This window comes from Chrysemys picta, chromosome 2 (genome assembly GCF_011386835.1).
Source record: "Chrysemys picta bellii isolate R12L10 chromosome 2, ASM1138683v2, whole genome shotgun sequence".
In the NCBI taxonomy this organism is placed as follows: domain Eukaryota; kingdom Metazoa; phylum Chordata; order Testudines; family Emydidae; genus Chrysemys; species Chrysemys picta.
The window spans coordinates 163082973-163154015 of record NC_088792.1 but is presented as its reverse complement, the minus strand read 5'-3'; the positions used below and the strand labels follow the sequence as shown (position 1 = coordinate 163154015).

Below are 71043 nucleotides of genomic sequence, written 5' to 3'. Positions count from 1 at the left end.
CAATGGAATCCTTGTGCATTTACATTCCTGTGTCCCATGAAATGCCCTAATGCGCTGAGTGTGCTGGGTCTCAGCTAACGGGTGAAGCGAAATCATCAAGGGGGTAGCGAGAAAGCTTGTGAAAAATGTTTTGTTCTATCTCATTGCCTCCCGGCTCCAACAAGCTGCGGTGTAAATTACGTTACTATTAAAGTCTGCTGGCACAACATAAAGCAGTCTCTGTGCGCCAGCCAGCACACGGGTATTAATTAGAGGGAAAACATAAAGATGAAATTAAACACAATCTACGGTGTGTGCAGCCAATATCCGATGCTCCCTCTGGGAGCTGGGCCAAGCACTCAGAGCTTTACTCTTTCGTAAATACACTGCTAGGAAAATGCATTATCTTCTGAACGCTTTGAGTGCATTTAGATTAAACAGCACAACAATACCAAACTCCTGCTGCATTTTAAAGATCCCTCCCAAACACTGACAGGCCTAGGGTGACCAGATAACAAATGTGAAAAATTGGGATTGGGTGGTGGGGGGTTAATAGGAGCCTATATGAGAAAAAGACCCAAAAATCGGGACTGTCCCTATAAAATCAGGACATGTGGTCACCCTAGACAGGCCCAATGAGACTTAAATAGCTGCTCTGAAAGGAAAGAGGGAGATGTTCTTATCATAATGCTGGGAAAACCTTAAATCAAATACAGCCAGGATCTGATGGGTTCTTTTAGCAGGAAGAGAGGTACAGCATCTAACAGATGCAGCCAGACCCCTAGCAATGAAGACTACAGCACCTCCTCTGCCAGAAAAGCGCCAACAAGCTCTTCTCATTTATAGATCTGGTTTCTTCATGCACAGGATTCTTCAACGAGAACAGTGAGGAAGGAGAATCATTACACTGGGAAATGATACTGTCTGAGGAGAGTGATGGAGTCATTTAGTTTGCTGGAAGGATGATCATCTCTGATCAAAATCTGATAAAAGGGTCCTCAGCACCCTCCCATCTTGGTGCCTTCCATGGAAACTCTCTCCTAGACCAGATCTGAACTAGAGGACCCGGGCAAGTCACGTCATTGCTCTGTGCCTCAGTTTCCCCACTTATTAAATGGGGATAAAGATACTGACCTCCTTTGCAAAGAGCTTTGAGATCTGCTGGTGAAACTTGCTAGATAACAACTAGAGATTAATACGATTAGATACTCGGGCTGCTTTTGAACATTCAGTTTCTTCTGAAGAAACCTCTTGGTTTTTGGTGACTTCCACAGACATGAAGAGAGACTGAGTCTCTAGTGAGGGACATACCCATCTTGTTGTTCTTGTTTACTATCTGTGTTCTAGTAGTGCTAAGAGGTGCCCAGATGAGATCAGGCCCCAATGTGCTAAACATTCCTGTAGTAAGAGACAGTCCCTTCCCCAAAGAGCTTACAATGGAAATAGAGAAAGCCAGTCTCCTTTTACTCATGGGGATTTGAGGCACAGAAAGCTTATGGGCTAGATGTTCAAGAGACCTCAGCATGCTGGTGCCTCATTTCCTTTGAAAAGCTGGACACAAGGCCTGGTCTACACTACGACTTTAATTCGGATTTATCAGCTTTAATTCGAATTTACCCTGTAACCGTCCACACAACGACGCTATTTATTTCGATGTAAAGGGCCCTTTAAATCGATTTCTGTACTCCACCCCGACGAGCGGAGTAGCGCCAAAATCGATTTTAACATTTCGAATTAGGGATAGTGTGGCCGCAATTCGATGGTATTGGCCTCCGGGAGCTATCCCACAGTGCATCATTGTGACCGCTCTGGACAGCAATCTAAACTCGGATGCACTGGCCAGGTAGACAGGAAAAGCCCCGCGAACATTTGAATTTCATTTCCTGTTTGCCCAGCGTGGAGAGCACAGGTGACCACAGATAGCTCATCAGCACAGGTAACCATGCAGGCCGATAATCGAAAAAGAGCACCAGCATGGACCGTGAGGGAGGTACTGGATCTGATCGCTGTATGGGGAGAGGATTCAGTGCTTGCAGAACTTCGTTCTAAAAGACCAAATGCAAAAACTTTTGAAAAAATCTCCAAGGGCATGATGGAGAGAGGCCACAATAGGGACTCTGAGCAGTGCCGCGTGAAAGTCAAGGAGCTCAGACAAGCGTATCAAAAAACAAAGGAGGCAAACGGTCGCTCCGGGTCAGAGCCGCGGACATGCCGCTTCTACGCCGAGCTGCATGCAATTCTAGGGGGGGCTGCCACCACTACCCCACCTGTGATCGTGGATTCTGGGTCGGGGATAGTCTCATCAGCGACGCCTGAGGATTCTGCCGATGGGGGAGAGGAGGAGGAGGAGGATGAGGATGAGCTTGCAGAGAGCACACAGCACTCCGTTCTCCCCAACAGCCAGGATCTTTTTCTCACCCTGACTGAAGTACCCTCCCAAGCCTCCCAAGCCAGTACCCAAGACTCTGACCCCATGGAAGGGACCTCAGGTGAGTTTACCTTTTAAAATATAAAACTTGTTTTAAAAGCAAACGGTTTTTAATGATTACTTTGCCCTGAGGACTTGGGATGCATTCGCGGTCAGTTCAGCTACTGGAAAAGTTTGTTAACGTGTCTGGGGATGGAGCGGAAATCCTCCAGGGACATCTCCATGAAGCTCTCCTGGAGGTACTCCGAAAGCCTTGCCACAAGGTTTCTGGGCAGTGCATCCTTATTCCCTCCTCCATGGTAGGACACTTGACCACGCCATGCTTGCAGCAAGTAATCTGGTATCATTGCCTGACAAAGCCTGGCAGCGTATGGTCCCGGTGTTTGCTGGCATTCAAGCAACATCCGTTCTTTATCTTGTTGTGTAATCCTCAGGAGAGTGATATCACTCCTGGTAACCTGGTTGAAATATGGGAACTTAATTAAGGGGACAGAGGTGGCCGTTCCTACTGGGCTGTTTGCCTCTGGCGGAAAATAAATCCTTCCCTGCAGTTAGCCAAGCGCAGATGGGAAATTGGCCCTGAGTTTTTCGCGTTTGGCTAGCAGGGATCTTCCCTGTTACCAGCCACGCGGTGGGGGGAGGGGTACTGTGATCATCCCAGAGAATTCATGGCGGGAGGGGGGCAGCGGCGGGGGGGGGGGTTAGTTTGGTGCCTGCAGGGATCTTCCCTGATACCAGCCACACGGTGGGGGGAGGGGTACAGCGATCATCCCAGAGAATTCATGGCGAGAGGGGGGGTGGTTAGTTTGTTTTCTGCTGCTGATGATGAATGTTAACAGAAAAACCGCAGCACTCTACAGGCTATGCTTGGTATGTGGGAAAGGAGGGCGCAGAAGCTGTAAAACAATGGCTTACCATGGCCGCATGCAAGCCGAATTCTGTTGCCCAGACCTGTGATCTCTAGCAGCAAAGCCACAGGCACTCAGCATTAAGAGGCAAAATGCGACCTTGCACAGAAATCACATGTGCTATGTAATGTGAATAGTGTTGGTCACCGTGAAAGAGTATAAGCATTGTTCTGCAAAATGTAGCTTTTTAAACAATTCTCTCTTTTTTCCCCTCCCTACAGCAGCTGCAAATTCCTCAAGCCTCCCTCCTCCATCCCGAAGGTTATCACAGATAAGGCGTCGTAAGAAGAGAACGCGAGACGAGATGTTTTCTGAAATTATGGAATCCAGCCGCAGTGACAGAGCTCATCTGAATGAGTGGAAGGAAACAGTTTCAAAGTATAGGAAAGAAGCCAGTGAACGTGAGGACAGGAGGGACCAACGTGAGGACATGAGGGACCAACGTGAGGACAGGAGGGACCAACGTGAGGAGAGGAGGGACCAACGTGAGGAGAGGAGAGACGCTCGAGATGAGAGGTGGCGGCAGGAAGACCAGAGGAGGCAGGATGCAATGCTGGGGCTGCTGCGTGAGCAAACAGACATGCTCCGGCGTCTGGTGGAGCTTCAGGAACGGCAGCAGGATAACAGAGTGCCGTTTCAGCCCCTGTTCCACCCTCCTCCCTCCCCATGTTCCGTATCCTCCTCACCCAGACGTGTAAGAACGCGGGGCGGGAGGCTCCGTAAACCTTCCCATTCCACCCCAGTAGACAGCCCAAGCAAAAGGCTGTCATTTTTTTAACCTTTTCTTTGTGGCTTTTTCCTTCCCAGCAATCCTCCTCCCAAATACCACCCGGGTTCCCTCCCTCTTTTTCTAATCTATTAATAAAGAATAAATGATTTTTAAATGATAGTGACTTTATTTGGTTTGAAAGAAAGCTGGGGGAAGGGGGAGGGTGGGTTCCTTACAGAAAATGAGTCAATAAAGGGGGCGGGTTTTCATGAAGGAGAAACAAACAGATATTTCACACTGTAGCCTGGCCAGTCATGAAACTGGTTTTTAAAGCTTCTCTGATGCACAGCGCCTCCTGGTGTGCTCTTCTAATCGCCCTGGTGTCTGGCTGCGCGTAATCAGCAGCCAGGCGATTTGCCTCAGCCTCCCACCCCGCCATAAAGGTCTCCCCCTTACTTTCACAGAGATTGTGGAGCACACAGCAAGCAGAAATAACAATGGGGAGATTTCTTTGGCTGAGGTCAGAGCGAGTCAATAATGATCGCCAGCGACCTTTTAAACGGCCAAATGCACATTCTACCACCATTCTGCACTTCCTTAGCCTGTAGTTAAACAGCTCCTGACTCCTGTCCAGGCTGCCTGTGTACGGCTTCATGAGCCATGGCATTAAGGGGTAGGCGGGGTCCCCAAGAATAACTATTGGCATTTCAACATCCCCAACGGTTATTTTCTGGTCCGGAAAGTAAGTCCCTTGCTGCAGCCCTTTAAACAGAGTAGTGTTCCTGAAAACGCGAGCGTTATGAACCCTTCCCGCCCAGCCCGCGTTGATGTTGGTTAAACGTCCCTTGTGATCCACAAGTGCTTGCAGCACCATTGAAAAGTACCCCTTGCGGTTTATGTACTCGGTGGCTTGGTGCTCCGGTGCCAAGATAGGGATATGGGTTCCGTCTATCGCCCCACCACAGTTAGGGAATCCCATTGCAGCAAAACCATCCACTATAGCCTGCACATTTCCCAGAGTCACTAACTTTCGTAGCAGCACCTGAGTGATTGCTTTGGCTACTTGCATCACAGCAGCCCCCACAGTAGATTTGCCCACTCCAAATTGATTCCCGACTGACCGGTAGCTGTCTGGCGTTGCAAGCTTCCACAGGGCTATCGCCATGCGCTTCTCAACTGTGAGGGCTGCTCTCATCTTGGTATTCTGGCGTTTCAGGGCAGGGGACAGCAAGTCACAAAGTTCCATGAAAGTGCCCTTACGCATGCGAAAGTTCCGCAGCGACTGGGAATCGTCCCAGACCTGCAACACTATGCGGTCCCACCAGTCTGTGCTTGTTTCCCTTGCCCAGAATCGGCGTTCCATGGATTGAATCTGCCCCATTAACAACATGATCTCCAAAGCACCGGGGCCCGTGGTTTCACAGAATTCTGTATCCGTGTCCGTGTCCATGTCCATGTCAATGTCCTAATCATGCTTGTCGCTGCGCTGCCGCCGCCGCTGCCTCCTCGCCTCGTTTTTCTGGTCCTGGCTGAGCATAAACTCCACGAGAATGCGCTGTCTTGAGCTCAGCGGGCTCCATGCTTGCCGTGGTATGGAGTCTGCAGTGTTCACCCACCCAGGAAAAAAGCGCGAAAATGGTTGTCTGCCATCCGTTGCTTTCATGCAGGGAGGGAGGAGGGAGGGAAGAGGTGAGGCTGTACCCAGAACCACCTGCGACGATGTTTTTTGTCCCATCAGGCACTGGGATCTTAACCCACAATCCCAATGGGCGCGGGAGACTGCGGGAACTATGGGATAGCTATGGGAGAGCTACCCACAGTGCAACGGTGCAGAAATCGACGCTAGCCCCGGTACTTGGACGCACACCACCGAATTAATGTGCTTAGTGTGGCCGCATACATTTCGACTTTATACAACCTGTTTTTCAAATCCGAATTATATAAATTCGGATTAATCCCGTAGTGTAGACATAACCCAAGTGTCAGAACAGGAGCATAGCACGTTTGAGAAGCCTAACCCATGTGACTTCTCATGTGAGAGAGTGCCAGGGATTTAACCTGCATCTCTTGAGTACTAGGAGAATGGTTTAACCACAAGGCCATCTCTCTTGTCCATGCCAGCCTCCCTCCACATCAACATATGTATAGCTCTGAGTATGGCATTTGCATTACAACTTGCAAAGTGCTTTGGGATAAAAGGCTGTATGTAAATAATGATCTTTATCTGAGAAAGGCACACCCATGGCAGGACAGAGAGAGCAGTGAAACTGTCCAATATCCAGGAACTCTGTGTCTTTTCCAAGAATACTGGTCACTATGTCAATGACAGAGGCTGGTGTCATATTCTGTGGCATACGAGCTGTGCTGGGGTAGCTTCAAATATACACTGGTAAAAGGTATAAAGACTCGTTTGGGCTGGAGTCTAGAGAGCAGACTTGATTAAGGAAATATGCCTTTTACATTGCAATTCCCATCTCATGAAGCTGTACACTTCTCAAAGAATGCTGCTTCTCCACTAACTTGGATGTCAGTAAGCTTTTTATTAATTTACTCCAAATGTCTTCACTCCCATTCCAACACAGCAAACCCCATCGGAGGGACTTCTCATCTTCAAAGTGCTTTACCAAGTTTAACTGGTCCTCTCAAGTCCCCAGTGCAGGAGGTACATGGGTAGAATTATTATTGTTAGCAATGGCCCAAGGCATGGAACCAATTTCTCTGAAGTTCAGGGACATTTTGATGTGGGGTTTTGTTTTGATCCACTGTAGAAACAGGGCCAGCTCCAAAGCCAGAATCAAATGTCAGTGGTGTTTTGACCCATGATGTTGGTTAGAGCCCATCTCTAATTATTACTACCACAGTATATAAGGGAGAAACTGAGGCACAGAGAGGCAAAGTAACATGCCTAAAGGCACAGACAGTGTGAGAGCAGGATTAGAACCCAGGAATTCCTGGCTCCCAGTCCTACATACAGACCATCATGTGACACTTTTCTCTAAAGGACATTGGTCACACTTCTATTTGGCTGACAATCCACTGAGCTGCCCTGCTGTTCCTTTTCAATTACTGCTGTTTGCTGGGGGGTAACATAAGAATGGCTGTACTGGGTCAGACCAAAGTTCCATCCAGCCCAGTATCCTGTCTACCAACAGTGGCCAATGCCAGGTGCTCCAGAGGGAGTGAACCTAACCGGTAATGATCAAGTGATCTCTCTCCTGCCATCCATCTCCACCCTCTGACAAACAGAGGTTAGTTCTTATAATATGGGAACAAGTAAATAACTTTTCCTTATTCACTTTCTCCACATCACTCATGATTTTATAGACCTCTATCATATCCCCCCTTAGTCTCCTCTTTTCCAAGCTGAAAAGTCCTGGCCTCTTTAATCTCTCCTCATATGGGATCCGTTCCAAACCCCTAATCATTTTAGTTGCCCTTCTCTGAACCTTTTCTAATGCCAGTATATCTTTATTAAGATGAGGAGACCACATCTGTACACAGTATTCAAGATGTGGGCAAACCATGGATTTATATAAGGGCAATAAGATATTCTCTGTCTTATTCTCTATCCCCTTTTTAATGATTCCTAACATCCTGTTTGCTTTTTTGACCGCCACTGCACACTGTGTGGATGTCTTCAGAGAACTGTCTACGATGACTCCAAGATCTCTTTCCTGATTAGTTGTAGCTAAATTAGCCCCCATCATATTGTATGTATAACAGAGGTGCCGCCTCTTTCCTGATTTATTCAGTGATGTCACAGATCACAATTATTCCTGACATCACACTCTGGCTTCTTGGAAACAAACATCATGGTATCACAGGTACAGGGCTGTGGCCCGTCTGAACAAGGCAGGGACTGATTCGGGAACAAATTGCTTCCGCTTTGCTTACCTCAAAGTTCAGCGATACTGCCTCAGCAGCCTCAGGGGAAGTTCAGGATGACAGGATGGGGTTTGCATACTATATTCCAGCACTATGGGGGGGAGGAGGGGTGACGATGACGACTGAGCTTTTTGGCTGACCAATCCCACCAGCGCCAGTCTTAACTTTGCATTTCCCATGCTTTGGCTCACTTGACAGAGTGTCTAACTAATCATTCACTCTTCCTGCCTAGAGCCAGGCCCCTAGGCAGCTGGGACTGAGGCAGCAACACAGTCAGCCAGTGAGCTGAGGTACTGCATCTTTAACTATGTTCCCAGGAATTGCCACCAAGGACCTCACCCCGGCTGCACTATGCCACAGTTTGGTTAGTGAGTCCTGCAGGTCACTGTTATCTGTCAGACACACAGGCTCACAGTGTTGGCTGCTAGGGTCCCTGGCAGGAAGTGACGATGGTCCAGGCTTTACTGTTTTCCCTTTAAACATTAAAACACTGACAAGTTTAGGACAGAAGAACTAACAACCATTTGTTCTGGTTATTGCTGCGAGCCTTGGAGCCAGATGTGACATTGACATGGCACATCTGGCCTGGTTTTTGGTTTCCATTGCGGAGTTTACCACATCCACCCCAGCCTGCTGGAAACGAAGAGGCTCACATCTGGAAGTAATTGCAGTTGTCACACTTCAAGGAGATACTGTACCACAGAGAAGAAAATTTGATACCAGCGGAGCGGACTCCTCTAGCTTGTCTCCAGATTTCAGATATATGCAGGCAGGGCCAATGTCCCTGGCTGGGCTCAGAATTCTCCAGGGTGCTGTGCCCCAGCTGAGCAGGGCAGCATGTGCTCAGCCTTACTCATCTCAGCAGGAATTGAGTAGAGCTGGGGAAAAATTTTCTACCAACGCTTTTTTGGGGTGAAATATGCAGAGCTGGTGACACCAAAACACTTTGTGAACTTGTGTTGATTTTGCTCAGTTGTTTCAGATGAAAAAAAATCTGATAACATTGAAATGTATTGTTTAGACATTTCCTCTGTGATATGGTTTCTGCTGAGAAATTTACTTAAATTTTATAGTTAGAAAATTTAAAAGGTAAAAAACCGCTAGAAATCTAAACTAAACTCATTTTGTCTGACTTTCTGATCTGCCGAAAATTTTGAAAAACTTTGTTTTCGATTTGACCCAAAACAGTTTTCCCCTCGGTCTTTTGGAATTGCCAGCACGCAGAAAAATCCATTATTCACCCAGCTCTACAACTGAGTTGAGCACCTCTCTGGATGGGGCTCTTCATAACAAAGGATTGGGCTCAGGCCTTGTCTACACTGGGAATTTAGCCAGTGGTGTAGCTGCACCAGTGCAAACACCTGGAGTTGACACAGTTTACACTAGTGCAGGGCAAGGAGCAAATAGAGCCACACTGGTGTAGCTGAAATCCCAGCATCAAGAGATAGGTCCTGAGAACAAAGGCCTGTACACAGCAGCTTGCTGGCCAGCATCCATCCCCTACCAGTGAGTCACCTTGGCTTCTAACCTAGTTATAATTAGGCCTGGGCAAACTGGTTCCGGCCAAAGGAGAAGAGACTCATCTGGCCATGTGGTTGTAGCTGAGACTCATCCCCGCTGGATGGCTGTTGGGTGGCTGCTGGTCTCAGTCCATTTCCTGGTGGGCAGATGCTGGGGCTCCAGTCCATGCTGTCATCTCTAAGCCCTGCCTTCCTATCCAGCCCAGGCTGAGAGCAGCTGAAACTCATTCCCCTCTGACAGCCATTTCATGATCTAGGTGAGACAAATTGCTATTCTTCGTGCTGTTAGGACTGGACGAGTGTCCACCACTACACCTGACACCAATATCTCCTTGCTGCTGGCAGCCAGACACCCCTACAGGTTCCTAGCCTTGCATTGTATTACATAGGAATTGTCAGACTGGATCAGACCAGAGCTTTATCTACCCCAATGTCCTGTCTCTGGCTAGTGCCAGCTGCTCCAGAGGAAGGTGCAAGAACCCTGCTGTGGGGCAGTGATGGGTTAATTTTCCCCAGGGGAAATTTCCTCCTGACCCCCAGTAGTTAGAAGGTGCTGCCTACCCTGCAGCAGGAGGGTTTATAACTTCCAAAAATCTTATCTATTTTTTAATACTGACTATAACAACTCTGGATGTTCTTTCTGTCCCCATAAATGTCTGATCCCTTTTTAAATCCTGCTAAGAACTTGGCTTCATTATCTTGTGGCAGTGAGTTCCACAGGATCACTGCATGTTGTAAAAAGAATTATTTCCTTTTATCAGGTTTGAATTTGCCACCTTTTAGTTTCAATGATTGTTTCCTGCTCTAAACAGGATCCCAGGGGCACATTCACCCACCACAGCATTGCTGGAGGGGGAGCTGCACTCAGCCCGTTACAGTAAGGAATAGTTTTAGCATTAGTTATTTCTAATTCACTCACATTTATGAGCAACCTGACAATTTGGCAACTGCAGCAGGCCTGAGACTGTATCAGACTCTAATAAAAACCTCATAAAGATCTATTAACCTCTGCCATCAGTCTGCTGTTAGAGGAGATTACATAGCTGGCACATTAGCGGCAAGCTCTTCACTCAGCCACGCTGGCTTCTGACGCTGACTGGAACATCTCATAGAATATCAGGGTTGGAAGAGACCTCAGGAGGTATCTAGTCCAACCCCCTGCTCAAAGCAGGACCAATCCCCAACTAAATCATCCCAGCCAGGGCTTTGTCAAGCCAGGCCTTAAAAACCTCTAAGGATGGAGATTCCACCACCTCCCTAGGTAACCCATTCCAGCGCTTCACCACCCTCCTAGTGAAAAAGTTTTTCCTAATATCCAGCCTAAACCTCCCCCACTGCAACTTGAGACCATTACTCCTTGTTCTGTCATCTGCTACCACTGAGATCCATCTTCTTTGGAACCCCCTTTCAGGTAGTTGAAAGCAGCTATCAAATCCCCCCTCATTCTTCTCTTCTGGAGACTAAACAATCCCAGTTCCCTCAGCCTCTCCTCATAAGCCATGTGCTCCAGCCCCCAATCATGTCCGTTGCCCTCCGCTGGACTCTTTCCAATTTTTCCACATCCTTCTTGTAGTGTGGGGCCCAAAACTGGACACAGTACTCCAGATGAGGCCTCACCAATGTCGAATACAGGGGAATGATCACGTCCCTCGATCTGCTGGCAATGACCCTCCTTATACAGCCCAAAATGCCATTAGCCTTCTTGGCAACAAGGGCACACTGTTGACTCATCCACTGTAACCCCCAGGTCCTTTTCTGCGGAACTGCTTCCTAGCCATTCGGTCCCTAGTCTGTAACAGTGAATGGGATTCTTCCGTCCTCAGTGACTTTAACGTACACCTATCTATCTAATCTATCTATCTATCTATCTATCTATCGCAAGGGTAGGCAACCTATGGCACACGTGCCGAAGGCAGCACGCGAGCTGATGTTCAGAGACACTCACACTGCCCGGGTCCTGGCCACCGGTCTGGGGGGCTCTGTATTTTAATTTAATTTTAAATGAAGCTTCTTAAACATTTTAAAAACCTTATTTACTTTACATACAACAATAGTTTAGTTATATATTATAGACTTGTAGAAAGAGACCTTCTAAAAACGTTAAAATGTATTACTGGCACGTGAAACCTTAAATTAGAGTGAATAAATGAAGACTCGGCACACCGCTTCTGCAAGGTTGCCGACCCCTGATCTATCTATTCTGTCTGGTTAGGTGCCTTCTCCAGGGCTCACACCACAGGAAGTGACAGGGGCTCCCTCTAAATATCTTCAAAGATACTATATTGCTCCTTCTATTCCTTCTTAAAGCTCACCTCTGCCATGAGGCCTACACCATGCGCCACAACAGTCAGGCAGCTGCTGGGCAGCGACTGTTGCCCATTACATTGATAATAACCATCTCACGGTCCCTGGTACTCCGCCATCTCTTCGTTGTAAGCACTGGTTGTTGTTCATCACGTGGTTAGGTGGTAAGCTCTTTGGGGCAGGGAGTGAGTGTGTGTGTGTGTGTACGTGCACATGCCCTGATTCTGGTGCAAGGCCTCTGCGTGCCACCACACTATAAATGCACAAACAACCACCATGCTAATAGCATCAATAGACAGACGTTGGAAGGCATGGATAGAGCTAACAGGGAGACTGTTTTTACAAAGTAATTGGATCGAAAACGATGGGGCAAGCTCTAAAAATGAGGGCTCTAGGAGGACATGAGGACGTGGGTAGACATTCTGTTTCAGACAAAAGGGGATAGACACATGGAATGAATTGTGAGAGGGCAAATGAAAGAGGTGAGTGTAGATGAGTTCAAGAGAGTCTTATCCTAAGGCTGGATGCGGCTTAACCATTCACCTTCCATTACAGCCAGGGCTGTCTCCTGCCTACCATATTGAAAATGTCGGGGCTAAATTATTGCCTTCCCGAGGCATTGGAGGTTCTGGGGGAAGCACAAGAAGGGGAGATAAGGGATTGTCTTTCCCACTGCTGCCCCTCCAGATTTTGGGAGGGAATGAACCAACAGACTGAAATAGGAGAAATGAAACAGCATCTGAAGGGAAATAAATATTGCTCCATGAAGCAGAAAATTATGGGCTAGAAGTCCCAGGGCTTTGCAGCTTTCACATGGGAGGAGCAGGGTGTGTGTGTGTGTGTGTGTGTGTTCACATGGGAGGAGCAAGGGCTTGTGTGTATGTGTATTCACATGGGAGGAGCAGGCACTGGTGTGTGTGTGTGTGTGTGTGTGTGTGTGTGTGTGTGTGTGTGTGTGTGTTCACATGGGAGGAGCAGGTGCTGGTGTGTGTGTGTGTGTATTCACATGGGAGGAGCAGGGGCTGTGTGTGTGTGTTCAGATGGTAGGAGCAGGGGCTGTGTGCGTGTGTTCAGATGGGAGGAGCAGGGGCTGTGTGTGTGTGTGTGTGTGTGTGTGTTCACATGGGAGGAGCAGGCGCTGGTGTGTGTGTGTGTGTGTGTGGAGGGGGGATATAAAAAACTACAGGTGGCTGATATGATCTCAGACCTGCTGCATGTGTTGAGAATCCAGCTGCTCCTCTCCTACTGGACAATTTGTTTCACTGAGTGAATTTGCGTCCATTCTGCCCATGAGCCCCCTTCCCCCAGATGATGGGATTTCCCACTAGGTTAGCTCCAGATTTGACACTGTTTTGAGAAGTTAGGGAGACATTGTGTGCTAAGAATCAGGTTTGTATTATGAAGCAAACGAAAGGAGGAAAGAATATTCTGGCTCAGAGCAGAAGAGGGCCCTGGGGGGAGATCCTGATAGTAGCAATGCGTCTGTACCCATCTGAAAGAATGAACAAACCTTGTGGACTGAGGTCTTAGGTCAAGTCCAGGACCTTATTGCAAGTCCCGGGGAAATTACCTCGCCCATTGAATGCCAGCTGAGGGGTCAGACAAGTGCTGGCTTTTTTTCCTTTGATCGTCTGTAGCGATTTCCCAGCTGCTCTGACAACACTTGTGAGAGTGGTGCAAGGCGTAAAGGCACGGGCTACCTCATTGGGTCTTGGTGCACAGTGCACTAGTCCTAAAGTAGCTTGTTCCTTTAGAACTGTGACAAACCTCTGATCTACACACTCACCAATAACTGCAGCTCAGGCCCTAGCAGCGAAACCCATTGCACGCACCGTAGTGCAGAGGTTAAAGGCCCCAAGACCATGAATCCCACTCGCACTGAACTCATCAAACTTTGTTCCAAATGCAAGAGAGAGCTAGAGAATATTTCCACGTTCCAACCTCCATCTTCCTGTAGGGACAGAAAGTGCAAATAATGAAACCTGACAATTCTGGGATCTGGTTGCATTATGAGGAGGAAGGTCTGGAACCTCTATTGCCCTGGGACGCTCCTCTGTGATTATGTCACAACTGGCATTTTCCACCAGAAGAGTCAGTTAGTCTTCCTTCAGGACTGGTCCCTGTGGGCCCCCTACAAACAGGGCCCCATGTGCTCTGCAGCCACAGAATTCACCTCTTGCTGCAGCATGACAATCCAGAACCTCACCTTTCATTTAAAAAAAAAAAAAGTTTCCAGCCCTTACGGTTGTGGAGATAACATTGAAAACATGAACCAAATGTAGCTGATACAGTGACGTCTGAGTCTGCAGACAGCCTGAAATGATGGTCATAAGAGATGTGAAGTGCCCCATTCATTCATACCGGTGTTAACTCTGAAACTTACAGATGACATTATAAGCATTGTTAATACAAAAATGCGGCATATCAAAAACTGAAAGTGGGGGATCAGCATAACATAAATGGAATGTATCAAATACTGTATTGTACTGAGGGTTATTCATCTTCATATTAAGTGAAAATCTCCATTTAAAATTTATTTGAAGCTGATGAAAAATTTCTACCAGATGCCACAGAATCAAGGGACCTTTCAGCAAAATATAGCTCCAGCATGAAGTGCAGGGGCATTTGCTTACTACAGCACCCCATTATTCTGAAGAGTTACTCCTCTCCTGCGGGTGCTCTGCATTTGGCAGCCTGGGATGTTGCACTTAGAGCAGCTTTTAGTTTGGTGTCAAATCAAACGTATGTTGTTTTAAATCTCCGGCTTTTAACAGCTTTTCTCCCAGCCTTGGAGGTGACCACATCATTGATTTCTTTTTTTAGCTGTTTCCTCCTTTCTATGTACAGCCGAGTCCGGCCCCAACTCTCTGACTGTGCTAATGCTGTGGTGCTGGCTGGGGAATATTTGGAAGGGAAAATTAATAGACACACATATGTACAAATAACAAGCACTTTGCAGAACTCATGAGGAAATAATGAAAGGATTAAAATAGAGGCTCTATTCTGGGAATAAATCTCCTTAAAGTCTGGCTCAGAACATGACCCAAAAACAGGCCAGAGCAGCTTTCCTGAGCTTGGCCCCTGCTGGTGGTGGGCTGAATAGCCGGGGATGGAGGAGGTAAATGCTAACTTTCCCGGCTGTATTGGGCCAGAGTGCTCAGAAGATATTGGGAACTCTCCTGTTCTACTGTCCATTAGTCCCTTAGAAAGGCAGCGTGAGTGGATCTCTTCTTTCCGAGCCCCCCAAACTGCCCTGCGGGACAAGAGGGTCGGGGTATGTGTGGAAAAGCACTGCAAGTCAGTGGGAATGGCTTGGGGTGTGTGACTGAGGTGGGGACAGACCCTTTACCGTTCGCACACTGGATCTGGTTACAGGCCAGCTCAATAAAATAACCCATTTTAGATTTTTACAACTGAAATGATTGCCACACAAGTGCCAAGGGCTTGTTAGCTGGTGGAGGCAGATGATGTAGTGCAGTGTAGCTGGAGTTCACCCACACCCTGCAGGAGATGAATGGAGCCCCAGAAATCAAACAGGCGGAGCACCATACCTCTTTGCCTGCCGGAGAGTGGCACCACCCAAGCCTGCTGCCCGGCCAGGAGACGTTACTGGGAGGAAAACGACGCCCATTCGTGCTACATTTGAAAGGACTCCAGCTTTCACACACTCCACTTCCAGCTCCCCACTGGAAAATTGTGGAATCATAGAAATGAGGACGGACAAGATAATGCCATCTAGCCTCTCTCCCTGGCCCATGCAAATCTAGTCCCCACACACGGTGTATTCAACAGGGCTTTGTCCAGGGCAGTTTTAAATGACTTGTGAGATAGGGCTTCCACCCTTAGGAAACTAGTCACTGGATCCTACCAGTAGGTCCTTGTCTCAGCCTAGATTCTCCTTTGCTTCATTTCATCCCGTTATTCCTAGTCTCCGCATTGCTGCATCAACAGGGACTGATCTCTGGGCTCTGACACATGGTACTTCTGCACAGGCAGCCCGGCATCACAGGCTGTTTGGTGGCAGCACTCAGGAGAGAGGGGTTACCGGTGCTGAACCCAGAGACATCCCTTCCCCCAGAGCGCTTGCCATGGTTTTACTCAGACCCAGTTATTTTATCAGGTCACAGAGGGACAGAGGAGGATCTTGGAAGGGGCATGGTGCTGTATGTGCTCTGAGAATAGAGCACATCATCTGCCACCAGGCTGCTCACCCCAGCTCTAAAAAAAAGGAGGAAAGAAGATCCGGGTGTGAATTAATGAGCTGAGGTTCTCTGTGCAAACAGCACAGCCGATAAGGACTGCACCAAGCAAATCCATGTGAGGCTGAAGTTAACTGCGTTCCTACCACTTCCTCTGAAGTTTCCCTTGTTTCAGTGCCAGGAAAAGACAGCCTTCCTCCGGCTTGTTATTGCTTTTTCTCCTCCTCAATGCGGAGGCTTTGCTGTTGAAAAATGCTCCTTGTCATGCAAAGTTCTGCAGCTGGAAAATGGCTGAGTTCGGGGGCCAGGAACTGAGGCAGCCAGGTCTCCCTGGAATGGCCCCTTCTCCTGATGTTTGTTTTTTGTTTTTCTTCGACAGCCTCTCTGTCCAGAAGGGAGCAGTATGTGCTCTGCTGAAATCCTGCAGACAGCTGCGTGCGATTTCTCAGTGGTGCCCGTGCCAGGCCATGCTCCACTCTCGGTCATTGGGTGGGTTTTCAGCTGGTCCCATTGGAACGGGTTATGTTTTTATAACCATTCTTATGCAATCCTTTTATTTTTCTTCTCCTCCAGATATTATCCCATATCATTCCATCCTCGCCGTGTGTCCTTCCAAGCCTGTGTCTCCAGGAGCCCACGCAAAAACTTCCAAATGCCATTCTTAGCTGTCCGTTTCTAGTCGAGAGGCCAAATCCATCCCTCTACCGCCAGCAGGCCGGGCATGGTCTCACTCTGATTGGTGTAAATCGGTTCCATCAAGAACTCTAAATCAGGGAGCTGAAAACAGAAAGACAGGAGGTTGCTTGTGCTAGAGAAACCGATGCCACCGTTATGTCCAATACCCGCATCATTGCTTTACAGGTTTCTCTCATTTCAGGTGTGCCTGAGACATGGCTCTTTGCACCATAAGGGACTGCTGTAGTGTCATGGTCTGGTTTTAATTTAATGTCTGATCAACTGCCCTGAACTCAGAACCTCCATTATCCATCAAATGGGCAGAGGACAGGAAATAGCCGGGTCAGCTTCCTGCACAAAGCCCACCAGTGCTCATGGTGCTCACCGATTATAAAGCTGGACAGAACCATTGTGACCATCTAATCTGCAAAGCACAGCTCAGAGAATCTCCCCCAGCCATTGTCATTCCCTATCCTGACCTGGAGGGGCCGTCCCTCTAGGGAAATGCAGCATTGCCAGCTCTGGTCATTTTATGGTGAGTCTCTCAATTGTTAGGTTTTCCTTGAAGCCCCAGCTCCTGGACTCATGTGATTACTTGATAATCTCAGCTTTCAATTTTAAAGAAAATTAATATTCGAGCCCTTGTGTATGCTGAAAAATGCCTGAAAATGTGATCCAGGGCAAACTGATGTTTGAAAATCAGAGGGCAAATAAAAACAACTAAAAAATAAACATCAACCAAATAAATAAATTTTAAAACAAATAAAAATAATAAAAAATAAAAAACAAAAACAAATAAAAAATGTCTGTAAACATGACCCTAGGTAACCTAATGCTAAAAAAATCAGAAGGCAAATAAAAACAACTCAACATTTATTATCATGTTTAGAATTTCGTGGTTTTTTGAAGGCCTGACTCCTGGTTTTTGAGCATTCAGATCTGGCAATGCAGAGTTACTTTCCAGCACCTGTTCATTCTCTATCCTCTCTGCTGAGCCTACTGGCAGTGGAGTGGATTCTGAGATTCACAGATTCAAAGGCCAGAAGGGACCACTGGGATCAGTTAGTCTGAGCTCCTGTACAACACAGGCTGTAGGGCTTCCCTGAGTTCATTCCTGTTTGAACCAAAGCAGAGCTTTAAAAAACAGCCCATCTTGGTTTAAAAATGGCCAGTGATAGAGAATCTATTGCAACCCTTCGTAATTTTTTCCAGTGGTTAATTCCTTCACTGTTAAAACGATGTGCCTTATTTCTACTCTGAATTGTGATGGGGTGTCTTGGCTCTGGGGACCAGGCATGTGACCATCACACTTATTTCACACAGGAAATGAACAGCCATCAACCACCAGAATGTGTCAGTCACTATCAGCTTATTATTATAATTCTTATGGCAGCACCAAGAGGGTCCCATTGAGATCAAGGCCACATTGTGCTGGTGGCTGTATATGCCATGGGTAGGAGGAAGGAAGCTGCATTAGGCTGGGGGCGGTGAGTGGTCCAGGGCATAGGACATTAGAGTGTGAGTCAGAATACCTAGATTCTATTCCCAGCTCTGCTACTGACCAGCTGTATAACCTTGGGCAGGGCACTTTCCCCTCTCTGTGCCTCAGTTTCCCTCCCCAACTCTTTGTCTGTCTTATCTATTTAAATGGCAAAGTCTTTGGGTAGAGATTGTTTCTCACTAAGTTTCTGTACAACGCCAAGCACAATTTGGTCCCAAAATGGTTGGGGCCCTCTGAAATACTTTACTTTACTGAAATACTACCAATAATCCCCATTTTGCCAATATTTAGGGCCTGTCTATACAAACATTAGTTTGTGGCAATCTGGGTGGTGGATCTACCCCCACACTAACCTGCTGTGGATTAACTCTTAGTTTGTTAGTGAGCTTTGATCTGTCGTGCTTTGAAGTAGCAGTAGTTTGGATGTATCCTATGAACTCCTGTTCACTTTGAGCACATCCATTTTTCTCTCATGCTAAGAATTCTCTATTAGCTCATGAAGCTTTACAGATGCTTGTGCCAAATGGTTATTATTTGAGGCTGGTTGGTCACAATTAGAAAGATCATCAGTGAGTCTGAGGCATCAGCAGCTGCAGCTTCAAATTAAATTAAATGAATCTGGGTTCTTCTTTTCTCAAAAAATACGAAGTCTCTGCTTCTCCAGGCAACCGCTTCTCTGGCACAACAGAATCACCCCGGCCCCACTTTTAAATCTTTGCAATGAGTGGACAGTTTTCTGTTTTTTTGCAAAGAGCTTCTAGAGCCAAACGGTTTAAGGCCAACAGCAGAACTTGAATGCATGAAAACCTGGGCTGACCTGGTCAGCTGTTTCCAACCCTTCTTTCTGATGGCTCTGGATTGCTCTGCCGCACAAGCTATTATCACCCAGGCAGGTGCCCTGAGCGTGTAAGAACTTCCAAACACTTGCTTTTTAGGCTGGCTCAAATGAGAGGCATCATCAAGGTACCATGACTGTGTTGGTCCCCAGGGGAAATGCAACACACATTATCCTTCATTGCACCTAGCCACTGATCTAGGAGGCAGTTCCAGTCTCAGCCTTAGAGAAGGCTAAAGGTCCTGCCTCGCTGCGACAGCATGGGTGCCACCTATGAACTCTCTAGGACTGGCTGCCTAGTAATTGCATTTGCAAGGGGTGCAGAAAAGAACTGGGGCAATCAATCAATAAGACATGTAGACAGTGATTCTCAAACTTCATTGCACCCAACAATTACTACATGACCCCAGGAGCTGGCACTGACACCTGAGCCTGCCTGACCCTGCTGCCCTGAGTGGGGGGGTGGGGGCCCACCCTGGGTGGTGGGGAGGGGAAGGGGGGCAAAGCCAAAACCCAAGGGCTTCAGACCCAGGTGGGGGGGCCTGTAAGCTGAGCCCCACCGCCCAGAGCTGAAGCCCTCAGGCTTTGGCCCTAGACAATAGGGATTGGGCTTTCGTCCCGGGCCCAAGCAAGTCTAACACCAGCCCTGTGACCCCATTAAAATGGGGTCACAACCCAGAGTTTGAGATAGAGGGTAGAGCACCATCTTGGATAATCCCCTTGTTCTGGATGAAACCGTTTGGAAAATATTTTTGGTTCCCATGACAAAGGTTGATGAAAAGGATAACGTTTTTCTTTTTGCAGAAAATTTTCTTCACAAGATTTGAGTTTTTGACCAAAAAGCAAGAAACCATTTTTCTTTTGGCCGAAATTGAAAAATATCCAAACCCCAATTTTTTTGTTTTTTTTACAGATCCCCTCTCTGCCCCCCCCCCCCCCCAAATCACAGAGACATTTCCTATAGGAATTTCTATTCTGACAACACAAAAAAGCACCATTTTCACCAGAAACATTTTTTGAACCAGAAATGTCGACCAGCTCTAATCCTATAGCATGGTTTCCCAGACTTCCTCCACACACAATATTAAAGGGATGGACTGCTGTCAAAAGCTTTTTATAATAGGTGGGTTTTTTCTTCTGCCTTCTATTTTGTTTTGATTCCCCTTTAAAAGCTTTTTTTTTTACCTCCTCTGGGGGCTGACCTCAGAGGTGATGTAAATAGTGCCATAAGCAGTGAGTCTGGACCTTGGCTGATTTAGTCAAATTCAGACCTGGTTTGAGTGAGTGCAACCCTATTGGCATCAGCAAATCTGGACCCAAGTTTCATAGGGTGGGAGAATCTGAATTTGGCCCATGGGTGGGAGATCAGGGTGACAGCAGGAAAAGCGAACAACTGGAGAGTGTGGGAAGGTGCCAGGTAAAGCAATGCTCCCTCCCTGCGCTGTTTGGTGACATCAGCGTGTGCGGGGGTCTCATTGCAGTAACTAGCACACATCACAAAAACCGCCCCAGCTGAGTCTCACGGGAGAGGACAAGGAGTGAATGGGCCGCGGAAACGTCACCCCTGGGTTCTGCTGCCGCAGAGTTGCGGCTCACTGGGTGAGCCGTGTGTCACAGAGTCACAGAGTTTATGGCCAGTAGGGACCACCAGATCACCTGGTCTGACCTGTTCATCATGGGCCACCAGCACTACCCAGCACCCACACAATAGCCAAAATGAGCCCGAGGTGTCACAGCCCACAGGAGACTAGACTGGGTGCCGCAGACAGAGAACAGAAAGGACCGCAGGGTACCAGTGCCTGATCCTCCCCACACCCCCGCAATGGTATGGGAGTGATTAAATGTGATACAGCCCGAAAACCCTGGCAAGTGACCCCAACCCACATGGTGCAGAGGCAGGCAAAATAACCCCAAGCTCCCTGCCAATCTGCTTTGGGGGGAAGTTCCTCCCGGACCCTATCTACGGCGATCAGCGAGACCCTGAGCATGTGAGCAAGACCAGCCAAGCACCTGAGAGAGACAATGCTGGGTGCCTCCTCAGGGCCCTGCCCACCCTGTCCAGTGTCCCATCTCCCTGCCAAACTGCTTTGGGGGGAAGTTCCTCCCAGACCCTATCTACGGCGATCAGCGAGACCCTGAGCATGTGAGCAAGACCAGCCAAGCACCTGAGAGAGACAATGCTGGGTGCCTCCTCAGGGCCCTGCCCACCCTGTCCACTGTCCCATCTCCAGCCATGGCCATCACTGGGGCTTTGGAGAAAGGAGAGTAAAAAATCCTCCCAGAGTACATTGGAGAAGGGAAATGCCTTCCTGACCCCTGCGGGTGGCTGGTGTCAATGCTTTCCCTGCCACTAACTTGGCCTTATCTGTAGTTACAGCTGTCCCCATCACTAAAGAAGCTTGCGTGATGACCTCACCTCCTCTTATGGGTGTTTGCAGTCAGAGGGCATTTGCTTTTAAGCTGAATATGCATGGTCTGTGCATTTATTCCTATTACTGTTCTTGTTTATATTTTGCGGTAAATAATTTTCATTTCAAGTGAAATGAAAGCAAGTGGCGCTGTTACTGATCACATGCCACAAACATCTGGGAGTGCAGCAAGGCTCTCCCCATGTGGGCTGACGTCAGAAAACGGGACTTTCATTAGGAAAGTCAGACAAGCTCTCGCGCAATGCTCAGAGGTGCCTCAGAAGCCCTGGAGTATGCTAGATTTCACTTAGAGGTCTCTGCAGTTGGACTGATGAGCTGGAAATATTATTGCAAAGGGACCTGAATCTTTCATTAAATATACTCGCAATAACACAGCAGCACATACACTCAGGGTGGGAATCTCTGTTGAGATCTGGTCCCTTTGGACTGCAAAGGGGGAACCGTGGCCAATGGGAGCTGGGGGGGTGGGGCAGTGCCTGTGGGTGAGAGCAGCGTGCGGAGCCTCCTGGCCCCTCCCCCGTCTAGGAGCCAAACCTACTGGCTGTTTCCAGGGCGCAGTGAGGAGCTAGGACAGGCAGAAAGCCTGCCTTAGCCCTGCTGCACTGCTGACCGGGAGCCGCCCAAGGTAAGCCCATGCCCCAACCCCCTGCCCCATCCCTGAGCGCCCCCAAACCTGGAGCCCCCTCCTGCACCCCAAACCCCTCATCCCCAGCCCACCCCAGAGCCCACACCCCCAGTTAGAGCTCTCATCCCATCCTGCACCCCAACCCCCTGCCTCAGCTCAGTGAAAGTGAGTGAGGGTGGGGGAGAGCAAGCCACCGAAGGAGGGGGAATGTAGTGAGCAGGGGGCGGGGCCTCGGGGAAGGGGTGGGGTTAGGGTGTTCGGTTTTGTGCGATTAGAAAGTTGGCAACCCTACGCCTGAGGTGGGGGAGGCCAAAGCCAAAGTCCAAGGGCTTCAGCCCCAGGTGGGGGGCTTGTAACCTGAGCCTGGTCACCTAGGGGTGGTGGGGCTCAGGCTTCAGCCCCGGGTTCCAGCAAGTCTAACGGCAGACCTGGCAGCCCCTGGGCAACCCCATCAGAGTTTGAGAATCGCTGCACTGGTGGCACAGGGTCCATACAGACCCAAGGTCAGTGGGGTAAGTGAGAGCCACCCCTTGGTTGCTCTGTCACCAGGGGTGGCGCAGGCGAACCTTCAGCCTCAGGAGCAGTGCCCAGTTCCCGCTCTGGTCAGTGCTGAGCAGAGCCCGGCTGCAGGGAAAAAACTCTGGATCACGGTGTCTGTGTTTTGCCTTTGCTGACTGAGCTGCTGGGAAATCAGGTTGTTTCTGCTCTAAAGGTCACCTGCCCCTGAGTCTTGCACCAGCCACCTGCACAGGGCGAAGTTTCACCTGCTATTCCAGCTCAGCCCCACAGGAGTTCAGGGAGCGACCACCACGGAGGACCTGTAAATTATCAGATCCGAATGCATTTATTATTTAGTGCCTGTGCATCTCATTTGCTATTCACCCTGCACAAGAGCCATTTGGCCGCACTTAGCAGGAATACATGTCACGTGGTTTACGGTAATTCATATGAGGACGTGGCTGGGGGATACAAGAGGCCCTGGGTAAATGATCTTCATTAAACTCTGGGTGATTATTGCCTTCTTTACAATGTTTGTCATGATGGGCAGTGGAGCTAGCATAACAGCCCAGGGGACGGGTTAGCCACACGGCAACAGGGAAGGGGCATCTTCATTGCAAGCTTCTGCTCTGCTGCCCTGGCCCGGGTCTCAGTCCTGACCTGGGGTGGCTGCTAGGGAAGTTGTATTTCATCAACCCTGAACTCCGCACTTTGCTTCTCTAGCCCTCTGTGTCCCCAGATATCAAAACACCGTGCAATGGAAAAGCAGCATCACTGCTCACCTTTTACAAAATGGGAAGCAGGCCTAGGGAGGGAAAGGGACTTCTCCAAGTTCTCACAGCAGCTCAGTAGCCAGAGCTGGGGGGGAAAAAACAGGTTTTCTGATTATCCATTAGGCTGTGCTGCCTCTGACACAGTCAATGGGGCATCTGTCCAATTAGGAACTGGACTGATACCCTGCACTCGTATCCCATTGGCCATCAAAGCACCACCCATGTGGCATGATGTGGCATGCCATACCTCAAAATAGTGCCCTGTAACCCCCATAGTCATCACTGGTATATGGTTGTGATGTTTCATAGAAAACATGCCTGGCAAGGTACCATATGAAACGTCATGATCTGCTGAAACTCATTGTTCTGTCAAAACATGGATATTGTTAGTGCGAATGAAGGGATGAGATTTTGCTAGATGGTTGTTACTGAAATATGTTGCGAGTCTGGAAGACGCTCACCGCTAGCTCTCCAGTGACAACAAAGGAGGTGACCCACACCCAAATGGGCATTAAGTGACCATCACAAGCCATTGACCAGCAGAGGAATGTTAAACAAGAGATTTACAATTCTGTAAGAAACAGTTGCACAAGCATCACACAATGGAGACTGCTCTATTCTGTGACTCAGCAAGGCCCACCAGGACATGTCTGGGCCAGTGTCTTTCCTAGGACATGAATAGAGAGTATAAAATAAGGGACAGTGGCACCAGGAGACCTCCTCTCTCCTCTCTCACCTACGCTGAAGGCAACAAGAACATTGGAAAGACAAAGACTTTGAACTGAGGAGACTGGTCCCAGGCTGAGAAAGAAACTCAGCCTTGTATTAAGAATTTCTACCTGAGAAAAGCTGTCTGATTCAAATCTTGCTTAGTTTGAAAGTTTAGGATTTAGAATGCATGTTTACATTTTATTTTCTTAGATAATTATCTCTGACCTTTATGCCTACCACTTATAATCACTTCAACGCTCTCCTTCTGTAGTTAATGCATTTATTTTAATGTTATCCTTACCAGTGAGTTTGTCTAAAGTGCTTGGGGAATCTGTTCAGATAACAAAGGCTGGTGCATGTTCACTACCCTTTGATAAAGTGGCAAACTAATTAATGAGCTTGCATTGTTCAAGAGAAGATCTTGAGCAGTGTAAAATGGTACGTTTCTGGGGTGCACAGCTGGGAACTGGGGGGATTTGCTGGTGTTTCCCTCTGTACAGTTCATGAGTGGCTTAGAGAGCATTCATGCAGCTTGGTTGGGTGTATCTCTGCATGCTGGTGGCTGAGTGATAGCAGTGCATGGAGGAGTTGGATGCTTGTCTCTAGCAAAGCATTGTGAGAGGCAACCCAGACTGGCGAGTTAAGGGGTCCCACAGTCCCAGGTTGTACCCTGGGGATCCCATCACACATTACCAAGAAAGAGTGTCTGATTTGTTGACATGCACTGTTCTGGTACCTGCTGTTGCTTTGGACTGCCTCCTAATACACATCATTCTGGAATGAGGAACAAGTCAGTTGTCTGCGCCTCCTCTAGGGATATAAATATCCTCTGATATGCTTTCGCCCTAACCGAACTGCGGGACATGCGCCAGAATAACTGTTACCGTGTCAGTGAAAGGCTGATTCAACCTTATGGGTGGCATCTTCTCCCAGCTATGCATCCCGGTAACAGGAAAACCGGCCGAGGGTCCCCTCTCTCATTCTGAAGCACTGTATAATATGAAATAGCAACTTCCACTGGAACAACAATGAGCCTCTAACACAACAGTCCTCAACCTTTGTCAAACTAGGGCTTCATTTTCCCTATTGGGAACTCCCCACCCAAGTCTCCTCTCTCAGGCCTTGTCTACACTACGAGAGTAGTTCGATTTTACTTGCATCGAATTTTTGTAATCGATATTGCAAAGTCGAACGTGTGTGTCCACACTAAGGACAGTAATTCGACTTTGTGCGTCCACACTAACGGTGATAGCGTCGACATTCGAAGCGGTGCACTGTGGTCAGCTATCCCACAGTTCCCGCAGTCCCCTCTGCCCATTGGAATTCTGGGTGTAGCCGGCAATGCCTTCTGGGTAACAAAATGAGTCGAGGGTGCTTTTGGGAAACTGTCGTCATCCGTCCATCACTCCCGCCCTCCCTCCCTGAAAGCGCCGGCGGGAAAACAGTTCGCGCGCTTTTCCAGTCATTGACAGCGCGGACGCCACTGTACTCCGAGCATGGAGCCCGCTGCGACCATCGCTGCAGTTGTGGCCGCTCTCAACGTCTCGCAGCTTATCATAAAGGTTTCCCTGAGGCAGATGCAGAAAAGTCAGGCAAGGAGGCTACGGCACCGCGGTGATGTCCTGAAGTCTGAGAGTAGCACAGACCTGTCAGAAAGCAGGCGACCCAGCGCCGAGGACATCACAGTGGCAATGGGTCATGTTGATGCCGTGGAACGGCGATTCTGGGCACGGGAAACAAGCACTGAGTGGTGGGACCGCATAGTACTGCAGGTCTGGGATGAATCCCAGTGGCTGCGAAACTTTCGCATGCGGAAGGGAACTTTCCTGGAACTTTGTGAGTTGCTGTCCCCTGCCCTGAAGCGCAGTGACACCCGGTTGCGAGCTGCACTGAGTGTACAGAAGCGAGTGGCCATAGCCCTGTGGAAGCTTGCAACGCCAGACAGCTACCGGTCAGTCGCGAACCAGTTTGGGGTGGGCAAATCTACCGTGGGGGTTGTTGTGATGCAAGTAGCGAAGGCAATCGTTGATGTACTGCTGCCAAAGGTAGTGACCCTGGGAAACGTGGAGGCGATCATAGATGGCTTCGCAGCGATGGGATTCCCAAACTGCGGTGGGGCCATAGATGGAACTCACATCCCTATCCTGGCACCGGACCACCAGGCCACCCAGTACATTAACCGAAAGGGATACTTTTCCATGGTGCTGCAAGCACTGGTGGACCACAGGGGACGTTTTACCAACATCTACGTGGGATGGCCGGGCAAGGTTCATGACGCTCGTGTTTTCAGGAACTCTGGTCTGTTTAGACGGCTGCAACAAGGTATTTACTTCCCGGACCACAAAATAACTGTTGGGGATGTGGAGATGCCTATAGTCATCCTCGGGGACCCAGCCTACCCGCTAATGCCCTGGCTCATGAAGCCCTATACTGGCGCCCTGGACACTGAAAAAGAACTCTTCAACTACCGGCTGAGCAAGTGCAGAATGGTGGTGGAGTGTGCTTTTGGCCGTCTCAAGGGGAGATGGAGAAGCTTACTGACTCGCTGTGATCTCAGCGAAACCAATATCCCCATTGTTATAGCAGCTTGCTGTGTGCTCCACAATCTCTGTGAGAGCAAGGGGGAGACCTTTATGGCGGGGTGGGAGGTTGAGGAAAATAGCCTGGCTGGTGATTACTCACAGCCAGACAGCCGGGCGATTAGAAGAGACCAGCGGGAAGCGCTGTGCATCCGGGAGGCTTTGAAAGCAAAGTTCCTGAGTGAGCAGGGTAACCTGTGATTTTATAGTTTGTGTACTGAGAAGCTAAACCTGCCCCCGTTTCTTTACCCAGGTAATGTTGACTATCCTATCCAGTTACATACCCCCTTCACCCCCCCTCCAACACACGTGTCGAAATAAAAATAGTTCTACTTTGTTAAAGCACACCGTTTTCTTTAATACTGTTTTAGCGGGAATTTTTTAAAACTGGGACGCAGACTGTGGTGCGGGGCGGGTCTAGTGTTGTGATGCGAATGCAGCTTCTAAACTCAAGGATTGACAGGCTCCGCTGCGGTGGGATGCTTGTTTCAACGGAGCCTGTCACCCCTCCTGATCGGGACTGTGTGTATGGGAGGTCTATTTGACTTTGTGGCAGGGGGAGGACGGTTACAGATCCCATGCTGTGTGGCTCTGTGATCCTGTCTAAGGACCGGCGCTTAAGATCTGTAACTGCCCTCCCCCGCCACAAAGTCACAGAGCAACCCACCCCCCCCAACATTACATCAAAACAACCTCCCAGACTAACCGGGGCAACTAGTCACTGCATCACTGCACTGTGTATGTGCCCTGCTGCTGTGCCTGCCCCCGACTATGTACCCTGCCAAAGGAGACTGTCCTGTCCAATTTCCAACCCCCTTTCCCCTCCTCCTCCAAAAGAACATGATTGAAACAGTAGTTAACAGAAACGAATTTTTTATTATCAACTACACATGGCATTGGGAGGTGAAACTTGGACGTGGGCTTGTGTCAGGCGGGAAGGAAAGAACTTTTCAAATTTTGGGAAATGAGAGCCTTCTGCTACTAGAGCTCTCTGCAGGGGTGGAGTGAGAGTTAGCAGGGACTCTGCCGCCTCTCCTTCTTTGCACTTTGGGTGAGGTGGGTATGGGACTTGGTGGCGGGGGAGGGCGGTTAGAGATGGACTGCAGCGGGGCTCTGTCCTCCTGCCTCCGTTCCTGCAGAACATCCACAAGGCGCCGGAGTGTGTCCGTTTGCTCCCTCAGTAGTCCAAGCAGCGTTAGAGTCGCCTGCTGGTCTTCCTGCCGCCACCTCTCCTCCCGATCCATGTTGGCTTGGTGCATTCGGGTCAAGTTCTCCCGCCACTGGGTCTGCTGTGCTGCCTGGGCTTGGGAAGAGGCCATAAGCTCAGAGAACATGTCCTCCCGTGTCCTCTTCTTCCTACGCCTAATCCGCGCTAGCCTCTGGGAGTGTGATTCCAGGCTAGGTTGTGAGACAGTCGCAGACGGGGCTGTGGAAATGGGAAAAAGGGAGTGAATTCCTCTGAAAGATAAATGTAGTTGTGAACAAAGAACATAGTCTTTCTCTGTGAACAAGACCATGCACAGCACCTTTCACATGCGCACTCAGCACAAGGTCGAATTCTCGGCCTTCGCATTCTGTGCCTGGGGTCTTGAACAGCACATTTGAGAAGCGAGGCAGCACAACGGAATTTCTGTTGCAGGCAGACATGGTAAGCCGTACACTTGTGGCAGTTTAAAACTTTTATATTACCACTGGCCTCATTTCACATTTAAATCAATGTCAGTCCCTGCTGCCAGCAATCCGGCAAGCGGGAACTCTGCCCCTGTCCCACCCCCTCGCGGCTGTCCCCGGGAACGATCCCTTTCGGCTGCCCCTCTCCCGCCTCCACCGCGTGGCTGCAAACCAGCGGTGACAGTTCTGTAAAGGAACGGGAAAGCAGTCCCAACACTAACATTCCCCTACCTAATTAAAAGCAGGTCACCATGGCCGACATCACCCTGATGAGGATCTCCGAGAGCGACAAAGAGAGAATGCTCCGGGAAAGCCTCCAAAGACCAGGGCCGTATGCCGCCCTGCTGTGCAGAGCAATGATCCCCGAGTACCTGATAATCTCGTGGCGCGGCAACGTGTCGTACTTCGGAGGACCCAATAAGGCCGCTCTCCCCAAGAACCTCATGCAACGGCTTTCAAGTTACCTCCAGGAGAGCTTCATCGAGATGTCCCAGGAGGATTACTGCTCTATCCCCGCACATATAGACCGCATTTTACTGTAGCTGCAGTAGCAGGGAATACACAGTAGAGCGGCTTGTGCAGGACAATCACTGAAAACCGGACATTGCTAGATTTCTTTTCAAAACTTGCACTGCCCCTTACTAAACCGTTAAGCGCCTAGGGCACACTAATCATGAACAACCCATTCTTTTAATTGTTAATATTCCTGTTTTGTTAAAAATAAATGTTTAGATGTTTACAACACTTACTGGCTGATCCTTCACCAGATTCTGTGTCCGGGGTAATGGCTGGGGACGCTTCGTAGGGGATCTCTGTAAGGGTGATGAAGAGATCCTGGCTGTCGGGGAAATCAGCGTTGTGAGAGCTGCCAACTGCCTCGCCCTCCTCATCTCCTTCCTCATCTTCCCCGTCCCCTAACATGTCTGAGGAACCGGCCGTGGACAGTATCCCATCCTCAGAGTCCACGGTCACTGGTGGGGTAGTGGTGGCGGCAGCACCGAGGATGGAATGCAGTGCCTCGTAGAAACGGGATGTCTGGGGATGGGATCCGGAGCGTCCGTTTGCCTCTTTGGTCTTCTGGTAGCCTTGTCTCAGCTCCTTGATTTTCACGCGGCACTGCGTTGCATCCCGGCTGTATCCTCTCTCTGCCATGTCTTTAGAGATCTTCTCGTAGATCTTTGCATTCCTTCTTTTGGATCGCAGCTCGGAAAGCACGGACTCATCGCCCCACACAGCGATGAGATCCAAGACTTCACGATCAGTCCATGCTGGGGCTCTCTTTCTATTCACAGACTGCATGGCCATCACTGCTGGAGAGCTCTGCATCGTTGCCAGTGCTGCTGTGCTCGCCACGATGTCCAGACAGGAAATGAGATTCAAACTGGCCAGACAGGAAAAGGAATTCAAATTCAAATTTTCCCGGGGCTTTTCCTGTGTGGCTGGTCAGAGCATCCGAGCTCGCACTGCTGTCCAGAGCGTCAACAGAGTGGTGCACTGTGGGATAGCTCCCGGAGCTATTAGCGTCGATTTCCATCCACACCTAGCCTAATTCGACATGGCCATGTCGAATTTAGCGCTACTCCCCTCGTCGGGGAGGAGTACAGAAGTCGAATTAAAGAGACCTCTATGTCGAACTAAATAGCATCGCAGTGTGGACGGGTGCAGGGTTAATTCGATTTAACGGCGCTAACTTCGACATAAACGCCTAGTGTAGACCAGGCCTCATTCAGCTGGGATCAAGCCAGGACTCACCTGTCATACAGTGGCCACAACTCTCGAGCTGAGAGACTCCACTCTGAAAGAACAATCCATAATATCTAAACACTGATAACCCATCCTGGGCGAGGAAGCCCTTGCCAAGGCTATGTAGTCATGTCTCATGTCATAGACACGCCTACATTTTTGAAAGTGCCCTGGCATTTTTGTGTGCGCACAATTTCTGGTTGCAAAACACCCGTTGTGCATGTGGGCTTGTCTATGTGAACATTTACTTCACACAACTCATTCACTCACGCTTTGTGGCTGGCATTTTTTAAAATGCAGGCCTTCAGTTAATGAAGCGGGGCCACCATGCCTTCTAACCTCCTGTGCTGGTGAGAACACTGGTGGCTGGTCTACACTATTCTTATCATCATTCATGTTACGACAGCTCCTAGAAATCAACCTGGTTGGAGTCCAACTGTGCTAGGTGCTGTACAAACATATGATAAATGACAGTGTCTGCTCCAAGGTGCTTACAGTGTCAAAGACAAGAATTAGCAAGCGTATGAGGCCAGGGAGTGGGAGACAGAGTAGAACAAATGCACCAGTACTTGCCCATTGCTATGACTGGCGAAGCTGCAATGGTGCTAGACCAACAGGGCTTTAAGATTTTTATTGTAGGCTCAGCCTGATACTGCTGATCAATGATATAGGGAGCTGTGAAGCAGTCTGTGGACTGGCTGCGCCTCCTGCTGTAGCAGCTAAATCTGCAATTTGCTCATGTTCTGGCTGAAAGCTTTGCCGGAAACGTGAATATCTATATTAGAATTAGAGGCTGGAACATCTCCAGTGAGGTCATTTCGTTGCCCCTCCCATACACAAGGGCCCGATTTTCTCTGTGCAGATGTTAACAAGCGTTAAAGGGCTTGATTTTCAACACAAAAGGTGAAGAGTTAGAGCTGAGCTCTTGAGTAAGTGACACAGAGAAAGTCAAAGTTTCGTTTGGAATTCCTGCCCGAGATGAAAGCATTGGGCTCCCTGTACCAGGCTGATGCGAAGATGGGTGCATTGGTCATGGGCTATAAAGGCCACACACAAGATGTATCTATGGTGGGTCTCTCCTTGCTAGTGTTCAACTTGGAATTCATCATCGGGCTTGTGGAAATGCTCAGTTCTCAGTGGCCTGATCAAAGGTCTCTTCTCTCTGAGTGGCTTATGTGCAGAGACACCTGATGCCCAGGCCATGTTGTTTTAAAAGTATCTTTTTCCTGGCAGTCTGGCAGCACCACGCCCCCGCAGTCATATGGTCACCTACCCTCTCGCGAGCATGCCCCCTCCTTCCTCAGTCTTTGATCCCAGCATATGAAAGAGTTCAAAGTGGCTCATGTTGCAAAAGGCTGTCTGGATAGCACAGGGCTAATCAAACCCGTCTTGCCGTGGGAGGTTTTAGTTGGAGAAGATTTATATCAAACAGCATTTAAAAACTGTGAAATCTGCAATAAAGGCCCCGTACAGACTTTTATGGATGAGCTTCGGACTTGAACATTTATTATGGCTGGCAGAGAACGCTGTCTAATAACTATTGCCAATGATTCAAACCGTAATGCTATAGGAAAGCGAACAACAGTTGCTGAGGGGAGGGAAGCACATAGCTCAGGGTTAGCAAATGTTTCCTTGGGGTTTAGAATTTGTCCAGGAAACATACAGTAGTTGAGTGGTCTTCAAGGATCAGTCAAAACTTTTGGCCAGGAAGAATAAGGTGGTCCTGCTTTGATTTCCTGGACAAAGATGTCTGGAAGAATAAATGGGCCACATAGCTAAAGGCCCTGTTCAGTGCATTTATCACAGATCACATTTTCCCTGATTTCTCATACAGTCTGCCTGGGACTTAACTATCTTGAGCAATTTTGTATTATCTGCAAATTTTGCCACTTCACTGTTTGCCCCTTTTTCCAGCTCGTTAATGAGTATGTTGAATAGGACTGGGCCCAGTACAGATCCCTGGGGGACACCACTATTTACCTTTCTCTATTCTGAAAACTGACCATTTATTCCTACCCTTTGTTTCCTATCTTTTAATCAGTTACCGACCCATGGGAGGACCCTCCCTCTTATCCCATGACAGCTTACTTTGCTTAAGAGCCCTTGGTGAGGGACCTTGTCAAAGGCTTTCTGAAAATCTAAGGGTATGTCTACACTACGAAATTAGTTCGAATTTATAGAAGCCGGTTTTATAGAAATCGGTTGTATACAGCCGATTGTGTGTGTCCCCACATAAAATGCTCTAAGTGCTCTAGTCGGCGGACCGCGTCCACAGTACCGAGGCTAGCGTCGACTTCCGGAGCATTGCACTATGGGTAGCTATCCCACAGTTCCCGCAGTCTCCGCCGCCCATTGGAATTCTGGGTTGAGATCCCAATGCCCGGATGATGCAAAACAGTGTCGCGGGAGGTTCTGGGTACATGTCGTCAGGCCCCTCCCCCTCCGTCACAGCAACGGCAGACAATAGATTCGCGCCTTTTTACCTGGGTTACCTGTGCAGACAACATACCACGGCAAGCATGGAGCCCGCTCAGCTCAGCTGAGCTCACTGTCACCATATGTCCTCTGCGTGCCGGCAGACGTGGGACTGCATTGCTACACAGCAGCAGCAGCTAACTGCCTTTTGGCGGTAGACGGTGCAGTAGACTGGTAGCCTTCATCGGCGATCTGGGTGCTGGCAGCTGTGGGGCTGGCAGCCGTAGGGCTGCATTGCACCAGCCCCTTGCCTTTTGGCAGTAGATGGTGTATTACGACTGGTAACTGTCCTATTACAAGTTGGATCATCGCACATTAGCAGAATCTTCCCTGAGCAGCAGATCGTGCAATAGGCCTGAAGGCCATCGTAGTACACTAACTGCCAAGCGCCCAGTATTTGCTGCCAAGCACCCAGAAGATGCCGAGGGCTATCAGTCATGCTGCACCGTCGTCTTAAGATGTAAAAAATAGATTTGTTCTGTATTCATTTGCTTCCCCCTCCCTCCGTCAAATCAATGGCCTGCTAAACCCAGGGTTTTCAGTTTAATCTTTGGGGGGACCATTCTGTGTGACAGTTGTTTGTTTCTCCCTGATGCACAGCCACCTTTCTTGATTTTAATTCCCTGTACCTGTACGCCATGTCGTCACTCGGCCCGCCCTCCCTCCCGCCCTCCCTCCTTCCCCTGGTCCGTCAGATACTAGTTTCGTGCCTTTTTTCAGACCAGGCGCCATAGCTAGCACTGGGATCATGGAGCCCGCTCAGATCACCGCGGCAATTATGAGCACTATGAACACCACACGCATTGTCCTGGAGTATATGCAGAGCCAGGACATGCCAAGGCGAAACCCAGACCAGCCGAGGAGGCGATTGCAGCGCGGCGAAGAGAGTGATGAGGAAATTGACATGGACATAGACCTCTCACAAGGCACAGGCCCCAGCAATGTGGAAATCATGGTGTCACTGGGGCAGGTTCATGGCGTGGAACGCCGATTCTGGGCCCGGGAAACAAGCACAGACTGGTGGGACCGCATCGTGCTGCAGGTGTGGGACGATTCCCAGTGGCTGCGAAACTTTCACATGCGTAAGGGCACTTTCATGGAACTTTGTGACTTGCTTTCCCCTGCCCTGAAATGCCAGAATACCAGGATGAGAGCAGCCCTCACAGTTGAGAAGCGAGTGGCGATAGCCCTGTGGAAGCTTGCAACGCCAGACAGCTACCGGTCAGTCGGGAATCAATTTGGAGTGGGCAAATCTACGGTGGGGGCTGCTGTGATCCAAGTTGCCAGGGCAATGAAAGACCTGGTGATATCAAGGGTAGTGACTCTGGGCAACGTGCAGGCAATAGTGGATGGTTTTGCTGAAATGGGATTCCCAAACTGTGGTGGGGCCATAGACGGAACCCATATCCCTATCTTGGCACCGGAGCACCAAGCCACCGAGTACATAAACCGCAAGGGGTACTTTTCAATGCTGCTGCAAGCCCTGGTGGATCACAAATTCTTGCCCTGCAGATTTTCCCACAGAAGTGACATGTGTAATCTTGGAGGAGACATAGTTGTTGGCTGGATTGTTGTGTGCTTTCTTTCTTCCTTCTCAGGAGCACGTCTGTTCTCCTCTAAGTGAGCTGTGGCTTGGTGTATGGTGTGGTGCCACTGTGTTCTGTTACGTGCCAAGTCCTCCCAGTTTGTTGGGCTGATGCCTCCCTTTTTAAGATGCACTTTCAGTATGTCTTTGAAATGCTTCCGCTCCCCTCCACGAGCCCTTCTTCCCTGATGTAACTGAGAGAAGAGTACTTGCTTCGGGAGGCGAGAGTCAGGCATACGTACACAGTGTCCAGCCCAGCGGAGTTGGTGTTTCATGACCTGCTCTTCTATATTGCTGATGTTGGCTGCAGAGAGAACGCTGATGTTAGTGAATCGGTCTTCCCAGCTGATCCTGAGAATCCTCCTGAGGCAATGCTGCTGGAACCACTCCAGCTGCTTGAGATGTCGTCTATAGGTTACCCAGGTCTCACACCCATAGAGAAGGGGGGAGATGACAACTGCCTTCAGATCCCTATCATTGAAGACTCAATTGAGTAGTCTTCCAAAAGATGTGCTCGCACAGCGGATCTTGTATTCAATTTCTGTGTCAATGCTGGCTGTTTGGAAGAGTGGCTGCCAAAGTACAGAACATGGTCCACATTTTCCAAGGGTTCTCCGCTGATGGTGATTTGCAGAGTATGAAGAATAGTTTGTGCAGGGGAGGGCTGGTAGAGTACCTTGGTTTTCCCGATGTTGAGAGAGAGAGACCCAGGCTGTGATAGGCATCTACAAAAAGATTTAGGTGCTTTGCAGGTCAGCCTGTGTGTGCACAAGAATGACAGAGTCATCTGCATACTGAAGGTCAGTGATGCCAATTCTCGTGATCTTAGATTTTGTTTGGAGACATCGAAGATTGAGGAGTTGGCCATCCATACGATACTCAGTCCCGATTCCATCAGGAAGCCAGTCGTGAATGAGAATCAGAGAATCTCTGAGAGATTCTCATGCTACCATGGAGGTCCTGGACTTCAATTTCTTACCTAGCAGACTAAATTTGACCTCCGGGACCTCTCTCCTATCCTTCCCCATGTCATTGGTACCTACATGTACCATGACCACTGGTATCAGGGGGTGTTTTTGGCTTTAAGTCTAAAGAATGTTAAGTATATCTACCCCCTTCCACCCTCCTCCACACACTCCCCCTCTAAACTCCCTCTCAAAACTCCCGTTAGCCGCTCCTGTTCGCCAGCCATGGTGCAAGTGAGCAGTGGACAAGGGCCAGCATGTGAATGGAACAGATTCTCCATCTGCAGGGGATGTGCACTGTGATAGGGAGAAATTAATGAGCTCTCTTGACCTCAGAAAAGGAATCAAGGCTAGGAGGGAAGGGAGGAGGGACTGATTTTCAAAGGCACAAATGGCACTTGAAAGTCAACAACAGTTAGAGCCATTTGTGCCTTTGAAAATCTACCCTGGAGCGTAGGCCAGACAGACGGCAATGTGCCTGGGTCCCACTGCAAGTCCGGGGGACTCAGGCACAGAAGTCCCTTTTGGAAGTTACCTGAGAGCCTAATGCAGCACTCCCCCAGGACTCCTTTGCACATGGCTCTGGAGCCAATAGGCCTGATTCTTCACTGCCCTGCACAAAACACTCCCCTTGTGACATATCGCCTTTCCACACTCTGCACAAGTGCAAACGATGAGACGGGGGATCCTTCCCTAACCCTTCCCCGTCCCTGCCTCACTGCAGTTTCCTGCCCTGGGGCTGGCAGAATCTCTCCAGAGAAGGGGCCAGGGACACTGGACTCACACCCTGTGTGGTGGTCCCTTCAGGTTGGGGTAGTGGAGTAGCACAAGGGGGGCTTGCACTGTTGCTGCCCAGGCTGTCCTTATTCAGTGGACAAAGGCCTTCAGGACTGACAAGCTGCCACAAGCATGGCTTCACTGTCAGTTCCTATCGCCTCCTCATCATAGCCTGGCTCTCGCCTTCACCCTTTGCGCTCCGCAGAGCCGATGCTCGGGGCTAGCATAGAATCATAGAATATCAGGGCTGGAAGGGACCTCAGGAGGTATCTAGTCCAACCCCTTGCTCAAAGCAGGACCAATCCCCAACTAAATCATGTAGCATCTCCCCATGGTAGCCATATGCAGACATTACAGGCCTGCTGACAGCATGTCCTTGCCTTGATAAGTGCATGTTGCTGTGACTCTCCGGCTCTAGCCGGTTTGAATGTTGCTGCTGCCAAATGAAAGCTGAAGCTCGTTCTCCTCAGGACCAGCCAGGATGCTGACTTCCCACTATTTCCTGCCATCTGGATTCAGGAACTAACACTTGAAAGCAGCGTCTGTGCGAGCTCGGCCCACAGTCGACTACTGCAGGCTCCAACTGCCATCCATGCAAGCCACGTCACCCCCACGTCTCACAACAAATACCAACACCGATGCACAATCTTACCTCTGGCATTGGCAGGTGCAGGTGCCAGCGCACGCAATGGGAATTGTGAACTCTTATTCCCGGGCTGGCTCTGACCCAGCTGTGTCTATTGTTTGCTTGCTGATGTGGAATCTTCTTATCCTAATGGCAGGGAGGACATTTGGTCTAGAAAAGGGAAACAGCTAGCATTTGCCCCTGTGTCAAGGGGCTATCCCAAGGCCTGTACACCACTTGTGTCCCGTCTAATCCCAATTTGGAGGGTTTAAATAGGATTTACATGGTACAGACACCTCATTCTGCCACTCAGAGGACTAATTGTTAAGGGGATGCAGAGGGTTTCAAATATATCAAAGCAAGAATAGTCAGGGAAGGTTTTAACTAACCCCCCCCCCCCCCATAACAACAACAGAAACAGTCCAGGTCCCTGCTCACCAGTGTAGGTTGTTGTTGCACCAAATCATCTCCCAGGATTGATTTTGTCTTAATTCTGCCGGGGGAAATTGAAAGGGGGAATGGTGAAGTTCGGCCGACTGGAGCAGTGTTTACGGAGATCCTGCTGCTGTCGTGCAATAGCTTATCTGTCAGCGTCCACCTCCGAACTTCGCTTTGTTTCTCTCCAGACCAGTGTGCCGGGGTTCCTGGCAGGTAGGCCTTCAAGCTGCTTTCTGCAGACTTGTTTATGGTGTTGATTCTCTTCTGACCATTTCAAGATGACCTTGAAGGATTTTTCACGGTGTTGCTTGTCTGGGCAGCATCCTACTTCAAGGGATAATGGGTATTTACGGCGACTCTAGTGCTATTGTTCTGTGGCTGAGCCACTTCCCAATAGGGACACTGGTACTGCCAGATTGGATCAGACTAGGGCTCCATCTTGTCCAGTATCCTGGCTCTGACAGTGCCAGTGCCAGCTGCTTCAGAGGAGGGTGCAAGAAATGCCACAGTAATGATGATGGGATAACCTGCTCTCAGGGGACATTTCAGTGTAACCGCTAATGCAGGCTGATCAGACTGTATGCAATGCTGTCCTGGGATATCCTTACTGCCCATCCTGCTCTCATACATTGCAAAGCAGCTTCCAGGCATCAACTGTATGGGAGCTGGGTTAATGTCAGGTCTGACGGGCCCGGGCTTGGGGACTGCAAAGCAATTGGTTCTGATCTCATAAAATACTATTTAATAGCACTCTGGTAACAATAGTGGTGTTCCCTTTAGGCTCCCTTGATGAGGAGGTGGAGCTAACTCAGGGAGAACAGGGACTTGAAAAGCCAGCTCCTAAGCGACCAGAGGAGCTAGCAAACAGGAGCAGCTAACAGGGAAGTTTGTGAGGGAGTTCAAAGAGGAAGCGTGAGAGCCAGATACACCTAATAAACATTCTGTAAACTTAGGCCAAAAACAACCCCAAACCCAGCAAGCGTAAAAAGAATGCAGGCAGAGTCCAGCAGCAGAGTGAGGACTATCCAGTTTATTGCACTGAATGCAGCATGTATGATTCCCTGCTTTGTGGGCAGATGGCCTATGTGCATTCGGCGCAAGCATCTCATGGCTCTGATAGGCTCTTAGGCAAAGTAAGCAGTCATGGGATAAGAGGGAAGGTCCTCTCATGGATCAGTAACTGGTTAAAAACAGGAAACAAAGGCTAGGAATAAATAGTCAGTTTTCACAGTGGAGCGAGGTAAATAGTGCGGTTCCCCAAGGATCTGTACCAGGACCAGTGCTGTTCAACATGTTCATAAATGATCTAGAAAAAGGGGTGGCAAAGTTTGCAGACGATACAAAATTACTGAAGATAGTTAAGTCCAAAGCCGACAGTGAAGAGTTCCAAAGGTATCTCACAAAACTGGGTTACTGGGCAAGAAAATGGCAGATGAAATTCAATGTTGATAAATGCAAAGTAATGCACATTGGCAAACTTAATCCCAAGTGTACATACAAAATGATGGGGTCTAAATTAGTGGTTACCACTCAAGAAAGAGATCTGGGAGTCATTGTGTATAGTTCTCTGAAACCATCCACTCAATGTGCAGCAGCAGTCAAAAAAGTGAACAGAGTGTTGGGAACCATTTGGAAAAGGATAGACAATAAGACAGAAAATATCATGCCACTATATAAATACATGGTACGCCCACACCTTGAATACTGCATGCGGTTCTGGTTGCCCCGTTCCAAAAAAGATGTATTAGAATTGGAAAAAGTACAGAGAAGGGCAACAAAAATGATTAGGGGTGTGGAACAGCTTCCATATGAGAAGAGATTAAAAAGACTGGGACTCTTCAGCTTGGAAAAGAGATGACTGAAGGGGGCTATGATAGAGGTCTATAAAATCATGAATGGTGAGGAGAAAGTGAATAAGGAAGTGTTATTTACACCTTCCCATAACACAAGAACCAGGGATCACTCAATGAAATTAATAGGCAGCAGGTTTAAAACAAACAAAAGGAAGTATTTCTTCACACAGTGCACAGTCAAACTTGTGGAACTCATTGCCAGGGGATGTTGAGATGGCAAAAAGTATAACTGGGTTCAAAAAGATAAGTTAATGTAGAATAGCTCCATTAATGTCTATTAGCCAAGAAGGTCAAGGTTGCAACCCCATGCTCTGAGTGTCCCTAAACTTTCGACTGCCAGAATCTGGAACTGTATGACAAGGAATAGGATCACCCAATAAATTGCCTTATTCTGTTCATTCTCCCATCTGAAGACAGGATATTGGGCTAGATGGATCACTGGTCTGACCCAGTATGGCCATTCTAATGCTTTTATGTTCCTTCACACATCCGTCCTGTGATCTAGCAGAAGCAAATAAATGTGTGTGTGTGATTTTTTTTTTATTCTTCTCATTTGAATATCTGGGCCAGTGAGAGCTCAAACCCCCCTCCCATGTCCCCAGAGCACAAAGCATTTGCCCCAGGGCACTATTTAAATGGAAAGGGGAATAACTGTAGAGTCCCAGCCAACTTTCCAGGCCCGATTCTGATCTCAGATACAGCTATATCTGGACAATCTCCGTTCACTGCAGTGGAGTTACTCTGGAATTATACTGTTGTAACTGATGCCTGGCCTAGACTGAAAAGTTAGGTCGGCATAGCTAGGGTGCACCCTTGAGTGCTGTAGTTAAGCCAACCTAACCCCTGGTGTAGACGTGGCTAGGTCGACAGAAGAATTCTTCTATTGACCTAGCTACTGCTGCTCTGGGAAGTGGATTATCTAAATCAACCGAAACCCCCCTTGTGTCACTGTAGGAAGCTCTGCGCCAGGCACTCCAGCTGTAGTTGTGCCACAGCGTAGACATGGCCTATGAGCAGACTGGCCCTGTCTTGAAACAAACAGGTTTTAATGTCCTAGGCTGCGGGGCTGCTGCGGAGCGCAGAACAGCTGCTACGTTTGCTGCGCAGTCACGGTGCTCAAAGAACCTGAGGCCCGGCCTACACTACAAAGTTATGCTGGCACAGAGATGTCAGAGAGGAGTGTGAGAAAATCACCCCGCTAGCTGACATCGCTAGGCTGACAGAAACCTGTGTCCATAATTAGCTAACCTTGGTATTGCTACGTCAGCAGAAGAATTTCTGTTGGCACACACTGTGTCTACATCAGGGGGCTATGCCAGCTCTATAGCCTCTGTGGCCTGATTCTCCTCCTACCTTGTGTTGCCATTTACACCCTGCAAAGTGGGCGTGAAATAAAATCAGAATGTTAGTCCTTCCCACCCACTTTGCACAGCTGGAAATGACGGCACAAGGTGGCGGGCGATGCGGAATCAGAGGTCAAGTAGCGAACTCGCTGCTGTATAGCGAACTTCGGCAGACTGAGTCAGAGTGCGCTGTACCCCGCCCAGTCTCCCCTTCCCACACTGTGTTTTCTCACTCATTTGTGGGAGCTTCATTGTCTCTCTCGGATTTCAAGGTTCTCAGAACAGACAATCTCTCGCTTTGACTAAAACAATTCCTTCCAAGGATGCAGCACTTTTCGGTGCTATTGAAGGAAAACAAGAGCCTTGGAGCTGTGTGTGTGTTGTATTAGACCGTCTCTGAAACTGTCTCTTTGTGGCCTCGGTGTAGCATGATTGAGGGGAACTTTATAATGTTTCTCATTAGTTCCAGAGCCCCTTGCTTTGCAGTGGAATCTTTCCCACTTTAATGCTTCACTGAGAAAATAGAGCGACTGTAACTTTAAATAAGACTGGAATTTCTTTTAACTCCTGCTTCACAGGGGAACTTTGGGACTGAAGGGAGCTGTTGTGACTTGTCTTGTGCTTTCAGGACTCCTCAGAGAAAATCCAAGTAAATAAACTTTTTATTAAAACAATAAAGGTTCCCAGGGCTCTTAGAGGAGGATGAGGGACTGCACTCAGATCTGCTTTGACTGACATGTTCAGTTTGCCCAATTCTCCTGAAAACCATCAAGAAGGGTCAGCATTTGGGACAGCACATCATAGTTCTACTGCATCTTGGAGTGTCAGAGGAGGAGATTTCGTGCTCTAAAACCACCCCCATTCCATCTCCCAAGCAGCTGCTACAATGGAGTTTCCTGCCTGTGAAACCCCACTAGCTTGTAGTCTCAAGGGTTTTCCTAAGCAGCTGTGCTGGGGAGAGGGAAGTGAACTGGAGTTAACCCCCTGTTGACTAATGACCAGGTTAGAGCCTCCATCCACACCATGATGCAGAGACCAAGAGCCAAGCCAGACTGAAAATATGGCTTATAGAAGTTTTACATAGGACTTCCCAATTAGGAGCTTCACCCAGCCAGTGAGTGGATTATGGATATATCAGAGCGTTAGAGGAACTCAGATACTATGGTAGTAGGCGTCATATAAGTACCTCAATGATAGATAGATAGATAGATGTGACTGACCCCAGAACCGTCAATGTGGGACCTTTCAACAGCACTAAATTTATTTGTAAATAATGTAAGTTAAGAACCATTCCTAATCTTTGTATGTTCCATCTCTATGTGGTGCAATCTTTCTGCCTAGTAAGTTATGGGGCCTGCAGAGCAGACTCTTTTCTGCCAGTGCTTCAGTTTTCATTCTGTTAAGAATCAGCAAAGCATTTAGTCCCCATTAAAGATCCCTGCCTGCCAAATTCTTTCCTTTACTATAAATCTTTTCCAGAGTTGTGAGAGCCACAAATAAATACTGGTTGCAGGGAGATTTCTGCTTTTCCTTTTACAGCCCTCGTACCGAACAATGGCTGGAATGGGAGTGAATGAAAAGACAAGTTACAAATCCTGGAAGAGAAGAGGATAGCCGGATCTGCACTACGGGGAGCCCTAGCTCAGAACTGCCAAAGCGCAGACTGCAGGCCAGGTTCTTCACAGCTCTGCACCCTGGCCCATGCAAAGTGAGTGCAGAGAAGATAAATGCCACCCTTCTGGTCTGGTAGTGCTTTCTGCTGGCTTTGCACTGGCATAAATGATTACATGGGGTGCAGTGGAGAATCAGAGGCACTTTATATACCCCTACATGACTATCTGAGGCCTTGTCTACACTTAACACTTAAATCCACCCCCCTAAGTGCTGTGGCTATGCTGAACTCACCCCCAGTGTAGACGCAGCTAGGTGGATGGAAGACTGCTTCTGTCACCCAGCTACCATCACTTGGGGAGGAGGTGGTGTCCCTAGAGGGATGGAAAAACCCTTCCGTCACTGAAGGCTGCATCGACACTATGGGGTTATGCCGGTGTGGTTATGCCGGTGTAGTTACACCCCTGTAGCTGTGCCGCCATCATCCCCGTATAGTAGACAAGGCTGAGGTGGGGAATTCAGCTCTCTCTGTCACGACCCATGATGCTGCAGCTGAGTCTGAGTGGCCAGGCCCCATCGCATGCTGCAGTGCTTCATGAGCTCTGCCTGTAACCTGCTCTATTTATTGCATTTTACACACAGCCCTTAGGCCCCTGGCAAGATGCCACTGCAGCACCGCAGTCATGCAAAGCCTGGGGACCCTCTTCTAGCTGCTGACCCTGATGCAATAATCCTACAGTCAGGAGGCTTGGCAAATATCCCTCCAAAAGCTCCAGCCTCCTCAGCAATCCATGAGCTCAGAAGAGGTCTGTAAGGAGGAGAGCTGGGGGTGGATTTTAGTCAGGTGGTTGTTATTATCAGTAGTTTTCATCATAACTCAAAACTGCTGCCACTTGCCAAAGTGCTTTCTGCAGCAGCCCATTATTAATAGCACATTGAAATGCAGCCGGGCTTTGCTCTTCCTGTCAGACAAGTACTTGTGCTGTCAGTTTCTCCTCGGGGCCTGACAAAACTTGGGATTTCTCCTGTAGGTTAGTCATGCTCCGTCATTCCAGGGCCTTAGCTGAGAAAGGAGAGTGGGGTTTTGGTTTGCTTTGGTTTTAGCAGTTGTCCTAAGCTATGGCAAATCTGTGTTATTGGCTGGAGAGACTGGGAGGCCACACTTCCTGAGCCTGACAATACAAAGCTCCACTCATGCCCAACCGCAGCCAAAGGCAGCCCATAGTTACACACTGCGTGGCAGCGGGCGGCTACTCCATGGTGACAGATGTTACATGGAAGCAGCATCTGTGAGAGCAGCTTTGAGTGAAGGCAAGTAGATGATGGAATATAGGAATTGCCATAATGGGTCAGACATGAGGTCCATCTAAAAGCAGTATTCAGTCTCTGACAGCGACCAATACCAGCTGCTCTGGAGAAAGGGCAAGACACGCTGGAATTATGAGATAATCCCCACGCAATACACAGCGAAGTACAATGATAGATATTAGGGAAAACTTTCTAACGCTAAGGATAACTAAGCACTGGAACAGGTTACCAAAGGGGCTTATGGAATCTCCCTCATAGGCGGTTTTAAGAACAAGTTAGACAGACACCTGTCAGGATGGTCTAGAGTTACTTGGTCCTGCCTCAGCACAGGGGGTGCTGGACTAGATGACCTTGCAGCCCTACATTTTGTATTTTTTACACTAATACAGAATCCCACAGGACTTTACACACTGAAATTGACGCACGAAGTATAAGTGTACTCAAGGATCACTCCCCCTCCCCCAATGCAATGCAGTTCTCCTTGGGTAGAACAGCATATGGAAACACTGCACAAGGATAGCTTACTATGGGCTCAGCCTGACCCTGCAACCTCACCGGGAAATAACAAGGTGTAAAGATCCTCTTACTCCCTCAGGCAGGCTACCTGCTTTGGGCTGCCACTCCATCAACCCGTGCAAATGGATGAGGAGCGAGTGCTACCTTGGCTGCTGGGCAGCGCTGCCGAGTGGTGCAGCGGGCTTACTTCCCCCACGGCCCAGAGGAAGGCAGAGACCAAACTGTGCAGTCTTTGCCAGGACCCTGGGGCGGTGCAGCTTTGCAATACTCCCTGCTCAGACTGGCGCGTAGGGCACCTGGGTAGCCCTATGGGGTGGCACTTCGGTAGCCTTTATTCGCAGCACTGGTTCACTTGTTTAATTCCTGAATTAACACACATATGCATCCGAAGAAGTGGGCAGTAGCCCACGAAAGCTGATGCTCAAATAAATTTGTTAGTCTCTAAGGTGCCACAAGTACTCCTGTTCTTTTTGCGGATACAGACTAACACGGCTGCTACTCTGACACCTGAATTAACACAAGGTGTTTAGACCAGGTGCTCATCTCTCAAGCACCTGGGTGCCTGAAATCCATAAAAACAGGTGGTTATGATACAAAAACTGTCAGCGGAAAGACTCAGTATTAGAACCCTCTGTTCTAGGTACCATGCCGAGCACTATTGTCTCACTGTCTCCCCCGTCTCCTGTATCTGGCTGTATCTTGACTTAGATTGGAAGCTCTTTGGAGCAGGGGCTGTGTTTTTGTCCTGTGGGTGAGGTCTGGGTCCATGATTAGGACTCCTATATGCTACGGTAGTAGAAATAATATCTATGTATCCTTCTTGTATGGATCTCTCCCTCCCTGTTGCTTTGCATGGGTGCTATTCCCTGCGGTACTCACTAACAAACTCCCCCTGATCCTTATGATTTCTAAAGGGCAGTTAGTTGCAGCTTCACCAAACAGACCGTACTTGGTTCCTGCAGCCTGCCTGTTGTACGTAAACTCGACTGCTGGGCCCAGAAGGCAGCGATTCCCCACTGTCAGTAGAAGCAGGGAGTTGAGCTGATTTTGATGGCAAGGATGTGGCACAGCTCTCCTCCTCTCCCCCTCCTTTAGTGAGCATCTTTTACTCTGCAACGTGTAGCACTTTAAAACCCACGTCCCATTTTATTAAAAGCGCCACCTCCCCAGGCGTGGAGGTCCAGTGCCGTCCAGCCAGCTAGCTAGCCTTCATCGATCTGCCATTTCTCTTTCCTCTATAAATAGCCAGTCAGCTGAACACGTTTGGATTTACACAGAAGCAGGCGCTTCCTCACAGCATCCCTGCCTGGCGATGCACACAGGACCATAGCAACGGACTATGATGTCACACGTACCTCAAACGGTGATTTAATTACAGGGTCAGGTGGAAGGAACAGATGGACTGTGAATTGGAAAGTTCCTGTTTGAGCAGAAATGTATCTAATTATTTACACTAATGATGACAAAGGCTAAACGGATAAATGAGCCTGCTCCAGGGGGCAGTGGATTTGCAGTGAATAACAGCCCCCACTCTCAGGTCTGCGAAGAAAAGAGAGGATTGTATCTTCAGACGTACTGAATGGACTGTCCCTTTCCTCAGGTGGCAGGTCCACAGATCCTACAGTGGGTCTTGCAGCCTGGGAACAGAACTTAGACCTGGCAATCACAGCTCAGCAGTCTCCCCTATTGATGAAAAGCTGCGATACCATCCATAGCTATGATGAAAACTGCATCGATCTAACTGAGTAAATCATGAATGGCCCTGAATGTGCATTGCCCTACACACAGTCATTTACACCAGATCAAAGTGAACATGTAAAATGCTACCAAAAACTTCCTAACTGTCAGGGTGGTTAAGCACTAGAACAAATTGCCTAGGGAGGTAGTGGGATCTCCATCATTGGAGGTTTTTAAGAACAAGTTAGACAAACACCTGCCAGGAATGATCTAGTTATTACATAGTCCTGCCTTGAATGCAGGGGACTGGACTAGATGACCTCTCGAGGTCCCTTCCAGTTCTATGATTCCCCCAAATTTAACTATTTTAATCTCCAAAATCTAGTTAGTGGCTCTCTTCCTGTATTCACCCTTCTTCCTCTCTACAATTGTGTCCCGATCATTCTAGGGCCGGTCCTACTCATATGGACGTCCAGAACAAAACTCTCATTGACTGCAGTGGGAGCATGGTTTTAGAACTGGTTGCTAGCTCAAAGAATTTGTTGGCATAGAGAAACTAGTGAGTCTGTGCAGGAGCTTTCAGACTATTACTATCACTCTGTTCTGCACTCAGTTTGCACTGCTCTGAACGACTGCATAAGGAGAATCCACCCCTAATCACTTTAGCTTTTGTTGAAGCTTGTCAAATTCAGACGAGAAATAAGGCACACATTTTTAACAGTGAGGGTAATTAAACCATTGGAACAAGTTACCAAGCTTTGTGGTGGATTTTCCATCAGTGGAAATTTTTAAATCAAGACTGAATGTTTTTCTTTGAGCCAGGCTTGAATTCAACCCTCACTAGACTTGGAGCAAGAATTAATTTGGGGAAGTCCTACGGCCTGTGTTCTGCAGGAGGTCAGACTACATGTTCACAATAGTCCCTTCTGGTCTTAAAAACTATAAACTGTGACTACATATCCTGCAGAACACAGGAGGTTTGATATTTGTATAGCCAGGAGGCTCCATCCAGCCAGAGAGAGCCGGTAGAGATACCGTAACTTATTGCCTTTCAGCTGTAAGCGGGAAGGCACTTTAGTCTGTGATGTGTTTTGCTGAGCTCAGTGTAACTCTGCTTTCATGAATGATCTTTTTTAGCCAGATTATAGAGTACATTTTGCAGGGGAAGCAAAAAGGGTGGAGAATTCAGCTCTGTTTGTAGATCACAAAATCGTGCTCCTCCACTGCTAGTAATAGCCACATGGCACCCAGTTTCAGTGGATTCTCCCCTATTTGGGACCCGGCTAAGCAGCAGAAGAAGAGAGAAGTGGGATGAACATGTAAGAGTTATGGTCTGTCCACAATGGGACCCGGAGCAAAGGAGACAGCACTTCCTCTCTGGCTGCTCTCACATGAATAACTCAGGAAATACAGAAATGATTCCACTTGTGCTCCTGTCTGTGACAAGGTGAATCCATCAGTGACAGTGGGAGCAGGAGATTTCTCACTCAGTGGGGAGAATGGAACTGCCACTATTGGAGTCTGGCCTTGCTCTGTCTATCACAGATTTTACCCTTCGGACCATCACCACTATATGCAAGTGCCTTCCATGCAGGGCCAGCTCTAACTTTTTTGCCACCCCAGGCAAAAAAGAAGAGCGCCGCCCCGCCGTAACACCCCCCCACCAAAGTGCCACGCCGCTGCCCCCCTGCCCCCAGCGCCACGCCGCCGACCGCCCCCAGCGCCACACCGGGCCGCCAAAATCCCCCCCCCAATTGCTGCGCCGGGCCGCCCAAACCCCCGCCCCCCGAGTCACCCAAAACCCCCGGAGCGCTGGGCCGCCGAACCCCCCCGAGCGCCTCGCCGGGCCACCTAAACCCAAGCGCCTCACCGGGCTGCCCAAACCCCCATACACCCCCAAGCGCCGCACTGGGCCCAAACCCTTGGAGCACTGCGCCAGGACGGGCCGGCCAAACCCACCCCCCCCCCCCGAGCGCCAGGCCAGGCCACCCAAACCCCCGGAGCGCCACGCCGGCCAAACCCCTGCCGCCCCCCAGTGCCGCACCGCACTGGGCCGGGCCCTGCTTCCATGTAAAATATCTCCCCAACCCATGCTGCCCCCTGCTAAGGGCTGGTTCAGTTAGATGGAAAATATGCCCAGCCACTAAGGCCAAAAGAATAGGGTGCAGGGGATCTGTTGCCAGAACCTGTGCAGGTTTCCATGGTTGGGGGAGGGGGTGCGTTTCATCTCTGGGGTTGCTGAGAAGTCAGCGACAAGGACGAGGCTGTTTGTACTCAGTGTTCACGGTGCTCAGCTCCCTCGCAGCCCAGCACCAGGCAGAGACCAAAAGATTTAGCCCTCTCCAACCCTCTCTCAGCAGATGATTTAGTTGGGGATTGGTCCTGCTTTGAGCAGGGGGTTGGACTAGATGATCTCCTGAGGTCCCTTCCAACACTGATATTCTATGATTCTATGATGTTCCGAGGTTCTAGCTCTCTTCCAATGGCCCAATAACTGGGCCATGCAGGGAAAGGGTGGAGCTGCTGGAATTAAGGTGGAAACAGACCCTCAGCTTTCAACTGAGCAGATGATGTTGTTTCTCAAATAGTTTTAGTAGGAAGAAAATTATTGTACAAAAGATTCCCCTTAAAGCTCGTTCCAAAACAGCTGCTGGCAGAATGGGGGCCCTGGCTCAGCACCGGCAGTGACATCTGGAGACAGCACACACACACCCTCTCTGCTTTCCCACTTCGTTCACTGCTAGCAGTTTCAAAGAGACTGAGCTGGGAGCGAAGGCTGGACTCCAGGGTTTCATAGAGTCCAGCGTTATGCCAGGGAAACACACTCCGGATGGTAAAGATGGCACTCATTGGCCATTCCTGTCTCTTTATGAAGTGTTTCATGTCAGGACTGTGCTTTAAATTTGGACAACAGTAAAGTACCGCGGTATTCTCCCTGCTGAAGCACCACTTTATGTCCCTGTTGAGCTGAACAAAGTCTTCTGAGATGCTACAACAGCAAGAATAACCCCCTGCTCAGCATTCAAATTAACACACCACTAGTGCAAAGAGAGTGCGACAGTCTGGCTCATGGAGGCAGATGGACTTGGATACTCAGCAGGAGTCCCCTCTACTCAGCTGTCCCGAGAAGGAAATAACCAAGGATATTGAACCAACAGTTGGAGCTATGTCTTCAGCTAAACTTTACATTGAAAAGTTGTGTTGGAAGGGAAAAGGTCAATTTGTGTAGGTCCCCAGATGCACCCTTCTTTGAAGCAATCTGCTCCCATTTACCCAGTCCAACACTCCAGCAGTTCTCAGGGGAAGACACATTCATAACCAGAAATTAACTGTGAAATTTGTCTTTTGCTGAACAGTTTTAATTAGAGGCAACAGCTCTTAGCCAGCTCCTGGGGTGGCCATCTTGCTTGAAAGTAAAAGCCATATAACCCCACAATTTTATTTTCCAGATTTCTGAATGAGAATTTTCACTCTCTTGTTCCTCCAATTTCAAGGAAATGGCAATTTTCACACTCAGAAACAAACTTCTGGGACATTTTTGAGGCAAAAAGCTTTTTTTCCCTTGGAAAAGAGGCCAAGATTAGCCCATTTTCACTTGGAAAGAGGCCCTGCTTTGCTTGAAAAGCAGCCCAATTTCAATGGAAAATTGGAAAATGAGCCCAGATTTTTTTTTAAACAAAAAACCTGTACACCTTCGCAAAATTTCCCATGAAAATGGTCCGGCTTTGGAGTTTGTAACTAGCAGCTAAAAGCCCTTGAAACTGGAGTAGTTTTTCATTTCTTAGAAATATTCCATGCGCTTCCAGAGCCAGCTCAGTGTCATATATTGGGCCTGTTTCTAATAGCTCAAGAGTCAGGAAAAGAACCTTTGACACTGGGGGGGCTTATGGCAAAACCTGGGTGCTGTTTAATGAGAACTAACATTAAATGTGCTCGGTTGGCAATCAGATACCATGGTGATAGGTGCCTAAGGAATCTTTAGGAGAACCGCTGTGTGGTATTCATTTTTATCCTTGCTTTCTGTAAAGCATCAGCAGTTTGTTAAGCATTTTTCTGACAGATACAGAAACAAACTCCCTGCCCCCAAGAGTTTTCTAGACAATGTGTAGACTAGGGAGACGGGAGACACTAGCTAGAGATAGACTCAGAAGATCTCAACTCCCTCCATGCTTCAACACACAGAGTTCTTTTGAAAAATCGGGTCCCAGTTGTGAGTGTTGAGCCATTCCGAATAGTCTAACCTCGAGGACTGCGTGACAAGCTGGGCGGCCTCCTGGAGGGAGCTGGGCTTATCCTCACCTACGTGTAGTTATTCATCTCCTAGCTGATGGGTGGCCGATGATGGTCTGTGAGGCACCTGGTCCTCAGACAACAGGCAGGCAAGCAAGCGTTTGAGTCAGGGACAGACTGCTAGCCAAGTCCTACTGGAGGCTCAGGGTTAGGGGGAGGGATGTGGAAGCCCAGAAAAGGGAGTAGTAGGAAAAAGGCCTAGGAAAGACAGGACAGTGAAGGACTCTGGGAGGATGACAGCAAGAAGGAAAAGTCATGAGCGGTACAGTGGTGTGGGCTGGCAGCACAGTGTCAGAGCCACGGGGGTATGTCTACACTGCCATTAAAAATCCATGGCTGGCCTGCACTGGCTGACTTGGGCTCACAAAGCTCAGGCTAAGGGGCTGGTTAATTGCAGGGTAGACATTCGGGCTCGACATTCAGGCTCGACCCCAGGCTCTAGAGCCCTGCACGGTGGGAGGGTCCCAGAGCACAGGCTACAGGTGGTAGCCTAATTGCAGTCTTGACAGAGCCCAGGGGTCCTGGGTTGGGAACTTCCAGCCAGGAAGGAAGGCCCTCGCTTCAACTGGGCACCCCCAGGATAAAGAAGTGGTTACCCCGGCTGAGGGGAGAATGGGCTCACAGAGGACGAAGAAGTAGTGAGCCCAGAAAGGGTAAATGGGTTATTGGGGGTAGGCAAAAGGCCTGAAGTGTACCATTTGGGAGTTAGCTGGGCCTCAGGTTAACCGGTGATTTGGCAGGCCCTAAATTACCGTGTTTAGGGAAGTATTATGTTAATATAATTTCGGCATGACCTTTAACCTGATAAAATTTCTATTAAAATTTGAGTTCTTCCACATTAATTTCCTTCTCCTTTAGAAACCCTATTGTCTAGGTAGCACATGCACAGGCTAGGTAGATTAGAGAGAACATACTTTTTAAATACACACTTGCAGATACCCCTGAAATCATCAAAGCTGGATTCTACAGCCATCATTTACTGAGTCCTGCCAGGTAAAATACTTCATCTCGGGGCTATTGCCATATAAAACATCTTTCATATCTCTCATCTTTTCTGAATAAAGTACCCATCATTCTATTCATCTTGGTGGAGGGACCTGTCACCCAGTATTAACTGCCGAGGCAGGCAGCAGTGGTGCATTGCTGATGTATATCACACTTCCTGGGATTGAGCAGAATGTGTATTTCTCTTTTATTTATAAGCGCAAAATGTGTTTCATGTAAATTCAAAAGGTTTCAAAAGTACAAGCAAGAAAAAAACAGCCCCAGTCATAAACCATCCATCTCACACAGAGCTCTGAGCTCTGCACACACTGCCTGCTACATAGCCAGCGTGGGCACTGATCATGGGGCCCGATCTGGCTGCTTTTATGTCCATGTTAAACTGGGGCAAACCCTAGTGTAAACACTCTGGTTTCCATTTGGGAGCAGCTTGCTTTGGTTTCGCTTAAACCCGTTCCAAGCTGACCTCAGCTAAACTAAAACAAGCTGCTCTCATACCAGACTCAGGCTCCCCACACACAGGGCTTTGCACCAGTTGAATGAAGGCTATGACTGTGCTTCAACTGGGGGTGTCAGCTGCAGTTTGTGTAGATACCTGTAACCTGCATTAGCTTTACTCTAGCTAGCTCACTCACACTAGCAGTGAGGACGTGGTGGTCCGGGCTCCCCCATGGGCTAGGAACACACATACGTACTCAGGGGGTTATGCAGAGTTGTGCATTGCTGCTTTGAGGGAGCTAGATTAAAGCGAGGGTGGATAGTCTACCCAAGCTGCAGATTACATGCCTGGCCGCCTTGTAGATATCACCTAAATTGGTTTAAATTCACGCCTTAGGTTAAACAGTGCCCTCTTTCATGTAGGCAAACTCTGAGTCAGGAGAAGCCGTTTCAGATTGTTGCATTTGCTCTGCTGTGGCCTCATGCTGGAGAACCTGAAACAGTCCAAGAGAGCCGAATACTGGGAAATTCCAATCTGACTTGGGCAGCGATGTTGTTTATGTGCCTGGGCTGGAACAGGTATGGGGAAAGGGGAATGAGAAAAGGGGAACAGTCCCAAGGGAGGCTGGAGCAGAGGGGCAGGTAGCCCGCTTGTGTTCATCTGATAGACGTTTGCTGCAGCCCTTTGTTCTAATCCACCTCCCTGAAGAGGCAAGGCGCACTCAAGGGCTTTCCACAGCTCATCTGTGTAAGAATGATCGAGAATTCTTATCTACCCTGATGAGTGTGTCATAAGCCAGGATGGCTGTAAATTACAGGCGGAAATGCTGAGGGGGAAATGGTACTTGCTGCTTGCTCGGGGCGGGAAAAGGGCCTGAGCTAAGGCAGCCTTTGTGCTATGGATTTTTAACCCAATAGATCAGTACAAAGGTGGAGGCTGGGGGAGAAAGTTGAAAAATTACCTCTCTGATCGCACCTGCCTGTCTATGCAAAGAGCAAGAAACAACGACCCTCAGCTCTACCCAGCAGATGCCAGTGAATCATTTTCATTTGACAAACCCAGCACTTAAAAGCTGTCACTCACATTAGCTGTGAGAGGGGCAGCGCTTTGAACAATTGCTACTGTGGCCTTTTCTAAGTGCAGACTTGTAAGCCCCCTCCTGCTGTGACATGGACACCCAGTGATCACAGGTGCTGATAGGCCTTTCTTGCCCTGCATTCCCTCCTGGCTCCTTCACGGTTCTTTGCAAATAAAAGCCATTTTGTTACCCCGACCGGTACTATACTAAGGTGTAATAACAATCGTGATGCTTTGCACTTTTACAGCACCCCAAGGAGCCCAATGTGCTTTCAACATCATGACTGGAATCAGGCCACAGAGCACCCAGGCGAGCTGGGTGAGCATTGGTGCCACCCCCATTTCACAGGGCACTAGATGCCTAGATAGTAAGGCCAGATTTTGGGTGCCTGAGTTTGGGGGCATCTAACCTGAGATGCTGTGGCCTGATTTCTAGAAGTTTTGCACTCAGAATTCTGGCTAACGGCCCTGGAGAGGGAGTTGCCCAGCAGCTCTGGAAATCCTGCTCCATATGTTTCAGGTTGGACACCTATAAGCCAAGGTGCCCAGAAGGAGTGGGCACTTTGGAAAATTTGGCTCCAAACAACTACACAGTGAGCAGAGTTGGGCACCGGCCTAGACTCCCGTCTCCTCTACCCACTCACGAGACTGCATTTTCCCACTGGCAGGGACAATGCCTGGCAGCATATTTGCCGCTTTCAGTGCCCTTTGTTCTAGGAGGTCCCCCGGTCTGCCCACCTCTAAATATTGTTACAAACTTCATCACCACCTTCATTTAAGGCAGATTAACCACAAGCCTTCACCTAAGAAAGGGGTACACAAACCCACCCAGAAAAGAGTGTCATGTGGCAGAAGGTTCCACTGGGTATTGTTTGACTAGAGGGCGGTGTGAGAAAGACAAGCCGAGACAGGCAGGGACAGAAGCAAGATAGCAGCACAGAACGGAAAGCCAAGCAGATGCAGCCTGGAAGCAAGTGATGTGATCCTGAGATAAAGCTCAGGGAAAAAGTCTTTTTGGGTACAGAGTGTTGGCTGGAGAGGCAGGCTTGGAACAGCAAACAAAGGAATTGGCTCCTGCTGTTTGATTCCTACTGTGCTCAGAGCAACAGGACTTCATAAATTCCTTGTAAATAAACAAGATTACATCAAAGAAAACCCCAGACTCCATTGTCACTTTCTACTCCCAGCTGGAACGCCTGCAGGGCCCCAAACTGATGGGCTGCTCGGGTCCAAAAGGGTAACACCACATTGGTGTCTGAGTGGAGTCAGCATTGTGCAAGCAAGCTCTCAATTACCCAGGGCCCAAGCAGGCCCCTCGTGCATGTGGGATGATGGAGCTCCTCCAATGGGCCATTGTGTGTAGCACCCTGCATGCCTCTTAACCAGATTGGCCATTAGACTCTGGACTGAGTCGCCTCTGATGATGAAACAGACTAAGCCCTGAAGCCCCTTCCTAGTGGGGAAGCGGGGTCTGGGTTTTAATTTACCTTGCGTTTCCAAAGTGATTGCGAGCGGTGGTGAACCAGCCTTTTGTGCAGCCCGCCCGAAGGCTTCCTGTTCCCTCACTCAGAGATCACTTACACCTTGCAGGGGTCACCTTAGAGCAGCCAGCTAGGGTCTGCATTTCTCTTGTTGGCAGTCATCCCTTGGGGTCTGGGGTACAGAAGGGATCTCAGGTGGGGTGCAGTGGCGTGACTTTGGTTAACTTGGAGTAACTTAAACAATACACGAACTCAGGCCTTTTGCATAGAGTCTGATGGCTTCCAAATGATTGACTATGCCAGACAAAAATAAGGATTATTTTAAAGAGAAAGGACCAACTGCAGGGTACAGCCCAGCCTGGTCTGTGGCAGAGATGCGGGTGTGGAGAAAAACAAGCGACTGTCAGACTCTAGGGGGTATTCTGGCTGACTTGGCTAGAATTCCTCCTGGGAGTCCTGGAAGCATAGATGGGTACTGACCTCCCCAGTCACACTATGCCCGCTCTACCTCTTTTGCATCTGGGTAGGGCTAACCCCACTGGTCCCCAGTGTTCTTTACAGAAGAATTGCCCAACCAGATCCAAGCTATAGCCAATGAAAACTGAAATCCTACTTCCAGAATGACGCTCTGATGCTTCAGGGGAAAGCAAACCTCACCTGCTTTTAACACACCCTTTTGCCAGTTACGAAATGCAGTCCCTTCCTGACTCTTGAGGTGTGCCATCAGTTTATGTCCTGGAGCATGAGACTGGATTACCCTTAATTTAGCATGTGTTATTTCACTCTCTCTCTCTCTCTCCCCCCAACACATATGGCACCAGCATGCTGCAGGCGGTGAGCCAAGAGACTGATCCAAAGCCCACGGCAATCAAGATGTGACCATGAAGAAAAAAAATCATTTGCAGAAGGATTTATGATGTGCTCATGGCTTCCTCAACAGGAAACGGAGTTCAGCCCTCTGTAAAACAGTGTGTTCATGGGCTGGCTTGGTTAAAAACAAACAAACAATCTAGAGGAAAGATGGCAGATCATTAAGGGCTGAGGACCATCTAAAGCACATTCCTGCGTTTTGGAATTCTGCTTCATCAGATGAGCCAGAGGAACGGCGACGGCTGGGATCTGTGTTTGTCTTCCTCGGTCTCAGAATGATGATACAGTTTGCGTGTTCTTTAGCGGGTCAGAATGGCTGGGTTGCAGTATGCACGGAATGCAAGGCCCAGACACGTCTCAGCACTCAGCTGGTTGCTGGTCCATGACTCGGCAAGGTTGGACCTTCGCTCACATGGGGCTTGGCTGTTCCATGTACATCCTAAAAGGTCTGGAAAGGGAAGGGATCCAAATGCATCCCGATTGGAAAAAGCTTTCCTCCCAGAATAAGCAGCCATCTTGTGACTGGGGTTGCTCTTGTCATGAGGCTTTGGAGGTGAAAGCGAGAGGGCACATTTAAAGGTCCAGCAGAGACAGTCACAGAATACAACTTCTATGGGTTAAAGTGTCACCCGGCTGCATGCGGAGTCCAGGAGAGATCCGGATGCACCGTCAGCAGAGGAGGTAGTGAAAGGCCCCCAGGAGAGGGTGGGGAAGAAGGACAGAAAGAATAGCCACAGCAGGTTAGACACCTCAAGGTTCTTTGTGCTCTTCCGGGAGATGCTTCCCATGAGGTGGGAGAGGGAGGTGGAGCAGCTGGAGTCCATGGATCATCCCTGGGATAAGCCTAGGGTGCATTCTGCATTCCATCTCTGTGTTAGACAAGGACAAAGGAAACAAGAAGCATGTCTATAAATATGGATACGCTTGAGCCACAGGGAGCTCTGAACACACAAGGTGGTCTAGAGATAAATTCACAAATGCGATTAAATGATGGGGTTGCCTGTGGTAGCAGGGGACAGGACTCAGAGACCCAGGATGTCCCTATGAGACACAGGCTACCCTATTCCAGAGATATAGGGTGCTCAGGAGACACAGGGAGCCCTGAACACAGGATAACCTGCACTGGAGAACACGTTCCTCTGTACATGTTGACAGGCACTCAATGATTCAGGACATCATCATGTCCTAAGAATAGGGAAGGGATTTTTAGTGCATGGTTCTTTGTCTAGAGAAACCCAGATTAATGATGTACGGTTCATAGAATTGTATCATCTATAGACAGAAAAGGCTATTACTGTCAGCTTGTTCACATAAGACAAGAAACAGGGGTCACCCAATGAAATTAATAGGCAGCAGGTTTAAAACAAACAAAAGCAAGTACTTCTTCACACAACACACAGTCAATCTGTGGAACTCATTACCAGGGATTTTTGGCCTTCACAACATCAACTGCATTCAAAAAAGAATTAGATAAATTCATGGAGAATAGGTCCATCAATGGCTATTAGCCAGGATGGTCGGGGATGCAACCCCATGCTCTGGATGCCCCCAGCCTCTCACTACCTGAAGCTGGGAGTGAACAACAGGGGATGGATCACTTGATGATTACCCTGTTCTGTTCATTCTCTCTAGGGCACCTGGCATTGGCCACTGTCGGAAGACAGGATACTGGGCTAGATGGACCATTGGTCAGACCCAGTATGGCCGTTCTCATGCCCTGACAATGTAGGTGATGCCGTACAGAATAATTTTATGAGCACTTTGGCAGTGGAGTTTGGCACTGTTTTGAGGGGGGCTCTTTCATGCTTATTTTGCTCAGGTTTCCTATCACACTTCAAATGCTTCACAGTAGTTGAGGAAGATCTATTTTTTATACGAATTAAATAAAGCCAAATTTACTCCAAATACCTTCTTAGCCCCTTCTGCCGCCCTCTGAATAATATGGCGGAGAGGCTGTGGGACTGTGGATGCCCCATTCAGAAGGTCATGTCACTAAGAAAACCTCCAAACCATGGCTGCTATTGTTTGATGTTGATGCTGCGGTAGTGGCTAGAGGCACCAGCCAGGGTCAGGGCCCCACTGTGCTGGGTGCGGCACAGCGGCATACAAAGACCCAGTCCCTGTCCCCAGGAGCTTACAGTCCAGAAAAAGAAGCAGAAGCAGCCCCTTTTTTGGGTCAAGAAGAAGGCTTTAGTTGAGTGATTCAGACTCTTTCTTCTCCACGCTGCTCTCTGGGAGCATGGAACAGTGTACCATATGGGGTGATTGTTATGGTAATTCCTGATTTATGAGCAGCCAAACCTGCTAACCCCATCACTTCCCCAGTTAGGGGAGATGTGTTTTTTCTGGTGTGTTGGAAGAACAGGCCATGCTTTGAGCTCCAAGTTTTCCTGAGCTCCCGGCCCCTCTGGGTGTGAGAGACGGTGAGGTGATAACTTATGCAAACACTCGTTAACACCCAGCCTGCAGAATTCCATACAAAAAAATCAATCAAGGGCACAAGTTCTAAGGACTCCAGCCCCACAAGAAAAAACAGAGGAAACGAGTCAGGGCAAAAGAAAGGAGAGCCTGTTCCATTATATGGAGACATTAGAACTCATGTCCTTCTGTTCAGAAGCAGCAAGTTTATGAATCCACCAATTGACTTCACTGCCTGCGCCACCTTCCCAGGCTAGTGGGATGATGGGAGCTGCTCTGTAGTGCTTTGAGAAGTGCTAGCAGTGGGTCGCCAGCGTGTGGTCAGCACACTGTGTCTTCCATGCACTATGTCCTGGAGAAGTTTGTCTCCCCTAGGAGACAAAGTTGCACAAGTGCTGTGAGCAACTGAGACCCTCCAAGTCCTACTGGGTTTGCAGCAGAGCTTGTTGGTCAAGGACTGTTTTTCCCTGAACTTTTTAATTTTTGCAATGAAAATTTCTCTTGCTCAAAATTTGTTTGCATTTTTACCTTCAACAACAACAACAAAACTAAAAAAAATTCTACCAAACCCCCCCCCCCAAAAAAAACAAAAAAAAAAAACAGACTTTGTGGTGAAAAATCCCATTTTGACAAAGAGCACAAAAAACATGTAGACAGAAAATTTTCAGCCAGCTCCTGTTTACCAGGATTTTTCCAAAGGGCTTTCTTTGAAGTTTAAATACAATAAACCATCACTAGACTCAAAGCAGGCAGCCTGTGGTCTGGGTTACCAGAGCTAGTCAAGGCAGACACCACCACCACCTGGAACATCCTCCAGGCTGCAGAAGACACACCAAGGAGAAGTGAACGACCCTCTCTCTCTTTTTCCCTCCCCATCTCTGTTGCCTGTGCTCTCATTACCCCACAGGATCTCAGCCTATTGCAGCATTGTGTGTTCTCTTCCATTATGGATTATATTTTTATTTTGATCTTGCAATGCTCTCAGGGTTTGTTCCTGGATTGACTCCTTTTCCTCTCCCCTTGCCAACATCCCTTTCTGTCCTTCTCCACTTTGGTTTTATCCGTAGATAGATTGTTACAGCTTTCAGTGTTCTCAGAGTCCCTTAGCCAATATTCTCTCCCCCATCTGTGCTGTCAGCACATCCTCTTGGGTTAATCCCTGTGTTCTCCTGGGTGCTTCTGCAAATGTTTGTGCCACAGGGTTTTACTGGAACAAGCATTTGTGGAAAGCGGATGTCAAAGTGCTGACAGAGTATAAGGCAAGGTACCTCTGCCCAGGAGCCAGATCCTCAGCTGGTGCAAATTGTCAATCATAGACTAACATGGCTACCACTCTGAAAACTGAGATGTGTCAGGTTTAAGAGTGGTAGCCATGTTAGTCTGTGATTGACAGAGCCAAAAGGGTACCCAGAAGTCACCTACTACAGGACAGGGCCAACAAAGTAACAGAATGCCACTAGCCATCACCTACAGCCCACAACTAAAACCTCTCCAGCGCATCAAGGATCTACAACCTATCCTGAAGGACGATCCCTCACTCTCACAGACCCTGGGGGACAGGCCAGACCTTGCTTACAGACAGCCCTCCAACCTGAAGCAAATACTCACCAGCAACTACACACACCACAACAGAAACACTAACTCAGGAACCAAACCCTGCAACAAACCCTAGTTCCAACTCTGTCCACATATCTATTCAAGGGACACCATTATAGGACCTAACCACATCAGCCACACCATCAGGGGCTCATTCACCTGCACATCTACTAATGTGATATATGCCATCATGTGCCAGCAATGCCCCTCTGCCATGTACATTGGCCAAACCGGACAGTCTCCACACAAAAGAATAAATGGACACAAATCTGACATCAGGAATCATAACATTCAAAAACCAGTAGGAGAACACTTCAGTCTCCCTGGTCACTCAATAACAGACCTAAAAGTGGCAATTCTTCGACAACAAAAGCTTCAAAAACAGACTTCAGTGTGAAACTGCAGAACTGGAATTAATATGCAAACTGGACACCATCAGATTAGGCCTGAATAAAGACTGGGAGTGGTTGGGTCATTACAAAACCTATACCTAATTTCCCCAATACTAATTTCCCCCATTGTTACTCACACCTTCTTGAGATATGTCAATTTGCACCAGTTGAGGATCTGCCCCAGGAGCTTAAGTCTTAATTGACAGATGACACTAGTCAGACACAAGGTGCACCCAGAGACTCACGCCCAGGTTGCAAACAAAGTTGCATTGGTTTAACCAACAGCGTGATTTTAAAAATCAACTTTGTTACAGTGGTACAATTGCGTGTGGACGTTCTGGCATCAATTTAAACCTATTTACATTTATATCAGTTTATCAGGACAAGCTAAACCACTATAAACTACTTTTAAACAGCTATAAATAGGACCACACAGGGGTTTGCACCAATTTAACTAAAGCCTGAGTGCAGCCAAGCCCTCAGAGAAAGGTCTATCATAGAGCACCTTCCGCTAAAGAGCTGGCCAGTCCCGTGCTACGGCAGGATTGGTCTCAAAGGGTTAACTCTCTTCCCTTCTAATGGCCAGGCAGGCTGATGGCTTGGTCTCCTATAGTTAAATGTTTCTGGTCTAATGTATTTTGAGATTCATATTTTAATATTGTTGAAAGCCAAGAAGAAAAGAATAGGTTGCTGATTCCCAGCAGGGCCGCCTCCTCCCTCCGCGAGGGCTATTTACTTACCTTTCCTCTGGGGGCTCCGAGAGCTGCATGGCCCCCGCCCTCCCAGTCACTGCATCTTGGCAAATTAAATCAAGCGTCTGGCTAATTCACTGAATGCAGCCGCTCAGACTTAACTGGTAAATCTGAGGAATCACTGTTACTTTAATGGCAGCTCTGGGGGACATGACCCCTCAGGGTGCTTTGTGCCTCAGTGAGAGGAGGATGCTCAGAGCCCCACAGGATCAGGCCCAAGGAGGGAGCAGGAGCTGGGTTAGGCCTTTGTGTTCCTTTTTCCCAGAGGTTTACACCCCAGTCTTGGCACAACGCGGGCTGATTTCTTTTGCAGTTCCCAGAGCACGTTGAAGGCAAACTGACCTCATGTTCGCTGTGTTGAGTCACGTTTACACTGAAAATACAATTGTAATCCTGCAGCATGTTTGATTTGATAGCAGCATTGTGTTACTCGCCAAGGGATAATCTGCCTGTCCTTCTTGGGTTTGGAGTTGAGAAACTCATTCCAGGCTAATGAGAGTTGCCATGGAGAGTGGTGGGAGAAGGCTGAAATGCAGATGTCCCTCACTGAGTAGCCCAAGTCACGAATGTTTCCGGTTCAGCACGTCTTGCAGAACCCAAACTCTACATGTTGCTGGATATTTTGCTCCGTTCAGCAGCCGAATGCCCACAGGCTCAAGAGGAAATAGAGTCCATTTCCTGCACAGCAGCAGGCAGGGAGCCTGGCCAAGGACCACCATAGTGGGGGAGACAAACATAGGATTTGTCAGACAGCATCAGACCTGAGGTCCATCTAGTCCAGTGAACATGGTCTGACAGTGGTTGGCACCAGATGCTCCAGAGGAAGGTGCAACCCCCCCACAAGTAGACAGATTTGAGATAATTCTTCCTCCTTGATGGTCTCATCTTGACCCCTAGTAGTTAGAGATTGGCTCAAACCCTGAACCAGGAGATTTTCATCTCTTTTTAGCATTAACTCAGATAACTTGGGCTATTCTTGTTATCCACATAAATGTACACTCCTTTGAATTTTACTAAGTTCTTGGCTTCAACTACATCATGGGGCATGGAGTTCCACAGTTTAATTATGCACAGAGTGAACTGGCTTTCCCTCTCCAGCCAGCAGGGAGCTGAAGTAGAGGAGGAAGACTCTGTATAAATGTCATCTCCCCTCATGTTCAATATGAATTTGCAGGGGAGTGGAGGTGGACAAAGCCTTAGTAGGACAGTCAACAGTACCTATAACAGAGGACATTAAGAAGGCACATACTGTAGATTGCATGCTAAAGGGAGGATTAGGGTGACCAGATGTCCTGATTTTATAGGGACAGTCCCGATTTTTGCATCTTTTTCTTATATAGGCTCTTATTACCTCCCACCCCGTCCCGATTTTTCACATTTGCTGTCTGGTCGCCCTAGGGAGGATGGTATTTCTTGAAGTACATTTATGAGCCTGGAGCCAGGGGAAAGGACTCTCCCAGGGGCTGTGAAAGCTCTTCTTACACTTCCAGCTTGGACACCTGTTCAACTCTCTGCCCGATTCATCAGAGCCTGAAAGGAAATTGTATATAAAAGAAGAATGGGTTTCAACTCAGAGCATACATCATACTTAGGTTCAGTAGGTGCTGAGTGCTGGCACCCCCGGAGCTGAACCTGGTGATGGATCTCGGTGTATTTGTTTGGCTAGAAGCAGAAATGGCCCATGTGAGTCACGTAATCTTTCCAGCCAGCAGAAATTACTCTGAGAGCAAAATGTGCCACTTCTGGGGAGAATGATCATTTCAAGCTGGAGAGCAGGGGAGGAACGTGCTCTGGCTGGTGCCTTGAAAGAGAGGGAGCTGGAAGGAAATGATGTCAGATTTCAGTCTTTCATGAACTCTGTGGATTTCAGGCTTAAACAGTCCCAGAGCTCATTCTGGAGCCAGAAACGGCCTAGCTTTGAGAAATCTGTTCTTTAAACACAGAAAAGCATAATGGCCCAAATCACTGGCTCTCATATAATTTGCCCTCTGTACACACAGGCAGTAGGCATTGCCTAGGCTTTTAGCCTAAATCTCCTGGGGAGTGCTGTGGTTTCCGAAAGTTTCAAAATACATGTATGACATCATTGTCTCCATGTTGGGTACTGGCAGTGGACAAAGAATGATCTTGCTCCCTACCCAACTCAAACAACAACATGGGAAATTAAATGCAAAAGCAATTCTCAAATAGTGAGGCAAGCCAGCAAAATGAAGAGAGTCACACCTTAAAGAGGGAACATTCACGCTACCCTACTACACAGGGGAAAGGACAGTTAACAGGTTTTAAAAATCCTACCAGAGACAGGGCAAGATGTGGTTTTAACACGTTAGCTGGTCAAAGTGAACCCTGGAGAGGAGCCTAGAGCTCACCTTGCTCAGCTAACACATTAGTAGGAATTCAAAACATGTTAGCTACTAGGTTTTTAAAACACACTTTTTCTCCTAGTGCAGAAAGGGCCCTCTCTCACTGCAGAATCAGGCAGGAGGAGCAGTGCAGCTGTGAAGGAGTGAGCTATGCCCTGAAACACAGATTGACTCTTGATTGTAGGTGCTTCGGTTTTGGGGCAGTTATCCTGAAACACCTTAAAGAGGGCTGACTTGTACAAAGTGCTGAGCTCCTGCCCTAGTGATAACCGGGGCCCTTTAAGGTACCTCAGGCGAGGCCCCTAAAATCACTGGTCACTTTTGAAAATGTGGGCCAAAGTATTTTGGAGTTTAACGAACATGAAAAGAAAAATTATGAGAAACTGAGAGAGGTGAATGCCAACAGAGTTCTAGCTCAGTCAGGTACGGGTGCAGGTTCCCCTTGATTCAAAGTCCTTCCTGAACGCTAAGATTGCCTTCTGAAATTGGTCAGATACCTTCACCTTTGCCATGCCCTTCAGAGGTCAGAACTCCCCTCTATGGGACATTAGCGCTATTCAAAGCTAGTCAGTCATTTGCTATTCAGAATACTAAACAAACCCATGTATGTCCCACACGCAACCTCTCAGAAATCCCCGGCGTTTTGGCAATGCACACAAAGTGTGGGCTGGTGTGAAAGAGACGGGACTGGAGACAGCAGGCAGCTCTGTGACTGTGTCCTTATGTAAACACCAGGGCTCTAGCAGACCTAAATGTTCCAGCTCAAAGGAAGATGCTGGGAGCGTAGCTGCAATCTAGTATTCCATTATTGCTGAGAACATCTGAGATTTACAAGGTAGTGCCAAGATAAAAGTCATTGTTCACGTGGATTTGTGCAGTTCAGTGGTTAGAGTGGGGGTCTGGGAATCATGGCTCCTGGGTGCTTTGCCTGACTCTGACACCAGCTTACTGTATGACCTTGGACAAGTCCCTTCATCTCTCAGTGCCTCCAGTTACCCATCTATCAGAAAGAGTCTTTTGAGGCTTAATTATAGTTTGCCAGATGCTCTGTGATCCTTGGGTGGAGGGAATTATATAAGTGACAAATTGTTATTGATCTGATCTATGAAATTTAGGAAATCACACCTTGCATTCCACTAAGTGTTTAACTATTAACAATAATAGCAGAGACCATAAACTGTGTATGGTGATGCTTGCAAAGGAAACATTCAAGTTGTTCGTGGAGTAAAGACTCAACACCCAGTAATTCATTCGTGTCTGTTTCCTGCACCATTAATGAATTCCTTGCCATCAATGTGATGAGCTGGGCAGCTGTGTATAAAACCTAAACAGACTACACTGGGTTGTGCTAGACCCTCAGAGGTTGCTGTATTTCAGTAGACCAGTGACAAGACTTTTATACAAACCATCTTTGTTGTGTTTAATTTCCTAAAGTGTCCTCTGGGATGGAAGGCACTTCAGAAGTGAAAGGTATTATTATACACCTCTGAATGCAGAGGTGAGCTAGGCAGTCCTGTGCGGGGGTGACAATGTTTGGGAAAAGGCGGAACATAGTGGAAATTACTGAAAATAAATCAAGATAATGTTCCTAGGAGATGGAGCAGGTTTTGTCTAGGAGGTAGTGACTTGCTAGTGGAAAACAGTACAGAATAATTAACAGAACAATAACACTTTCCTTCCCCTCTATGGTGCCTTTCCACCTGAGGATGAAAGGCACTGATTAACTACATTGATTCATTACAGGCATTGAGCCTCACAGCATCCCCTTTTATACCCATTTCATAGCTAGGGCAGTAGAGTTGCAGAGAGCTCTCACAGGCAGAGCAAGGAGCAGGGGTCTTGACTTCCAGTCCTCCATCCTAGCCAGCAGGAAACAAACTGCATTTAGCAGTTTGTGCTCCAGATTTCTCATGGGGCAGTAGAGATTGCAGGAGGCAAAAGCAGCTGGCGTAGCTTCTTTCCCTGACAGATTCCTATAAGGCCAGGCTGTGATGCTGTCAGTCATGTTGAATAGCACCTTACATGAGTAATCCCGCTGCAGTCAATAGGACTTACAGTCTGAGTAAGGGTATCAGAAGCCGGTCCACTGCGTGGAGGTGCTTAGACGGTGTTGGCTCACAAGAATCGATGAGCTGAGTGAAACTCCAGTTCCCACTACACACCAGAATGTAAATCCAGAGATGCCTCTGAACACCAAGGGATTGTACATCCTCTCACTGTAGATAAGCATCCCTATTCTCTGGAGGCCAACTTTCTGGCTGGCTGAGACAACAGCTGCACTCCAGTGATGAGTCCCCAGGAGGGCAAGGCATATGCTGCTGCTGAATTTGTAGCCTTTACAGATGGAATGTAGCCACCTTTTGTTAAGTTTTCATCCTGCTGAATATGGATCAGCCTGATTTGCATGACTCCTTTGCATAAGCCATTGTGCTTGTCTCTGCAGAGTGTCTCTTTTTAAGACAGTCAGCAGTTACCATGTAAATAATTCCGCAGGCATTTTCCTTCTAGAACATGGCCTGTGTTCTCTACGACTGCAAATTCCTAGTCATGTGGGGCCAGATTTTCAGTAAGAGATCAGCACCAGCAGTACTCACTGAGAGCAATGGAGAATTCCCCCATTCCCTGGCCGTTGAGAACAATAGGAACTGAGCAATTTGGGAAATCAGCCTCTCTTTAGGTGTCTAAATGGAGTCAAGCTGGAAATCTGGCCCTACATTGTGCCTACCAGGGTCCCTCCCAGTGAGAGCTTTGCATTAAGGTTTCTGTTGACATTTTTACATGCTGTACTTACTGGGGCACTTTAACTATACGGCTCCCTGAATCCAAGTCCCCTCTTACGTCTCAGCTCCATTAGTGAGAGGAAACAGGGCTGCTATGCTTTTGATTTCAAACTCTAATTAGGCCTGGGGAAAGGAAATAGTGCTACTTAGGTACTGCACTCACTGAAGGATCCCAGCCATAGCTCAGAGACTCCAGCGCTTTTAGCCACGTAAAGAGTCCCTGTTCAGTCCCATTAAGCTCTGTGGTTAGAAAAGAGTAGGAAAAATTGGCCCTAATGACAATAGACCTATTGAGAACTTTCAGCAGGGCCACGGGAAAAGAACATTTCATTACAATCTGGAACACGGCTAGAATATAAATTGTAATAATGACTTTTAAATATAAAACACTTAGGTCAAGCCATCTGGCTTCACATCCAGCCTGAGAGGAACGGACTGGAAATCACTCCAGTCTGAAGGGTGCAGATAAATCTGGGCTGGCCGAATTAGTGTTCTGAGCACACTGATGAATCAGCACTGTGGATACTGGGAGCGCAGGCTCAAAGCTGAGGGTGTTTTAGAGCCATTAATCAAAAGATATACAAGCAGCCTTCTTTCCCCCCTTAAGGGCTTGTCAGCCAAGACCATACAGGCTGACTTCAGTGGTACAAGGTCCATTTCTCACAAGCATGAAAGGAGTATGGAGGGACTTCATCGACTCTGCCCCTGCCTGTGAAAGCACTGGCCTGATACTTAGGACCTGTTCTTGAATCCCTGGGAGGAAGAAAGAGTATTTGCCTACAGAACTAGACTGAAGGAAACGTGCTATAGGGAGCAAGCCCATGCTAGAGAGGAAGGATGGTTGGGAAAGCATCTACTCACCCCAGGCATGCCCCTTCAGGGCTGGCTGTGGCACAGGGGCCTCTTCTCCCTTAGCATCCCCTGCCAATGGTGCTCTGGGCTTGCACTGGTCTGCCTCTTCCTCTGTCTCAACCAGGTCACTTTTAGTCCTACCCCTTCCACAGCAAACTGAGCCCAACATGGCAAGAGTCACACCAGAGTTTTGGCCCAACTTCAGGCTTTGTGGGCCTGCCAGCCCTTGGCTCCAAGGTCTTCACAGCCCCCCTCCCCCAGGTGGGCTCGTAGGGGAATCCTGGCTCCCCCTCTGTTCTAGCTTCCATCACAGACCCCTGGATAAAGCAGACCAGATGTGTTTGTTCAGACTCAGCTGTATCCCTGGGCAGCAGCCAGGCCTCCCTCACAGTCTCCCCAGGCTGACATTTCTGCTGACCCCCAAAAAGGGAACTAACCTAGTTCTGGGGGAAAAAGAAGGTTCCACTCTGTATCTACTTGCCCCAAAGACTCTCTGGTTAGGCCCCCCAGCCAAGCCTTCCTTCACCAGGCTAGTTTCCTCTCCCCACCCATCACTACTGAGCTACACTCTTCCTCTTTTAACTCCTCCCTACAAGCTTGGCACCTTGCACAGGTGTAGGAGGGTGGGACTGATTGGGCCCACAGGCTCTGATTAAGCCCTTCATAACAGGATGTGTGTCTGTAGCACAGTGGTCTAGGCGGTCAGATGCTGGCCTACAGCCCAAGAGTTCTCCGTTCAAATCCCAGCTTTAGCACCCATTTCCTCTGTGAGCTGGGGCAAATCACAGTCTCTTTGTGCCCCAGTTTCCCCTGCTGTAGTAAGGGGAAATAACACTTCCCTCTTTGTCTGTCCTGTCTATTTACATTCTTTGGGACAGGGAGGGTCTCTCACTGTATCTATGCAGCACCTGCACAATCAGGTGTCAATGTTAATATAAATAATAACCGGATGACCCAGGTCCTCTCCATGCTTAAGTTCTATCATTATGAGAACTGCATGGTAGCTCCCTGTCAGCACAGAACAGCTCTGTACAGAGCCTGTCATAGGGCCCATTGGAATTCCCATCACAAAACTCAGTCATCTTTTCAGAATGACTGAATCCTAGATCAATGCTTTTTCAGCAACTGCAGAGCCCTTGCCAAGTCTGGGGCTGCCTTGCAGAGCTGATAAGCAGCGAACAGGCAGTGTTCTCTCCTCTCTCATAGAATTTGTAATCATGTTCACGTGGAACATGCTGTAATCAGCAAAGGTTTTATTGCCCCAGGTGCAGGCGGAAATGCCATCCAAACCCATCAGCTTTTCAGCAGGAATCTCTGAAGGAGGGTGAGCCTGAAAATCAGGTGTCTGAATCAGCTCGGGTGTTGAAAGCGCACCCACCTCTCAGAACCCAATGTGACGTGCTCAGGGTTTGTTAGAAGCAAGAAAACATGGCAGTGTCTGGTCAAAGGTGTGCAGAGGACTTGGGCTAAAATGTCCTTCCCTCACCACTGGCTTACCTCCCTGCCCTTTGTCCCCCCATGGTTGGTGTATTGCTGCTGTATGTATCTGGTTTGTCAACGACTTTGGCTTCCTTTGGCAGGGATCCTTCCATAGGAAGGTAAAACATGAATCTCAGTTACTGAGTGTTTTGAATAACCACGGAGCTGTTAGGGAAGCCCTGGAGAACAACAGGACTGGCTCTTCTCTCTGACTGGCGTAAATCTTGCCAGTTCCCTTTTCCCACCCACAGAGAGAGATTGCTCCTCTAGCAGGTACTTCCTGCCTCTATGGCCTTCCCTGACTCTGTCCTATCTCCCCCACCCCCCAGAGCTGCATCCTTAAAGTAAAACAATAGGGGAAAGAAACCAAATGAGAACACAGCGCATTCTGCACTGGGAAAGCAATCGTTTCTTCTCCTGCATCTTCCCAACGCCGCCAGGTGTTGTGAAACTCCAGATTATTCCTTTTCCAGAAGGATGTGCATCCATCTGCTTGAATTTGAGAAAAGATTAACAAGCCAATGAAAGTGAACCCTGCTGTCCCAGTGCTGCCATTCGTCCCGCAGCAGACTCGCCACCCCCCCCCAAAATACGCCCCACCCCCGTCCCAGGGGCACTGGGAGGTGTTAAAGAGATTGCCTCGGAGATGGACACCAAAAAGAAATTCACCAGGGCCCCGTCCAAACGGCTATTCAGCAGACTTGGCAAAATGTTAGGCAGTCATGTGTAATTGGCAGTGCGCTCCCCCCTCCCCCCCCCCCCCCCCCCGCCCCGGCCAGGAGTGGGAAACTGGGACTGCCTGGTAGTTTCAGATAGAATAGAACTCAGTGAGAGACTTGCCAAAATCACTCATATATCTGCTGGAGCCAAACAAGGAAAGAGCAGGAATGCAGGCCTCCCAGGGACCTCAGAGGGGCTGCAGGACTTGCAGATGCTGTGAGTTCTAATTGGCTAGAGCATCCACAGCCACATCCTCTGAATTACCACATAATCCTGACTCTCTCTCTGTGTCTGTGTGTTTTTCTAAGAGCTGAAGTGCATCATGGAAATAGTTGGTTCACCTCATGCTGAAGTAACATTCATAATAGATCACATTTCACTTCTGACTAGCTGCCAGAAATAGAGCCATCTGTCCCCCTGTTCTTCCATATAATTCTCCGTCAAACTGGAAAAGGCTCTACGGAAAGACAGCCCAATTTTCATGTCGATCAAACCCAAACCTCACTGATGGCAGCAGATAAGTCCGTATCCAAGCTTGTATTTTGCCCTGTGTTCGCCTAGTCCCCTGTTCCAGTACAGGGTCCGGGCACATGTAGCTCTCATATTCTGTTAAGGACACTGATGAAAAAGTTTCACTTTTTCTATATAAATTATAGGGGGCCAGATCCTCAGCTGCTGAGAATTGGGATGGCGCAGAGGCCTTCACAGGCGTCAGACTCCAGGGAAAAGCTCTGCTGTGTGTGAACAGCTTTTCCTTCCCTCCTGAGAGATGGCTGCCTCCCAGCTGAAATCAGGATCAGAAAAGGCATCACTGCACAATCGTTTCCCTACAAGCAGCAGGTTTCCTGGGCTCTGACTGATGGGGGCTGGTATATTTCTTAGTGCTCTGGAAAAGGGGATGATAGAGACTGATGGACTCTGAGAGATTGATCCAGCTCTCATTGGACTCAATAGAAAGCCTCCCATTGATTTCTCTGAGCACTGACCATGTATGCCATTGGCTCTGCTCATTGGGCCGTAGAGCAGACGTGTGTCTTACGCCTCTGGGAAGCACCTCTCAGCTTCCTGTGGGAAGAATGGAGCTCCCAGCAAAGCCAGTTCCCACTGGAGTGTATAAAAACCCTCTGGGGAATAGTCTCCCACTCGAAGCTGGCTGTTACCGATGGCAAAAAGTGGGGAAGGCCACGTCTCTGGCAGCTGATAATACTGAAGCCTCAAGTAATTAGGGGAAAAATGCAAACAGTAACCCAGGGTCACCTGATTTTGAGCAAAATATCCTTTATTCTCTATTCCCCAGTCACCCCAGAACGCGTTCCTGGGATACACGGGTCCCAGTGCTTGATAAGGGGAGGCAAGAAATCTGCATTGTCCCTCCCAACATCTGCTGTGAAGGACACCTAAGTGTGCCACATTCCTACCATTCCCGGCTAGGGGGTGGACCCAGGAGTGACTGCAAAAGATGATGCCCATGAATGGCCGCTTGGCAAACAGTGGGCAAGAATCCACTGCCATGCAGCAAGGGAGCCATGCCATGTCTTGGGATGATAACATCGGGGCAGCGGCCAATGGCAAAGTAGCAGGGTACAGATTGGTGTTACCCAGCGGATGACTGTATGGGCAGCAGCCCCCGAGCTAGGGCCCCCAGAGTTTGCTCTGAAATGGAATGAAGGTTGAACAAGGCCAATTCATTTAATGATTCTTGGGGTCAGGAGGGGAGACACAACAACAATCTAATAAGACGCTTCTGCAAATATATCACAGTCCATTAGAAGAGCACGAGGGCTCCCTTGCTCGTCAATAGGCCAGCTGTACAGCACGATATCTCTGCTCTCAGGCCCAGATCAATGTGGGCCCTACTTTATAAACCCACTAATCACTTTGATTTATAGACAACATGTCCCGGAGGCACCTGGAAGCCTCCTCCGTTTGTTCCAAGAGGAGGGTTTAAAACCGGACTGCGTTTTAATAATTCTGGTTTGGAGACGCTAGTGGTTTTAAGTTGCCTTCAGCCCCCTTTCATGTGGTTTGAAAGATTTACAACAGAGATTGAATTTCTTAGCTTGGCTGGGGAAACATGAGTGCTGAGTGTCCCATTCCTGCAGTGGGGCTTCTGGCTGCATCACTTATTCATAGGGTTGGTGCAGGCCTGCCGACTGGGGCGGGGGGAGAAGGGGATAATTGCCCAGGGGTAAGGGCGATTTAAAAGGGCCCGGGGGCCCCCGCTGCAGCAGAACAGCAGGGCTAAGGCAGGCTTAATGTCCGCCCCCACTCGTTGCTCTTCCCTGCTCCCGGAAGCGGCCGGCACCATCCCTGCGGCCCCTGCCCCGAGCTCCAACTCCGCAGCTCCCATTGGCTGGGAACTGCAGCCAATGGGAGCTGTGGGGGCGGTGTCTGAGGCCAGCAGCGCATGGAGAGCCCCTAGGCCCCCCACCTAGGAGCCGCTGCCAGAGGAGTGTGCTGGTCGTTTTCGGAATTTGGGAGCCACCCAAGGTAAGTGCTGACCCCCTAACCTCCTCCTGCACCTCAACCCCTGCCCCAGCCTAGAACCCCCTCCCGCATCCAAACTGCTTCCCAGAGCTCGCATCCCGCCCCCAAACTCCCTCCCAGAGCCCACATCCCGCCCCCAAACTCCCTCCCAGAGCTCGCACCCCACACCCCACCCTGCATCCAAACTCCCTCCCAGAGCCTGCACCCTCTCCCACACCCCAACCCCTTGCCCCAGCCTGGTGACAGTGAGCGAGAGTGGGGGAGGGGAGATGGAGTAAGCAGGGGGGCGGGGCTTCAGAGAAGGGTGGGACAGGGGCATGGCCTCAGGAAAAGGTGGGGAAGGGGGCAGGGCAAGGGTCTTTGGGTTTGCGCGATTGGACAGTTGGCCACCCTACCGGGCAGGCATGTGGAAGCCCTGGCTGTGCTGGAAGAGCACGCCCCGCCGGCAGCTCGCTGGGAACCAGCCAGCGCGGGCGCAGCACCGCCCAAACGTCAGGCGGACGGCATCCGCATGGCTTGTGAGTGCATGGGGGTCCATTGACTGTTCTGCCCTGGGGCCCGGAATTGCTTTTGGTGGGCCTGGGTTGGTGATCTGGCATTTCAGCCATTGACTGCAAAGTGGGGTCCTTGTATTACTAAGACCCCACTCCCAACCTCCTGAGACGGGTCATGTACGGTCCAGATAACATGCTCACCTAAAACCCTAATGCTTTAGTGAAATGTAGCAAACTAAACCGGACCCTTCTACCACCTCCCTTCAGCATCCTAGTTACTCCTGCTCCAGCTGTGCCTGGAATACTGCTCCGATACCCACGGATCACATGATACTGTCTCTAGTTTAGTGTCAATATCCATTAAACTATTCCAGAGTCTAGATGTGAGGCAATATTGCCAACTGAA

General features: G+C 48.8%; 2 protein-coding genes and 1 long non-coding RNA gene across 4 annotated transcripts; 1 reads left to right on the top strand and 2 right to left on the bottom strand.

Moving 5' to 3' along the window:
• The first annotated feature begins 794 nt into the window (after window positions 1–794).
• LOC135981570 (SRRM2 protein homolog rsr-2-like) lies at window positions 795–4206 on the top strand. Its single transcript, XM_065584675.1, has 2 exons — window positions 795–2468; window positions 3537–4206. The coding sequence occupies exons 1-2, from the start codon at window positions 1922–1924 to the stop codon at window positions 4091–4093; spliced, it is 1104 nt and encodes a 367-aa protein (XP_065440747.1). The 5' UTR covers window positions 795–1921; the 3' UTR covers window positions 4094–4206.
• A 12396-nt stretch (window positions 4207–16602) lies between these two features.
• LOC135981574 (uncharacterized) lies at window positions 16603–66083 on the bottom strand. 2 transcript variants are annotated; one of them, XR_010598657.1, is made up of 2 exons: window positions 65467–66083; window positions 16603–16709 (listed from the first exon to the last, which is right to left on the bottom strand). It is a non-coding gene; the product is annotated as an uncharacterized LOC135981574 (long non-coding RNA). The 2 variants fall into 2 exon arrangements; XR_010598658.1 differs by lacking the exon at window positions 65467–66083 and adding an exon at window positions 18462–18611.
• LOC135981569 (uncharacterized) lies at window positions 27415–29690 on the bottom strand. Its single transcript, XM_065584674.1, has 2 exons — window positions 28979–29690; window positions 27415–27984 (listed from the first exon to the last, which is right to left on the bottom strand). Exons 1-2 carry the CDS (start codon window positions 29553–29555, stop codon window positions 27509–27511), a joined length of 1053 nt encoding a protein of 350 aa, XP_065440746.1. The 5' UTR covers window positions 29556–29690; the 3' UTR covers window positions 27415–27508.
• Window positions 66084–71043: the final 4960 nt, after the last annotated feature.

Bases quoted from the DNA above. Each gene is read 5' to 3' on its own strand.
- LOC135981570 (XM_065584675.1), top strand. From the start codon at position 1,922: ATGCAGGCCGATAATCGAAAAAGAGCACCAGCATGGACCGTGAGGGAG. The intron at 2,469-3,536 runs GTGAGTTTACCT...CCCTCCCTACAG, and splicing joins CCCCATGGAAGGGACCTCAG to CAGCTGCAAATTCCTCAAGC.
- LOC135981569 (XM_065584674.1), bottom strand. From the start codon at position 29,555: ATGCAGAGCTCTCCAGCAGTGATGGCCATGCAGTCTGTGAATAGAAAG. The intron at 27,985-28,978 runs GTAAGTGTTGTA...CCATTTCCACAG, and splicing joins ATCTGGTGAAGGATCAGCCA to CCCCGTCTGCGACTGTCTCA.